Source organism: Conger conger, chromosome 18 (assembly GCF_963514075.1).
Source record: "Conger conger chromosome 18, fConCon1.1, whole genome shotgun sequence".
NCBI lineage: Eukaryota > Metazoa > Chordata > Actinopteri > Anguilliformes > Congridae > Conger > Conger conger.
The window spans coordinates 26,855,191-26,915,190 of NC_083777.1; the positions used below are offsets into that span (position 1 = coordinate 26,855,191).

At 45.5% G+C, this 60,000-nt stretch overlaps 1 protein-coding gene across 2 annotated transcripts; it reads right to left on the minus strand.

Annotated features, from left to right (window-relative positions):
- Positions 1-18,255: 18,255 nt before the first annotated feature.
- Positions 18,256-45,833, minus strand: kcnk12 (potassium channel, subfamily K, member 12). 2 transcript variants are annotated; one of them, XM_061228663.1, is made up of 2 exons: positions 45,494-45,833; positions 18,256-19,192 (listed from the first exon to the last, which is right to left on the minus strand). In XM_061228663.1, exons 1-2 carry the CDS (start codon positions 45,831-45,833, stop codon positions 18,300-18,302), a joined length of 1,233 nt encoding a protein of 410 aa, XP_061084647.1. In that variant the 3' UTR covers positions 18,256-18,299. The 2 variants fall into 2 exon arrangements, with proteins under 2 accessions (XP_061084647.1, XP_061084648.1); XM_061228664.1 differs by lacking the exon at positions 45,494-45,833 and adding an exon at positions 29,762-29,839.
- Positions 45,834-60,000: the final 14,167 nt, after the last annotated feature.

Below are 60,000 nucleotides of genomic sequence, written 5' to 3' on the forward strand. Positions count from 1 at the left end.
GTTGTAATACTGACCCCCAGATTGAGACTTACTGCCATCATTTCGAACCCTGCAGCGCTCACCACTGAACGCAGGGCTGCGGTGGCCATTCCTCAAGCCCTGGCCATCTAGTTATTTCCTACAGTTGATTAGTCACATAAATTGTGGCAACCAAATGACTACCCCACGACCTTGTCCCTCTGGGCCTCTATTACAGGAAATAAGGTCCTGCGTTGGCCTAGCTGGGTGAGTAAACTGGGTTAAACTCCTATGTGGAGCAGGCCGACCCGCTTCTGCGAGAGCCCCGTGCACCGCTGCCTCCCCTGGCCGGGGGAGGGCCGGTCTGGGGCATCGGCTCTCCTACAGCAGTTTAACATTTACATTTACATTTTAGTCATTTGGCAGAGGCTTTTAATCCAGAGCGATTTACAAGTGTATGGGTTCTTCCACAGGTTAAGAGCATCAAATCCATAACTAGTAAAATACACATGAAGGGCTGTTCTAAACAAGAAGACAGTCATCGTAAGTGCAATTAATTAATTTAATTAATTAATTAACCTTTATTAAGGGTTAGGGTTATACAAGAGGGATATTGGAAGGGGTGGGGGGGGGGGAGGGAATCAGGAGGGAGGACTAAGGTATAGTCTGGTGTGTTTTTAGTCTGCGTCAAAATATGGAGAGGGATTCTGCTGTCAATGGTAGGCAAGTCATTCCACCACTGAGAAACCAGAACGGAAAACAGCAGTGTTGTGGCTGTGATCGAGCTGCCCACCAAATCCTCAAATCCCCACCTGCGCTCCTCGATTAGCAGGGCAGAATCACCAGCAGGAGGCGTTTAAAAACAATAGTGCTGCCTTCAATCGTTTATGAAGAGAGAGATTTCTTTTTTAGGGTAGCGTGGGAGGTACAGGCATAGCTGGAAATCTGAAGATGTACTTCAGGGACGGGGTAAAGTTAAAGGCTAAGGGCCCGCTTTCACAGATACAGATTAAGACTAGTCCTAGACTAAAATGTAGTTTTGTGTGGTGAATTGAATTTAGCGTAGGACTAGTGTCTGTGACACTGCCCCTATGTTATAGTGATACTCTATGCTTCAGTGGGGGCTTTTGCTGGACAGAATGTTCAAGCAGCAGTTGTACAGAATAAGCCACAGCCACAATATCTGAACATTTTTGGAAATTCTGCATAAAAATAACAATTAAGCAAGGTGAAATAATGAAACCCGCTGTTGTTTAATCCCACATGTTATACCCAGTGTGGACAGTGGGGTGTCAATGTGAATTTCAGAATGTGGAGACCGTGCACTAGACACTGAAATAATGGCATTGTGGTCCTACTCATGCCTCATAGAGAACTACTGTACTGTATATACTGTATGTGTGCATCATCGGTAGATTACTTTTTTCATATTTGAAAGCCTGTGAAAATTGTCCTTTGGCATTGGAAGGCGTATTAGTCATGGGTGTTAAGTAATAATTTGATAATCAGGCTATCTACCTGGAACATCTGGCCAGGACTCCATTAATATGGGCCTTATAGGTACAATAAAATAATCCAAGTAATCATATACTCAATCTGCATGCAGAAAATCATCCGCATGCAAAAATGGACTGCTTATGAAAATTGAATTTGGTCACATAAATGTGCTTCCACAGCTAACTGCCATTCTTCGAGCGTTGCGTTTGACGTGTGTGACTAAGTACCTCATTTGTAGTAACGATCAGATATTCCAGGCGTGGGAAAGACACTTCAGTCATGAATTATGGAAGTGTAAAAAACCATTCCGGTAATGAGATCACAACCCCCTCTATTTGTCGGACTTGCGAGTGAGCTTTGTCGATTTCCTCCATGTACGATCTGTCTTTCGCGGCCCGTCGTTTTCGTTCCCCTTCGGGGGAGAACTGTCACACTGCTGCCGCGATGACCCTGTGGTCTTCCGCTGAAATCAGACGGCTCAGTTCAGTACAATTATTGTGTTCTGATTGACAGAAAGGTTCCCCGTCATAAGCGTAATACGAGGAACCTCTGTGTACCGCCCGACGGCTGCTTCTCTGTGGAGATACACTCAGAGGGAATCGCTGATGACTCCTCTCACTTGCTTAGCATGGCACTGCCCTCCGTTCACCATGATCGCACACCCCGCTTTTAAAACTAACGCAACACAACCCACCTTTATTCCAAGAAGCATACAACCTGACAGCAATGCGTGGAAATACATTTAATACAAAGCCCCACAAGTATTAACATGTATTAACATAATATTGACTGCAATGCGATGCCGTTCCTTTTTCTTGGCAGTTAGTTGTTGTTAGGTGGCGGAATGTGTAATGTTGTGATTGCTTTCGTTCAAGACAAATTTACTTTATAATGGCAAATAAGGTTCTATTCCATAAAGTTCTTTTCTATGGCTGTTGTGAGTCCATTCTGTCTCCAGCTTTAATCTAACATTGAGTGGTTTTCTCATTTGCTCTGAGAGTTCTATTTCTGTTGGATGGATAAACACGCACACACACGCACACAGACATACCCACACGCACAGACATAGCGTCAACCGTTTTACTGTTCTTTCCTGTCTGGATGTGTCACACTTTGCACCCATTGCAATCTACATAAAACAGAGAAAGTCTGAAAACATTTAAATAATTAAAAGCAAATTTGGATTTCGTATTTGCCACACAGTGACATGAGCTGCTTTTTTTCTCATTAGGGAACTCATTAGAAAGCTGAACGTGCTGTGAAGAGGATCCGATGAAAGCCTTTATATCGACACAAACCACCGCGCCCCAACCCCGCCTCTAGCTACCAATAAAGAACAACCTCACGGCGCCTCTCCAATCAGGAATGTGCGATCGATAAAAGAAAATAAATGAATATCCAAATGCTTGAATGGGCCGAGTGTGTGAGCTGTAACTCTCTTACTGAAATAATTACTTCCAAACCGAACCTACACTCGGGAAATAAGTAGACGTATACAGTACCATGCAGTGTCACTAAACTCGATTAATTATGTTCAGGACGGTGATTGCCTTTCTTTTCTGTGGGGAAAGGGCAGGATGCCAAGTTGGTCATTTTTAAAAAGAAGAATTGTGGGTGCGGATCAGGTCTCGGAGTTTGCCTATGGCTGTTTCAATTAATCTCTTGTTTGCAACAAAACCTAATTTTCCAGAAACTGTAAAGACTTGTTTATTTGCCGACATAACACTATGCTTTAGGTACATGGGGCTTTGAACCATTGTTATTAGTTATCATTGAGGTATGATGAATATATATTACGCAGGGTGGTTTGAGAGCTTTGCATACGAATATTTAAAAAAAAAATAAAAAACGACGAAAAGCTGAGCTCGCCAGCTGCGGTTTTTGCATTGTGTTCCCCTGAATGGTTCAGTGGTTGGGGAGTATTTGCCAGGCAACGCGACAGAAATTGCTAAGATCCGGGCGAGCACACAGACTCCATCTCTCTTTTTTTTCTTTTTTTTCTGGTTGCTCATCCATTTACACGCTGCCACGATAGAAATCTATTCAGTAGCCTTTTTGAGCGCTCCATGACTCCTCCTAAATAATCACGAGCTGTGCGCTTCTGGTGGGCAGACTCGATGCAGCAATCATCGCTGGGAGAAATCACATTTAGCAGGTGAGCTCATGTGAAGGAGGCAAACGGCGCAGCTGCAGTGGGGGTGAGCCCGAAGACAGCAGTTACTACAATGGAATGTATTATACGTTTAAATAAACGGTAAAATAACCGCCTATCGGCGTAGAAGCCATGCCACACGACTAATGGTGATGATGCTTATTTTCCTAGATATTGGCCAAAAACTGTGTGTGTGCGTGTGTGTGTATCTGATTGTGTGTGTTTCTGACAGTATTTCTGTTTTGTAGCAATGCTGTAACGTTCCCATTTTAAAATCAGCAATGGAGCCAGACCTGAGGTTTGTCTAATTGGTTTCCTCAGTTTACATCAGATCAATGTTCTGTTTGATCATGAACACTAAGAGCAAGAGTCACTTACCATCATCAAATCCCGCAGATGCAAGCACACTAATAAAAACAAGAATTATGATACATCTCATATAATGATATACATCTGTGTGTGTGTGTGTGTGTGTCTAACAATGCTGCGATATCCCCCTTTTATAATCAGATATAGATCCAGACAGGGAGGGAAATCTAATTGGTTTCCTCAGTTTACATCAGATCAATGCCCAGTTCTACTTAATGTACACGATGCAGCTTGAGTAGTTAGAGCAAGTCTCTTACCATCAAATCCCCACATTTCAACAATAAATGTGAAAATTGTTTAATAGAATATTGCAAATCTGTGTGTGTGTGTGTGTGTGTGTGTGTGTGTGTGTGTGTGTGTGTGAAATTGTACTTTCCAAAGCTGACTGAGCAGAAAAAATGCAAAAGCAACAGAAAAAAAGGCCTTTAGTCAGTCTACATTAGCACCGTAGCTGAATGCATGAATCTATATTTTATTGGGGCCCTTTCCTCCAGTGTGCACAACTGATTGCTTTTCCAGTATGTAAAGGTAATAGAGGGAGAGAGGGCACGACAGCTATAACAGTGTCACTCTGACAGATGGGGGTTAGCTTCGCAGGGCAGCAGGCCAGGCTAATTCTCATCATGGCCAGTGCTGACGGTTACTTTATACTAGCTTGTCCTTGAAAGCAGACTTGGATCAGTGGTCAGAGCAGCAGTGTATGGAGCAGTGGTCAGAGCAGCAGTGTGGAGCAGTGGTCAGAGCAGCAGTGTGGATCAGTGGTCAGAGCAGCAGTGTGGATCAGTGGTCAGAGCAGCAGTGTGGATCAGTGGTCAGAGCAGCAGTGTGGAGCAGTGGTCAGAGCAGCAGTGTGGAGCAGTGGTCAGAGCAGCAGTGTGTGGAGCAGTGGTCAGAGCAGCAGTGTGGAGCAGTGGTCAGAGCTGCAGTGTGGAGCAGTGGTCAGAGCAGCAGTGTGTGGAGCAGTGGTCAGAGCAGCAGTGTGGAGCAGTGGTCAGAGCAGCAGTGTGGAGCAGTGGTCAGAGCAGCAGTGTGTGGAGCAGTGGTCAGAGCAGCAGTGTGGAGCAGTGGTCAGAGCAGCAGTGTGGAGCAGTGGTCAGAGCTGCAGTGTGGAGCAGTGAACAGAGCAGTGGTCAGAGGGGAAGTGTAGAGCAGTGGTCGGAGCAGCAGTGTGGAGCAGTGGTCGGAGCAGCAGTGTGTAGAGCAGTGGTCAGAGCAGCAGTGTGGAGCAGTGGTCAGAGCAGCAGTGTGGAGCAGTGAACAGAGCAGCAGTATGGAGCAGTGGTCGGAGCAGCAGTGTGGAGCAGTGGTCAGAGCAGCAGTGTGGAGCAGTGGTCAGAGCTGCAGTGTGGAGCAGTGAACAGAGCAGTGGTCAGAGGGGAAGTGTAGAGCAGTGGTCGGAGCAGCAGTGTGGAGCAGTGGTCAGAGCAGCAGTGTGTGGAGCAGTGGTCAGAGCAGCAGTGTGGAGCAGTGGTCAGAGCAGCAGTGTGGAGCAGTGGTCAGAGCTGCAGTGTGGAGCAGTGAACAGAGCAGTGGTCAGAGGGGAAGTGTAGAGCAGTGGTCGGAGCAGCAGTGTGGAGCAGTGGTCGGAGCAGCAGTGTGGAGCAGTGATGAGAGCAAGCAGCAGTGCGGTTAAACTGCTGCTAATTACATTTGTATATTATCTTTATTTATGAAAATGCAGTTGCATATTAAGCGCAATGTGGAGATAACAGAACACACAGCATAAAAGGAAGCTTTCCCTCAGAGGGTACATACAGTAGCTGCCCTGGTAAACAGCCCCTGGTACTAAATCACCCCGTGGCTCTCCGTGGGTGTGGGGGAAGGAGCAGGCGCGGAGATCAGCTAATGGCCGCCACCATTGGCGGGCTCCGGAGCGTGGGAGTGGGGTTTAGACAGTTGTCGAGGGAAACTGATCTGGAGCAGCTTGCCATCTGGGCGTCCTGCGAAATGTGCGAGCGAAGATGAACGCAGCTCCAGCTGCCTTTTACCGCTCAGCCCCACACACTGGAGCTGCAGCGGCAGGGAGCCATGGCTGTGGTTTTTTTTACATTTTCAACGCCTATAAATAATTTATCTTTTATGGATATCTGGATCCGATAAGACCGCGTCTGAGAGTGTTTGGGTATGCACATGTGGGTGTGTGCGATAATGTGTTTTTATACACTGTGTGTGTGTGTGTGTGTGTGTGTGTGTGTGTGTGTGTGTGAACACATACATACGTGTATACTGGTGCACGTGTGTGGCAGCGTGACTGTGCCTGTGCATATGGTATGTGTGTGGGAAAGAGATAAGGGGATTGTATTGAGCATAAGAGATTATGTGCGAGATGATTCAGATAAGGTGTGTGTGCTGCCGGCGCAGACGTGCGTCTCATTGTGCGATTACGTGTTCGTGTTAGAGGGACAGGTAAAGAAAGAGAGGGGAGCTTGCGTGGTCGTGTCAATCTCAGCGGCGGGAGGAAGAGTTTGTCACGTCGTGCCAGGATTGTCGTGAGCGTGATTCTGACACCGGCGAAATCTCAGAGGGGCGATGTTCGGCATTTGAAATTCAGAGCTGGCCCTGCGTTCCCCTCTACAGCGTCTCTACAGTGAGCTACAGAGGGATCGCTGAGCCAGCTGCACGGAGCGTTAAAGGCCCACACGGATTTCCCTGCTGAACCGACTGTGCTGAACCCCGGGGGAGTGGACCTGCGGTCACCCCTTCAGACCTGAGTTATGTTCCCGGGATGGGACAAATACAACTGCGCATTTTCCCCATCCCAAATTCATCCAGAAATGAGATTCAATCAAAAAAAACTGTTTGCATTGCAAATCTTTATGTTTTTTTTTCTTTTTCTTTTGGTACATTCCAGTGGACGCTGGGTGTGTAAAGATTCAATGGACTTGGAGTGTATTTTTAAAAATTGATTAATGTGGTGAAAGTTGTCACGAAGTGTAACGGGTATGTGGTGTACATTGTAATGCACACAGGGCGTGAAAGGGTTGATGGACTTTCATTTTACTGTTGTTCAGCTTGTTCTGGGAGCCAAAGGCTATTTGAACCCATATGAACGCCCCTGAACAACGCACATGACACCTCCAGCGGATTTATCTGTGGTAGACGGGAGAAAAGAAACACGTGGGATGAAGTTAAAGGCCCACAAGCGTTTTTGTTGTGTTTTTTAGCTTCCCGTTTTTGTGTTCCATACTGATTCACGTAAAACAAAGGCAATGTTAGCGTCTAACTGCTATTTTTCCAAGCCACTTGTAAAATGATTCCCCACTTGGCATGATGTATATTTTTGCATCATTTTCAGACGACGTTGCTAAATGTTTACATACAGAAAGCTGACCACAGGAGGTGGAGGGGGAGAGGTTAGGGAAGGGTGCTTTGCGAACGTTTTGTGGGCGTTTTAGATACTAAAACCGGGAAGAGAGCGCTCGTGTGTGAGTATGGAGGAAGAGGTGTTGAGAGGATTGGGCGCAGACAGCTATAAATGCAGCCAGAGACAAATTTAGTAATCATCTGGATAACTGCTCGAATCCCATCACGGGACCGGCTGGAGTTACCTGAGGATAATGGAGGCGGCAGGTTGTGGAGTTTGCTTTCAACTACGGTTCGGCTGTAATTCATTTGGTCATGATTTCTGATTTACAATTCAAATTTTAAAAATGGAAATGTACAGAGAACACTACTCAGAGAATAGACATTTTTTTTCCCTGGGGCACCAATAGTATTTCAGGGAGGATGTTGCAGATTTAAATAAATAAGTAAATAAATAACTACCCAATACTGCAGAATTACCTGCTCAAAACTGAAAGCATCCAATCTTGTACTCGAGAAGTCAAGTGCCGTGTATGCACCAGGAATATAAAAAATGAAAGCCTAGATTTGCTAGCTTTATGGTTCCCAGTAAGCCCCTAAACCACAACAAGCTCTTTAATGTAGCAGCCTGTGCCTTTGGTCATTAGCAGTGTAACTAGAATTATAGCCAACGGCGCTTAACCAATTACATTGATAATACAACTGTAAAAATAGTTGGACAGGAATGTTAACAGCACTGTACCATTAGCATGGCAGGCCTGTGGAGCTAATACAAAACCCAGAGGTACATGGAGGATAATAGCTTCAGAGCATATATTTGAAAGGATACAGTTCACACAGTCCTTGCACGGTATGCCATTAAACAGAAACTGTAACATCGCACATAAAATTCCCCAACTATAAATGTCCCATATCAAATTCTTGTCTCGAAAATGTTGAGGATTAACCACAAATGGTAAATGGTTGGCATTTATATAGCGCCTATATCCGAAGCGCTGTACAATTGATGCTTCTCATTCACCCGTTCATACACACACTCACACAGCAACGGCGATTGGCTGCCATGCAAGGCGCCGACCAGCTCGTCAGGAGCATTTGGGAGTTAGGTGTCTTGCTCAGGGACACTTCAACACACCCAGGGCGGGAATCGAACCGGCAACCCGCCGACTGCCAGACGACAGCCTGAGCCACCTGAGCCAATGTCGCCCACCACAAGCACTTGTTATAACCTATGTTGGGGTCTTGCTTTACAGCATAGCGGTGTACTCACATGCCCAGACGTGAAGGAACGGCAGCGGGAGAGTGCGGGCAGGAGCAGACGCAAAATGGCGGCCATGGTGAGCAGAAGCAGTCGTTGGTAAACAGCTGTACAGTCCGGTTTCCTTCCAGGCATCAGAGCCAGCCGTGTCCTCAGCAGCAGTAGAAAACAATAAATAAATAAAAGAATACATTTACACTATGCACTTGGGCAAGCAATATACAGGATACCTTTTGCTTGTTGCCATTGTTATTGCTAGCTTGTTGCGGAGATATAACCTGCATACTGTTCCTCTGCTCTGACACTAGAACTCTCCTTTGAGATGCAGTATATGCTTTGCTATAACACTGGTATTTTATAGTAAAGCATTCAGCCCTTCACCCAGACTGGAGCATAAACTTGAATAGTCAAGAGTGTAGTTTACAGGAAAACCTGTGTGTGCCTTGAAAGGGAAACCAAAAGATTCTAGTTAAATGTATCTTCTTTACCATGAAGGGGATATACAGATATACTAAGTGGCTTTGACCGTAGATTGATTGTTGGTGCCAGACAGAGTGGTTTGAGTATCTCAGAAACTGCTGATCTCCTGGAATTTGCATGCACAACAGTGTCTAGACTCTAGAGTTTGCAGAGAATGGTGCGTAAAACAAAAAACATCAAGTGAGCCGCAGTTCTGCAGGCAAAAACACATTGTTAATGAGAGAGGTCAGAGGAGAAGGGCCAGACTGGTCAAAACTGACAGTAATGCAAATAACCACACATTTCAACAGTGGTATGCAGAAGAGCATCTGTGAACACACAACGTGGATAGGCTACAGCAGCAGAAAGTCTAGAAAAGTCTAGAAAATATACTAAATAGCTAATACAGAGTTCATGTGAGTGTATTTTTTGGGTAATGACTACGGCCCTGCCCGCCACATGAACCACAGAGGCAAAAGACAAAAATCCATGTCAAAAAACTATTGTTCGGAGGGGGCAGCAGGCGGGGAAATGAGGAACGTCCTTTCACATCCAATGAGCGTCATCTCTGCAGCTCCGCAGAGCCGACAGTCACACCGAGAGGCTTCGCTGAACTGAGAAACCAAGGAAAGAAAAATTTTCATTTTGAAATATTTGAGTCAACCGTAAACTGCCACACATACAGACACCAAGTTATGAGTTCTCTGTTGTTGTGCAAACTTACCTTCAGAAGATCAACAAGGAGAAAAGTTTGTCTGGCAAACTAGTTTTCATAGTTGCACCAATCATCCAGCAATCTATGACACCTAAGGGAAGTAGGCTCACAGACTTAACCAGTGCCATAGTTCAACAGAAGCACCAGAAACAGCAGATGGTCACATCGACAGACACCCGTTAATTAATCACAGGGTGGAAAGGGGAGGGGGAAAAAAAAGAAACCATACAACAAATATCCTTAGAATAAATTTATTTTTTTGAACATGTCTTCTTTTTAAATTACATAAATATAAAAGTACAATCATTGGTATAAATGTGCAAGTTGCAACCAGAATTAAGTTTGCATACATTAAATCAATGGTACAAACACGATGCAGGCGACATGGAACGGTAACCGAGCTAGGAACGCCGGGTGATGGGGTCGTTCCGAGGCCGGGGTCAAAGAAGGAACGCTTCAGGGAGGATCACAGAGTTCATAAGACGCGGTTAAGACCGACTGTGAGATATCCACTAATTGCGAAACCAGAATCAAACGAGCCATAGAATGAAATGGAGCTTTGCCCCAGTTTGGCAAGAGTGTGATCCCACGACAGTCGGTCTTAACCCTGTCTCAGTAATCTTGGTGAATCGTGCAACTACGGCCCAACCCACGAGAAGCCTCGAGTTAAGCTGAAGAGTGGGAACACAGGGCTCATTCCAATCCCCTTCTTTTTCTCCTCTTTTTCCTTTTCTTGCCCCTAGATCCACCCATCGGGACAGGCTAGAAAAAGATGAAAGAAAAACAAGTAGAGACGGGGAAGTCGAGAAAAACGTAAATTTGGCAAATGGAATGTCCTTGCTCCTTCAAAGATCAGTTTGAAGTCTGCTTACATACATCGCAGATGGGGAGAGGTGGGTCCACAGATCGATCATTTATACGTCAGGCTTTCAGAAAAAAATACTTCCGCAGGGGATGAGCCGATGTTTTCTTGCTCAAAGGAAAGATTGGGAGTTCCTAGCTTCTACTTATAGCTCCTCGAAGTAACATTTAAGTTGGAATATCCTTAAAGATGGTGGACCTAGATAGACTTCTGGGTCAGGAGCAAGTGAAAGATAAAAAGAGGAGGAAAAATAAGCAATTGTAATGAGCCCTGTGAGAGATCCACTTATTGCTAAACCAGAATTAAACAAGCCATAAAAACAAATCTTTGCTCCAGTGTGGCATGAGTGTGATCCCATCATAGTTTGTCTCAACCCTGTTTCAGTAATCTAGGTGGATCACGCGAAACAGTCTAAACCACTAGAAGCCTTGAGTTAAGCAGATTCATCACAATGATATAGGGCTGAATCTTGAAAGCACTGTCTTCCGTGAACCGGAAATCCATTGACTTACAGAACCAATGAGAGAGGATGGAAATTAGAAACACAGGCTTACCAATGGATTTCGTTTGATCTAACTGACCAAGCCAATGGCTCTGAAGTATAAACAACCAATTTATTAACAAACTGGCTTGCATGCAAACGTGATCAGAGCAGCTTCAATCTAACCCAGTGATCAAGTCACCAACCAAAAGGCTAGTTGCCAGCAGTTTGGGATAGCAACACGGTCGTATGGCTCAACAAGTATTGAGCTGAATCTAAAAAAGTGCTGAAACGGATGGATCTTAACAGCTATGTGACGTGACAAGACTAAACAACTGACCCCCCAAGCTGTCCAAGAAACAAACAATTCCAGGGTTCAACAAAAGGTAATGAGAGTCCAGAACTACGTTTAACAGAATTCACCGCATGAAGTTCCTATTCAGGTATTGTACCTTGTCCAAGGGCATAACAAGAGATCCCTTGCCAAAATATGAACCTGCAAGTTACTGGCCGCAAGTCCAGTCTCATAAGGCATTACGCCACACTGTTTCTCTACACACAAAGGCAACATGACATGTACGCACTGCCTGAATGTCTCTGGCTCTCAGTCCAGACATGCTACAGAGGTATCGCATGGTGTCCACAGGGTTACCAACATCTCCTTGCCCAGCTACAGAAACAGAAATACGGGCCCACGCAGTTATGTACCCGTGGCAAGGGCACGGTTTGCTTTCTTTCATACAGTGATGGCGGTTCCCCTGTCTTTTTAATCCTTTATTTTAACAGGTGGCCACATTGAGATAGGACTCTCTTTTTCAAGTAAGACCTATATACATAGGTAAAACGCATGCAGGTCTTAGCCACCTACTGTGGAAAGAAGCACACATTTGGACTAGTTCACAACGTAGTCCAGGTGTGTGCCTACTTAACCAGTAGACATGGTCCTTGGATTGCCCTGCTTCCTTCCCTTGCCACGGTACTCCAATGTGACCAGATTACCAAACCAAGTATTTTTTTACAAAAGTTCTCATACATTTGTACAACAGATATGGATACTGGTTAATGCCGGTTAAGAAATTAATCAGTTACAAGTTGTAGCAATCATTAATCAGTACAGCAATGTCCAGTGGTGCTAGATTTTTGGGAAGTAAAAAAACTGGAAGTAAAACTACAGAAGGGACAGAAGGGCGGTTACAGGACAGTTGGCAACCCCTGGTGCTCACAATGGTCCACACTACTGGGCCCGCTCGTGGGGTCTACCCCCACTAAACCCCAACTAGGGGCGGTTTGTTCCCCCAACCATCACCTAAGGCTCACAGGCCACCCTAGAAATTGGCCGGCCGTGACATTCCTTAGATTCCATCCATGTTTATTCCCATTCATCTCCCCTTTTCATAAGATTCCATCTCCATGGAACTGCCAGTACACAAATGTAATCCTCCGATACATTTTCCAAGACAGCAGTTTGATGCATTGGAAATGAGAAAGAAAAATAAAACCCCCGAGTGGAAACCACAATGGCATTTTTGTACAAAAATAAAAGAAGAAAGAAAATGTCACAGACCTCGGTGAAGTTCTGTTTGATCCTGTTTGGCTCTTGTATTGCTGAGTGTAATAGTAACAGAATGTGTACAGTGAATTCAAGGAATATGGCAATAGATAGGTTATCGATATCCCCTTTCAAAAGCACTGATACTGACAATAAACATGTACATTTCCCAAGACCTCCTAACTGCTAAAGCAGAAGAAACAGACGTCATTAGGATCATTGGGTCCATTGCAATCAATGGAAATATATTTTGCAAAATGCAAAAGGATTTTATAGTACAGAATACACTAGTTATACATTTTCTTGTTTTGGATAAGTGATGGTTGTGTGTGTGTGTGTGTTTGTGTGTGTGTACGTGTGCGTCCGTGTGTGTGTGTGTGTGTAAGAAAAATGTAAGGCAATAGAAGACCAAGCCATGCATGCATTTAAATTTAACAAACTTTATTCTAAATATAACTTCCCCTAATGTTATATAAGCTTAATGCATCAACAGGCCCTTCAAAAAAATATAGTATTATACGTTTTTTTGTCGTTCTTATTCCTAATATATGCTTTTTAAAATTCTAATCTAAGGTCATATGCAATATTTTTACTGTAGGACTCCCATGTGATGGGGTGCATAAATATTTGTATATATTTATATATTTATACCATCTTTGCTTGCTCTAATGCCAGTCAAATGGCTGAAGACACACAAGTAAACACCCCTTCTCCTCCCTGCATCCACTCCCTCATTTCACTCCTTTTGATGGGAGACCTGGTCTGAGCAGTGGAATATGTGAGCGACTTCTCTACAGGACAACAAACACTTTCACGTTGTTTGGCTTGAGGATCATTTGGTCAACTTTTGACAGCTTTTCGAATAATTTCTCATCGAAGAACGAGAGATAAATAAAGCAAAGCTTCTTTCTTCACGACACCATTTAAACATTCGCAAAATAAGCCCTAGTTAAAAAAAAAATAAAATACACCTTATCATGAGGGTGTGGGTAGTCGTCTATTCCCGAAACATTCACCCATCATATGATCAGTAAGTGGGGGTCAGAAAAGTGGAAAACGGGGGTGGGGTGGGGCAGGGACACACAGATTGTGTACATAGTAACCCCACTCACCCACTGTTTACCTGTCCAGCTCCCCAGAAGGTGTACATCCTACTGTGTGCTCTTTGGAATCGGAACATATGGTTTAAAAACACATAGAAAACCATTCATTTTTTTCCCACAACACCTATTCATTTATGTACCCTTTGACCCTTGACCCTCCCAAGCATAATGGACACTAATTCATTAATTATAATGATTTAATTCCCATAATGCCTTGTTAATAACGTCTTCAAGAAGCCATTGCTGTATCTTTTTCCTTTCTATGTAATGGACTGAACTGCAACCACTGTTTCTCCTCAGGTAAAAACTGTCAACACAAGGTCCAAAAAAAAAAAAAAAGCAATATCCCATATCTCATGAATATTTTATGCTTCCTTCTGCTCAGAATTGGACATACTTTCATTTGTAGTGGACATCTCACAATGCGCAATAAACAACCGTGAACCAATCAAGTGAACGCTGTAACAAACTGACAGGGCTACGCTAGCCTGTCGCTCATCTCTTCCTGAAAAAAAAGAGATTTATTGTCACGTTTTTTTTTTCCCAATTGTTGTTCACAGCACCATGTAATGACATTGCGGGGCAACTCGGTTGGCATGAAATCTCATTAGCCATTCATTAGCTTCTGGAGTTCACAACTACAGTACATTGCCACAGAGGAACATCCATCTTCGCTCCAGGGACGTACAGTGATCGTGTCTCGTCAGTCATTTTCATCTCTTCCTTAACATTTGTACATAGAAAAATATACCTAGAAGATATCTCAGTTGTATATACACGTATATATCTCATATGGCTTTACAATAACCGCATGCATGAAACTATATCAAGCCTGAAGTTTCAACTACCTGAGTCATGGGGTCTTTCTTCCTCTTCTTGTAAGAATAGGAAATGAAAGTTACAGCCTATCTGCAGGTATCACGGAATAGAAAACTTTTATTTCTAATTTTGGAACCCCTTTAGCGACGTTTGGCTGTTATATACAATGAGGTTGGTTATATACAAGGCTGAGGGTTTGGTGACGGCAACACTGTGCTGCAGTGCATTCTGGGACTGTGGCGTGGAAGAGCGATGCGTGCGGAATGCAGAGGAGTCGGAGTGTTGGTGGATGTGTGCAGACCGGGATCGTTGGTGGATGTAGGCAGACCGGGATCGTCCAGGATCAGAATACTGTTTGCACTGCCAGCCTCGCTGTAATATAAATCTGCCGTATAGTTCATTCTGCCTCCCTCTCTCCTGCATTCTTTCCATCTCTCCCTCTCTCTTATCCACATCATGTGACCCATTTGCTCATCTCCCTCCCGCCTGAATTCCTCTCTCGACAAAAACAAAAAACGTCCTCCAATCCTGTGACATTCCTCTCTCCCCTTCTCCATTCTTCCCTCCTTCCATCTCTCACTCGCTCTATCCGTCCCTTGCACTCTCTTTCTCTTTCTTACAACCATATCAACTGCAATCCTTCCAGAAAAAACTCCCTACCTTACAACTTGACACAATAGGATGGGGTAAGAGGCGGATTCTAAGATAAAAGTTACCATGTTCGAGCAGCTCAAACCCCCCATGTAGCCATCCCCCAGACCTACCAGCACAGGCCTGGTAATCAACAAAGAGCTTCTGTTATTAGGCTGTCAAACCTATGAGGCTGAGCCATAAAAACTGACACTCTAATAAAAAAAGAAAACTGAAATCCTCATTACAATAGGACATTTCACAAACACGTTTTCCTCATTTATTTTTCAGAGCAGACGCTGCAAATTCTCCATGCTCCACACGTAACGTTTCAGCTTGATTACCCTGGCTTATCTTCCTATTTTCACCTCACGATCCAACTGTGCATGTAGCAATTAATCCTCTCTCCCTCTCGCCCGGCGCCCTCCACCTGCAACAACAGCCTCCGCATGCTCGGCGTTCGACAGCCAAGGAGGTCTGCGAAACGCCTTCCGCCTTCTGCACTGCCGCATTTATGACCCTGCCCTTCCTTTCCTCGCGCCATGTTTAGTTTTGCTTTCTAATAAACGCACTAGCGGGATCACAGCCAGGTGGAAGGTTACACTGCACACTGACCGCGGCAAGGCTGTAAATCGCCTGCCCAACAGGGCCTGTGTTTTGAGTCGATAAGACCGGTGTTCATACTCCAGCGAGACCTGGACTCTAAACTTCCCCGCCTCTCCAATTCTCCGTAACCCCAACTAAATCGCATTCTCTTTTCCTCCCTATCTTAAACTCAAAGTAAAAAAAAAAGAAAAGGTTTCAGCATCCACGCCGACCTCTATCTCGGAAGCCTGGAAGCTTCTAGCCGTAAATTTCCACTAAACGGACTAGGCGCGTAAACGTGTTCATGTCATTGTGAATCTGTCTACAGAGGGCATTCAAAGATTAAACATCTACGTCAGCCAGCTGTCTCAGGACACCAGAGGCTGCAGAGTAATGCTATAGTCTGTCTGCATTTAAATTGTGTTTCTTGAAAAGCTTGTTGCAGATTTTAGCTATTTGGGAATTTGTACAAGCAGTGGTGAGAAACGTTTCATATATATTTTATGCTGCATGAATATACACTCAGTGAGCAATTTATGAGGTAGTCCTGTACACCAGCTTGTTAAAGGTACAATAGGTATTTTTGTGTTAAAACATTGTTACAAGACCACTGTAAATCCCTTACTGTCATTGAAAAAGGCTCAGTGACATGTTGACTTACCCTCTGCCTGCGTTTATAGTCCTTAAATTCAGGTCTCAAAAAATACAGTTGCGGACCGACACTCCCTTGACCATATAAAGTCAGAAATTACCTATTGCACCTTCAATGCCAATATTTAATCAGCAAATCATGTGGCAGCAACTAAATGCATAAAAGCATGCAGACGTGGTCAAGAGGTTCAGCTGTTGTTCAGACCGAATGTCATAATGGGGAAGATTGTCACCGTGGAATCATTGTTGGCACCAGACAAGGGTGGTTTGAGCATCTCAGAAACTGCTGATCTTCTGGGAGTTTCACGCACAACAGTCTCTAGTTGGCAGAGAATGGTGCAAAAGACAAAAAACATGCAGTGAGCAGCAGTTCTGCCAGCAAGAACGCAGTTTTAAAGGATTAACATGGTGGTCGGTCACAGTTTCTAGGTTTTTATATGCTATTTGAACAAGAGGGCATTGAAGAAACACAATGAAAGTATTAAATAGGTTAGTTCTTTAGACACACGTCAAACCTCTAAGTGGATAGGCTACAGCAGCAGAAGACCAATAAGTCTAAAAAATGAGTCCTAATAAAGTGCTCACTGAGTGTATATTTTATACTGTATAAATTTTATACTGTGTGTGTATATATATATATATATATATATATATATATATATATATATATATATATATATATATATATATGTTGCTCAGATGTTGGCATTCTGAAGAGCTCAGTTTTATCTTTTCAGTAAAAACTATAACTTGAAATGTCAGGAAAATGGCTACTTGGTAACAGAGTTTACATTACATTCTCAATAAGTACAGACCACCTCCATAAATGTCTGTTTTGGTGGGACAGTCCAATCTGGTCCACAGACCTTTGATCCACAGACCGTTCATGTCATTGTGCGCAACTGACATGATGACCTTTTATGGTTCATAACACCGGACCTTTAATTCATTTTCAAGGCATGACATTCACAGAATATATCCAAAATCATTCATCAACTTAAAGAGCAGTTATTGTTCTCCAATTAAAATAAAAGGCAATGCATAGTATTAAAAGGACTGTGCTATTCGGTTTAACTTTGCAATAAAAAAAACGTCTTCAAAGTTCTTCTCAAATTTAAACCCCACATGTAAATCCTTATAAATAACAAAACATAATTCTGTGTATTTTTTTCTTTTTCAAATTAAATGAAAATAATATAATATTCCTAACCAGTAGATATTACACCAAGACCTTGTAGAGCAGCACCGCCCTGCTCAAAGTGTTGATCGTGATTTGTCGAGCGGGGTAAGATAAACGGCTCCGGAGCCTAGCTGTGAAGCTGATGTGCAGTACTGAGAGTGTGTTCCTGTAACTTTGATACCAGGAACTCAAAAACAGGGGTGCCGCAGCCTCCTGCGTGCCAAAACGGTTGCCGCCGTGGGGTACCCCAACAGCCTACTCCGGCGTTTTTTCCCCACGTTATGAAAGCAGGCAATTCGGTCCTGGTGCGGTGCCGTGAAAACACATGAATCACGGCGGTTAATCTGTACATCCGCGTATAAACGGGTCGTTACGAGTTCGACAGCGCTCTACCATTCAAGTAAAATATAAAAAAAAACTCCGGCACGAATCAGGAAAATAATGGTTCGGAAAGAAAAAGGACACCCACGGACTGACCCGGAGCAGAATCCTGAATCTCACTGTAGTACAGTAGTTCTCCTTGGTTTACATGCCTGCGTGTCGGTCAGCTATCCACCGTTGTGCTTTCCGTTCCGCCTCTCCGTCCCAAAAATCCTCTTCCAGGCTCAAGTTTGTCAAATTTCCACGTCCCGCGGTCCTCACCGTCACCCCCCATCTCCTTCCCTCTCTCCCTCCTTCCTCTCTCTCTCTCTCTCTCCGCGCCCGACCTCCCTCGCCCTCCGCCGGCTCTACCTGCTGTCGCTGGTCTCGGCCAGGCGGTTGTTCATGATGCCCAGGGCGCCGACGCCCCCGGAGAAGCCGTTCTGCCGCGAGCCTCCGCACACGGTCCTGGGGTAGCCGTTGGCCGTCTCGGACAGCTGCTTCTGCATGAGGGCCAGCGACACCTTGTTGGAGGCGGCCAGGTCGCGCATGGAGATCATCTCGCCCGAGAGCCGGCGGCCGTCCTGGTCGCTGTCGTAGGGCCCGTCCGAGTCCGGCGGCCGGCCGAGGCGGCCCTGCCTCACGCGCGCGCCGGGCCGGATGGCGTTGCGGCGGCCCAGGAAGGCGTTGGCGCGGTTACACCGCTGGCAGCACAGGCAGCTCATCTTGCCCAGCATCCAGTTGAGCACCTGCTTGATGACGATGGAGATGACGTTGAAGAGCGAGTAGATGCAGCACACGCCCGACAGGATGAAGAGGAAGTTGGCCAGCCGGTACAGGCCCTGGTGCTCGTAGGCCGCGCCCTGGCTGCTCACCAGGTCGCCGAAGCCGATGGTGCTGAAGGTGACGAAGCAGTAGTACAGCGAGTCGGCGTAGGCCCAGCCCTCCACGGGCGCGTACATGGCCGAGGCGCAGCACGACAGCACGGTGGAGGCCAGGCCCAGGATCAGCATCACGTGGTAGACGGACGGCTTCCAGCCCGGCAGGCAGGACTCGGCGAAGTCGCGGCGCAGGCCGGGCGGGAACAGGCCGCTCCGCCGGAGCCGGCGCTCCTGCACCGCCCGCATCACCACGGCCAGCAGCGTGATGATGCGCTCCAGGAACAGGTTGAAGAAGAGGATGGTGCCCGCGCAGCCCAGCATCCCGTAGAAGATGAGGAAGATCTTCCCCGCCAGCGTCGCCGGGGTGGTCATCCCGAAGCCTGCCCGGGGGGGGGGGGGGGGGGGAGAGGGGGGGAGACGGGGAAAGAGGGTTAATCAATGTTTTTTTTGGGGGGGACCAGGCAAAAGAGCGAGGGGAGATTGGGGTCGGGACTTTCGTGACAGGATATGGAAACGCAAGTTTTATAGCGTGCTGAGGTCAGAGGGGAGACAGAGAAAGAGGGTTAATAATAATAATAATAATAATAATAATAATAAATAAATAAAATATTTAGCTGACACTTCCATACAAAGCAACTTACATTTGACCAAGCAGGGGACAATCCCCACAGAGAAAATGTGGGGTAAAAGGCACTAGCTCCAAGGCCCAACAGCTGTGCAAATCTTATCGTGTCTCTACATCAGGGCTTGAACCACAAACCTTCCGGGTCCCAGTCATGTACATTAGCCACTAGGCTACAGGCTGCCCGCCCCGTTTTTGGGGATGAGACAAAAAAGAAAGGGTAGTCTGGGGTCAGCGTTGGGGTTTTTGGCTGAGTGCCTCATTGATGCCAAGGGCTTGGTGGATTAATACTGCGCCTGTGCGATTTGTCTCTGGAGTGACATCATACTGACAGAGGTCAGAGGTCAAAGCCTGATGCTGCAGACAGGAGAGACACATTAGCTGATGAGCTGGATGGCTGTGATGCCCCACCCCCTAACTGACAAGCTGGAGGTTATCCTCACCTTAGCCACACACGCACATACACACACACACACACGCACACACGCACACACACACACACCTGAGACTCCAATACTACAGCTGGTGCAGATCCATGTGGGTCGCAACAATAATCCCACCTGTGGAATTGTGTTTCACACACTTCTAAAGACAGGGGGTCACAAGTCAGAAGAAAGTCTACCAACACTAGAGCCTGGGACTCCAGACGAGGTGGATATAATAGGCTCTCCTGCGCTGAGAGGGCGGAGGGTTAGGGAAGCCTGCAGTCTCTCTCTCTCTCTCTCTCTCTCCACCAAGGACTCTCAAGTCTGATTTACGCCCCGCGTATTAGGCAAGATGACTTAGCCCTCCTCCTGATCTCCAGCGCAATCATACAATTATGCTGCTGAGGCGGAACGAGAGCCGGAGTCATCCTCCGGTGCCGAACTTTTTATGCGCCGAGGCGAAATCATTAGACTCACGCTGAGAGCCCGGTCAGAATCAAAGACCCGAATTATTCATAACCATGACCCAACCAGTGACAGCCGGGAATACTAATCCAGTGTAATTGGCACTCTTATTTTGCATGGTTACAGTTTTTTTTTTTGGTTACTCATGTTCTTAATACATGTAAAAACGGGCAATAACAGCGCCAGTAATTAGCATTGTCATGAGGTCAGATCAAAGCCGGAATAGCTAATCAGGTCAGGATTATGTTTGTGTCGGGGTGAAGCAATATGCCAGTACAAATTATATGCCAAGACAAATAAATGCAAGCTTTAAAGAGTGAATTAATTAACAGCTTTTCTGTGTGGTACGGACACTAGTGATAGCTTTGCTTTTTGTGGCTGTTATTTTGCAATTTTAATGGCTCTGGGTTTTTAGTATCACACACTAGATACCCTAGCACCTAAAAGTAACTGCTTGTGTGAAGAGTCTGCCCATCTGTTTTGATTTGTCAACTGTGTAATGTTTTGATTTGTCAGCTGTGGAACCTCGATAACCCTGATAACCATCAATATACAAATTTCTTTTTTTATTTTTTTTTTATTTCAAAAGGTTTTACCTATGGGACGTGTTTCTAAGAATTCCTGTGAATAATTTGTGTTTGTTTGTTTATGTCTGCATTGTTGTGTGTTTATTTTTTGTGTTTATGTCTGTTTATGTTGTCATGGCACTGGTGACACAATTGTATGTGTGTAATTTGTGTGTAAAATGTTGTGTAATTTATATTGCATATCGAGGACTGGAAATGGTTGTAAATGGACACGCAGGTGAACTAGCCCCATTGGAAGTGATGTGGGTATTCATGTGGGTGCCATTTTAAAATGTAATTTTGTCTGATGAAGGGCGTGTAGCTCGAAATATCACATCTTGGGAGCAGTATACTTAATTACTTAAGTATACTTAATTAATGATATCATTAATATCATGCAACGCTCTTCTATAGGAACTCCCCTGAATGAATTTCCTTTAAGGTTAATCTGTGAGATTCAGTGGCCTTCACAATCCATCTTTTCTAGCCTCAAGAGCCAGATTTTTTAAAATATCCTCGTATATATAAGACCTGGCAGTTAAAGCGCTGACTGGCAAAAAGCCCAACCAGGAAAGAGCTCTTTTGATCCCTCCTCCATCAATTCTTTATATGGTGAGTCATGCTTGGGGTGGGTACCAGTTGTGTAAATTTGGTACCATAGTTGTCACTGTCTGACTGACTTAGCTGATAGAAAATTATGGCTCAATTATATGTGCAGTGAAATTAGTCATAAACTCTAATGCAGTCATAATGGATTATTGACAGGTTATGAAAACTTTATGGAATATTGTGCTGCCCCAAGCAGACTATTTATTTGTGGTCCAAGCACGTGGTGCAGGCACTTGGTAGGCATGTTAAGGATGTGTGACGTTATAGAATGACACCAATTGGCCTAGTGGTGGCGCTATAGAGCATGTATGAAAAATTACAACTTTGAACTTTTGAGCCATTTGTCCTAGAGACATGGGACAAAGATGATTTGATTCCCTTGCTCACACCAAGGAAATAATATGATTGTGCCAATAAAATGCATCTGCTTAGATTTCACCAACACCAAAAAATCTTCTTTTCATGAACCGTGGCTGAATGGCGATCCAATGAATCCTTGAATCATGTTTTCCATTGAAGGCCATGACTTTCCGAACAAGACAAAACTTGAATTGAATGAACAGCTTGAAAACGTGGCCACTATAAAATAATCGGTCATTTAGCATTGTTAGCCTGGAAGAAATAATACTTACAAATCTTCTTCTCATGAAGCATAAGTCCGATCAAGACGGGATTTGGTACAAGAACACGTGGCCAGTTGCACAATCTAAATTGCGAAGGAAAAGTTCCTACGTTGAAAGATGGGCGAAATGATAAGCAATCATATTTTCATATGAAGGGGGGCACTAGGGGGCACTGTGGCCTTCGTTGGCCTTCTCCAGCGTTGCACGGTGTGCTCAGACCCTGTGTATCGCTGCTATGTAGCTATATTTCAGTTTGTTTTCGTCCTACAGAGGAAATGAGGTAAAGGGGTGCCCATCAAGCAGTGCACCTGTGTGTAACCGGACCAGTGGAGCCACACAGCCCCCCTCGCAAGGTTAATTGTTTTTCTTTTTTTCTTTTGTCACGTTCAATTTCTTTCTCCCTGCAGTGCAGAATTTATATGCTTTTATCCTTAAACTATACGCTGTGAAAGGTCTTCTCTCAGCTGATAAATAGCATTTGTTTTCCATTTCACTCGCTGCGGTCCATCGGAATGGGTGTTTTGACCTTATCTCTCAAAGAGAATATCTTTCAAGAATGTGTTCTTATTTGACAAGCTGGGTCATTCAGATGAAAGCCAAAACCGAGTCTCTAGATGGACCCCACACACACATACATACACATGCACGCACACACACACACACACACACACATATACACACACATGCACAAATATACACACACGCATGCAGGAACACAAATACACACACACATGCATGAGCACACACACACAAATGCACAATACACACACACACATGCATGCAGGAACACAAATACACACACACGTGCATGAGCACACACAAACACACACGCATGCATGCATGTAGGCACGCAGGTATGCACCCAAAAGCACACACACGCATGCATACACAAACACATATACAAACACACAGACAGAGACACGGAAACAAACACACACACACACACACACACATAAAAGAGAGAGAGAGAGAGAGAGAGAGAGAGAGAGAGAGAGAGAGAGAGAGAGAGAGAGAGAGAGAGAGAGAGAGAGAGAGAGAGAGAGAGAGAGAGAGAGAGAGAGAGAGAGAGAGAGAGAGAGCTCATTATCAGCCAAATTATATCTGAGACGGGAAGCGGCTGCCATCGATTCGGTGCGCAAGCCATTAGCGTCCACTGCCGGGCCAGGAGACATTAAGTGCAGGTATCAAAGCCACGCAAAACGCGATAATAAAAAAAACCTGATCCGGGGCGTCCTCAACGACAGGCCAGATGGAATCTGCGCTGCTATATCTGGAGCCTTCTATAAATTCCACCGTCAGTGGCGCCGCGTCGAAAAAAGACATTCCAGGAATACCCATGATGACGAGTCGGGAGTTATTCAGTGTTCACAGTATTATTATGCTGAAATGAGCTGGAATTATTGCTCAGATCTGGTGGAGTACATCACACTTAAATTTACAATGCAGATAAATCACTGTGCTAATGTGAATGCAGTAATGTTAATCGGGTGTGAGTTTAGTCTGGGTTCTGAAAATATGTTGAAATTAGCTAGAATGATTAATAAAATCTGGTATAGAGTACATCACACTTAAATGTGCAATGCAGATAATAACGATGCCGTAATGGTAATTGGGAGTGTGTTTATTGCTGCACATTAAATACTCTATTAAAACAGTCAATATTGTGACACCCTTAAGACCAAACCGGACAGATCATAATGAAAAGTTACAAGTATAGCCAAAAGTTATAAGTGACAAATGTTCTTCGATATTTTTCATCGCAGATAGAGAAAATTGTGGTCAAAGATCAAGGATATTGCATTTACTCTTCACTCTTAAAGCCTCGTTTAAACCTGCCATTATAAAAATGAAATAACGCAGGCTAATTTGTCTGAAACCGGTAAGAGTCGTATCCCGGTTCTTGGGATGGTTACAGTTAGGTCTGACGAGGACATTCTAAACCTTCGTTTGTTCTTTATTTACCTAGCGCCTGCGCTAAATACTTTGGATATGCGCTTGATTGTATTTAGTTCCTAGCCTGCACAAAACGTGATTACAATGTTCCAGAAAGGTTGTGTATGGTTAAATTACATTACATTATTGGCATTTGGCAGACGCTCTAATCCAGAGCGACGTACAGTTGATTAGACTAAGCAGGAGACAATCCTCCCCTGGAGCAATGCAGGGTTAAGGGCCTTGCTGTGCGCATCTTATTGTGGCTACACCGGGAATCGAACCGCCGACCTTGCGTTTCCCAGTCATGTACCTTAACCACTGCTGCAGCGACATAACTTTTTTATAACCCCAAATGGATGCTGCCAATCACAGCTAATGACAATTCGTCGAAAGCAAAGTACCATAAATGACACAAATTAAACCACGTACTTTGGGCTACTTGTGTTAAGTAAATGGGCATCGTGCCAGGTGAAGATGGGACAACTTCGGTATTTCTCCCAAAAGACCAATATCACAGCAATAGCACAGAACTCATAAGCGAGCAATGCTTACAGTATGGCTCAGAAAGCAAACGCTGCCAAGCAATAACAGCAACGACCGGAAGAACTAAGGATCAGATTTTTAAAAATCACAACTGCAGATTCATAAACTAAATGGATTGAAGGAATTGTTACGAATAGTCGCAAACCCGTTGACAAGTTGCCGCTACACCGTTGGGCTGGCAATTAGCGTGCGCGTCTGGCTAAGCAAACCGCGCTGGTATACCTCCGCCACACAGGCTGGCATTTAACAGGCCCATCACACGCCAGTTCAAAGCTCTTTCGTGTCGGCCTTTCAATCCGTCGGCTTCGCCTGCGTGTAATGTAGCGCCGTGGAGCCAGAAACCGGATAATGGCTGTGTCCCGCAGAGCGTCCTCACCGGTGGGCACTGGTAAACACACAGTTAACTCAAAGGTACTAAACTCGGTGACTAATGCGGTTACGCAAGGCCACACTGACATCGCGTAAGATTTTTCGCAAAAAGACTGATGCGGCGAGCGACTGAAAAATGCTTTGAGATGCAAGATGCAAACTGCTTACAATAAAAACTCCATTTGTAACTGTGTATCCTTGTGTCTGAAGAACCTGTGTTGTCAATTGTTGGGTTTTAATCACAGATACAGCCTGCATAACAGAGAGCAGAGGGATATTCCGATAGGATCTTGGCCGGGATTCAATTGCCAGTTGTCACCGACTTGCAGTTAGATGCAATTTACAATTTTCATCACTGGCACAGTTTTGCACGTTCAGCAAATCACTGAAATGAAGCGTGAAACTGTCTGGAGAGCGCTGCCCCAACACACACACAAACACACACACACACACACACCTCCCCAGAGAAGTCAACCAATGCCAGCTATAGAAGACTATACGTGTGTATGTCACGTTCAGTTAGGTGTCAGTATTGTGAACCAGGTGCTGTGGTGGGTGGTTCAACAGTTAAACATTTTCACTAAATACCAGGGTTGTATTTCCGCTCGCTGTCAAACAACAGGGACTTTGTTTGATCCCTTTCGTGATCAAAGCCCACTATGTCACATTGAAGAGAGAGAAGAAATTGGTAATTGTTCTAAATGCATCCTTCACAGAAATAGAAAAAACAAACAAAAAAACAATTGATCTCTTGAAATAAACCCGTGGGCTTATCAAAAATGGAACTGCAACAGTGCCTGTATTGATTTAAGATGACCCACTTCCAAAGACTGACTGCAGAACAATACCCAAGACCCGTCGTCTTATCTGCACATATCTGGAGCACGAGTTTGAGCATGTGTCTCTGTGTGTGTGAGTGTTTGTGTGCACGCATTTGTATTTAAACTTGTGTATTGGAGAGAGACAGAGAGTGTGTGCATGCATGTGTGTGTGCATGTGAGAGAGTGTGTGTATGTGTTGCATGTGTGTGTTGCATGTGTGTGTGCGCGGTGTGTGTGTATGTGTGCCTGTGTGTGTGCCTGTGAGTGTGTGCGTGCGAGTGTGAGTGTGCGTGTGCATGTGAGAGTGTGTGCCTGTGTGTGTGTGTGTGAGAGAGAGAGTGTGTGCCTGTGTGAGTGTGTGTGTGTGCGTGTGTGTGAGAGAGAGAGAGTGTATGTGCCTGTGAGTGTGTGTGTGTGTGTGTGTGTGCATGTGAGTGTGAGTGTGAGTGTGCGTGTGAGAGTGTGTGCCTGTGTGTGTATGTGTGAGAGAGAGAGAGAGAGAGAGAGAGAGAGTGTGTGCCTGTGTGTGTGTGTGTGTGTGTGTGTGTGTGTGTGTGTGTGAGAGAGAGAGAGAGTGTGTGCCTGTGTGAGTGTGTGTGCGTGTGTGTGTGAGTGTGAGTGTGAGTGTGAGAGTGTGTGCCTGTGCCTGTGTATGTGTGTGTGTGTGTGTGTGTGTGTATGAGAGAGAGAGAGAGAGAGAGAGAGAGAGAGAGAGAGAGAAAGAGTGTGCCTGTGTGAGTGTGCGTGTGCGTGTGTGTGCGCCTATGTGTGAATGTGAGCTGGCAGCACGGGGGCGGTGAGGATCCTCTGTATCTCACAGAGGGAAGCTCCATTTGACCCCTGCGGTCTGACCAGGCTCAGCGAGCTCTCCCGGCAGCATCACTATCACACACAGACTACAGGCCCTGCGGAGCGGTCATTAACCTCGCAGGACGGCCGCCGTGGGCTGGGACACACAGGGACCGGTCTGTCACTCCCGCTCCTCCCCATGGCACAGGCTGAGGATCTGTAGAGGACGCAGTCTGCAGAGAGCACCCCGTCCATTACCGCGGCGAAGACATCCAGCCAGGTCACCTCACCCAGACCCCTCCTCCGCCTGCGTGGGAGTCTGGGCTCAGGACACCTGATATTCAGCATCGTTCCCATCCGAATGTTCCCGGAAATGTTAAGCGAATCTTCCAAAAAAGTCGGCGAAAGGAAATGAGAAATGAACGCGTGTTCCCATCAACGACTGTTTTTCGCGAATGTTCGGAAGAGGGCGCAACGAGATTACGTAATCCAGACTGCCAGCTGGGGCCAGCGAGAGATCTGGGGGAGGGTCTCTGGGCCAGCTGCCCATTTTTGGGCTTTCTGGAGCGGAAGCATGCGACTCTGGTCCCTGTCATGTCTTCCTTTATTTCCACTGGTTTCCATCGCATCTTCTCTCTATCAATACGCCGAAACGCCCAGCGTGAAAGCCTTTTTGAGTTCTTATGTGCAAATTACAGTTTCTAATAAAAACAGTTGGATGGAAACCCCCCTAGGGATACTTGTATTGTCTCGCACAAACACCCCGCCATCCCAGGAGACATCAACGCCTGTCTGCCTGTCACCATCAGGCCTCCATCTGTACACAGTCCTCTGCTGTTATTCCAGCTTCTCCCATTCAACCCCATACAATCACACTGCAAGCGATGGAAAAAAACATTGGTCCACAATAATCCCATAATCCACAAATATTTACAAAACTAAAATACTCATTTCCTTTTTCCTTATTCATAGCAAGCACACAGTGTGGCATCTACAGTAAGTAGAAAGGTTATTATATTTAATATCCTTTTCATTGCCTGCTTTGTGTTATTTGTTTAGCTGAATAATTGCTTGTGTCTTGATGTTTTGCGATTTAAATTTTCAATAGTCTCCCATCATCTCAAACCCCCCTGGCAGTTCCCCAAGGTCTGCCCCCCCCCCCCCCATCCCCCTCAGAACCACTGAATTAGTACGTTCTCTGGAGCCCAGAATATGTTCGTCTTCCCCAAGGGTGGGACTGGAAGACTGGATGATAAACAAGAAGAAAGCGTGAATGAACAGGGAGAGTGTGATAGGCAGATTTCCCTGCCCTAAGGGAAGGATCATGTACAGTTCCTGCATATGCCTACAGGCACAAAAAGGAAACTGCAAGATTCAAGCGCACGTGATTCACAGTCCTTCTGTGCATGTGGATGTGTCGGTAGTTGTCAGTGTGTGAGTGCATGTGTAGAAGTGGTGGTGTGATTACGATTGCTGCGAATGGGGTTAGTGTGTGAGTGTGTGTATGTGTGTGTCTGCGTGCGTGCGTGCGTGTGTGTGAGAGAGACTGTCAGTATATGTGTGTGTGTGTGCGGGCGTGCGTGTGTGTGAGAGAGACTGTGTCAGTATGCGTGTGTGTGTGAGTGTGCGTGCGTGTGTGTGAGAGAGACTGTGTCAGTATGTGTGTGTGTGTGTGTGTGCGTGAGAAAGACTGTGTCAGTATGTGTGTGTGTGTGTGTGTGTGTGTGTATGTGTGTGTGTGTGAGAGAGACTGTGTGTGAGTATGTGTGTGTGTGTGAGTGTGCATGTGTGTGAGAGAGACTGTGTGAGTGTGTGTGTGTGTGTGTGTGAGAGAGAGAGAAAGAGAGAGACTGTGTGTATGTGTGTGTGTGTGCGTGTGTGTGTGTGTGTGTGTGAGAGAGAGAAAGAGAGAGACTGTGTGTGTGTGTGTGTGTGTTTCTCCGCTTTACAGGTTGTTAGCTTGTGCATCCTCCACGCTGGCTGTTGCAGACCCGGCAGCAGTAAACGTTTAACTCGTCCAGTGATGAGTGACACGCCGATTCAGCCCTCAACACCACTCACGATCTGAGCGCACAAACGTCAAATACGACCTGTTCTCCGCTCGCCCCGAAAGAGGCCGCTTCTGCACACCTGCTCGTCCAGCGATCTCACAAGCGGTCTGAGAGTGGTGACAGCAGCAGCAGCAAGGGGAAGGCGCTGCCCTCCGCGTCAGCCTCTCTCTCTCACTGAGGGAAATCATTAGTCACTGACGGAGCCTGCAGGGGGCTGCACTGACCGCATGGAGCACAGGAAACGTCTCTACATCGCACTGCACCATCTGCTGAGGAACACACACGCGCACGCACGCACAAGCGTTCTCTCTCTCTCAAAACACACACACACATAAATACATACACACACACAAACACACTCTCTCACACATGCACACATAGACACACAGACACATTCTCTCTCTCACATGCACATACACACACGCACATTCTCTCGCACACATACATACACACACACACGCACGCACAAACCATATACACACAAGAACACGCACAGACATACAATACATACAAACACACTCTCTCACACATGCACACATAGATGCACACACAAATACAAACACACACATAACTAAATGAACACATACCCTCTGCACACTGACATATTGACACACAAATGTGCATGCATACAAAAACTTGTTAACACATATGGGCTCCCCCTGGGTTCCACCCGAGTTTTTAACCTTACACGCATGTGCTTCTTACCTGGGGGGGTCAGGGCTGGTGGCCCCCCCAACCCCCCCCTCCTTTTCCCCCTTGTTATGTGAAAAGTGGTATACAAGTAAAATGTAACTGAATTGAATTCAATATGCACACAAACCAGAACATTAACACACATACTCTGATATTTGGGCGCTAGCTGCATGAGCGACATTGAATTCCATTAACAAGATCCTTGATCAGAGTACCCAGGTAATTAACCATGGAGAACCATTGACAGCAGTAGAGCACAAAGCTTAACATTCAGTTTGACAGGCTGAGGCAACGCGCTCTGATAATTTGTGAGGTATAATAAAGTGCGGTAATTATAATGTTACGCCGATAAAGATTTGAAGCAGCAACGACCTGAAACACAACATCATTCTTCTCCCATTTATATCAGTGGCCCGGAGAAGATTTAGAGCACGTTACCATCTGGACTGTCGACCTCAGTTTCAGCTGCTCAACGGTGTCTCTGTGGGCACACTCCCGAGTTCAACATTCGGTAATCAGAACAAACACGCAACTAATTATACAATTAGGGACTAATTATGGGGTTTTCATCAGAGCAACACAACAAAATGACAATGTTCCAGATAAGAAAGGGAACCATGGAAACACAAACAACGTCAAAATCAATGACAGAATAAAACAATATCCTAGCGGCTTACTTAGACAGGTTTATTTATTTACCACATCTCGCCATTTATCTTTGGACCACAGGGCCTAGTTTACAGTAGAATGGGACTTCTAGATGTAGATTACAATAGACCGTCACTAAAAGACATAAACCACCGAAAGTAGGCTCCCTTTAAATAGGATTTAGGAATTACAGAAACACGCACAACTATCCGTTCATTCTTTACGGTGCAGATAGGCATCTTAGCGGATTGTTCGTTTTCACACCCGTTTTTCCACTCTCTCGTGCTCAGCTCTTTTCATTCCCCGTCCCCCCGGCTGTCTCCAGAGAGAGCGCAATCAGATCGGTTCTGCCGTGAGAGATCCCAGCACAGAACAACGGCCATCGATTCTTCCGCAGTCCCGCACAATGATTTACTGTCCGGGAAATGCGTCGTGCCACTTCGCCTTCCACGTCAGTGTGTATTCCTTTCCCCCCTCCTTCATCGACTTTTCCCTCCGTTTACTTCCTCACCTCTCTGCTAAGCCCAGTGGAAAAATGGCAACCCGCGTTGGTCTATTTTAGTGTGCTTCTTTTCGCCAGCTGTGGGATTAATGACCGTTTGAAAAACTATTCCATCTGAGTCTCATTTAATTAGAAGGCTCAACTACCAGTCAAATTATGACCTGATATATACAAGATATCGGTTTGCCATTTTTAAAAACACTTAGAATATCGATCACCCCAGATCGCCATGAACACACATTATTAGGATGTCAAGTTAAGAATCTAAAGATAGCCTAGTAATGCATTATGTTCCTCACAGCTCTCATTTTGTTTTCTATTTGAAAATGAATACTAAATGACTGTATCGGTAGTGTCTTCTAATGATTATTAATTGCATAGACATGCAAAAGCAGATTGACTCAGCTGACAATCTTTGCAACGTCACACAAAGCCAATCTGAGAGGCTGCCATCTTACAGTGAAGCTCTGTAAAACCTTGTACTGCAGCGAGGCAGTCGATACACGCGTCAGCTTGGCTGACTTTCTCCTCCAGATGGTACCGGAGCTGGGTGCAGATGTCAACCCGCACGAATACATGTCCGTACGTGGCTGAGAATGCCTTCACCTTGGCCAAAACACTGAATATAGTACAGCGATAATATAAGCCGCCAACGAGCTGAAACTCGAGCCACAGAACAACGTGACGAGAACATCACCGTGGGATCACCCAGCCTTGTCAGGGGAGGTCTGTTGGGGTCTAATCAAATACATAATAACTGCATATATTACTACGCATTGTCCAGGTGATCTGCAAGCATAGTCCGATTGTCATTGCGTGGGGCAGGGATAAGTTTAATCATGCCGTTTGAAAGTATTGTAAGCACAGGTAGGCGTTTCATCCCCTATGGAAATATTTCATCCCCTATGGAAATGGAAATATAGCAATAATATATTGAAATTAAATGTATGATTATGACATTGCAACAGTTCACACTACACAGGCAAGTATACTAATTATTGCTGCTCTGTGTACAAACATTATATTTCCAAAAAAGCAGCATATTCAAAATATAGTTTATTTCTGTTGTCAACTCTGCAACCATAAAATTATTATATTCATATAAAAAGAGATTATTTTACAGAAGGAAACTATCTTTTGGAATGAAGTAACAATAGCACATATTTAATTTTCTTCATAAGACATAAGATGTGTTTTGATTCTGGTAATGGATATAAAAATTAATAACCCAAATACAGCCCACCAGGACAATCTGGGCAGTGTGAGATTTATCTAATGTGTGTTTGTGTAAGTGTGTGTGACCTGCATGTGTGTGTATGACGTGCATTTTTGTGTGTGCGTGCATGTGTGTGAGTGTGCGTGTGTGGGCGCGTGTGTGAGTGCACATGTATGTGTACGTGTATGTGTGTGTGTGTGTGTTAAGTGGCGAGCATGTTTGTGTGCGTGCACGTGCGTATGTGTGTGTGGCCACTTGTGTGTATGTGCATTTGTGTGTATGTATGTGTATCGTGGTGTGGATATGCATGCCCATGCTTGTGTGAGTGTGTGTGTGTGTGTGTGTGTATACATATGCCTATGGTGGTGTGGTTGCTGTGTGTGTGTATGTGTACATATGCCTATGGTGGTGTGGTTGCTGTGTGTGTGTATGTGTGTGTGTGTGTACATATGCCTATGGTGGTGTGGTTGCTGTGTGTGTATGTGTGTACATATGCCTATGGTGGTGTGGTTGCTGTGTGTGTGTGTGTGTATATATGCCTATGGTGGTGTGGTTGCTGTGTGTGTGTGTGTGTGTGTGTGTGTGCGTACATATGCCTATGGTGGTGTTGTGGCAGTGTGGCAGTCCCAGCTTAGGGGAAGCACTCATGTTAATTCACCAGACGCAATGCAGTACACAGTAAACCTGGCCCCCTGCTGCCTTTCTCCAGCACTGCCACAGAGAGGCCAAAACAAAACCTGAGACACACACACACACACACACACACACACAGACACACACACACACACACAGATGCTCACGTGCACACACACATTCTCCACACACACACACACACACACACACACACACAAACGCACGCACATGCACACACACACACACACAAACGCACGCACACACACAAACGCACGCACATGCACACACACATACGCGTGCACGCACAGGCACACGCACACGCACACACACGTGCACACACACACACGCACACACACTCTCCACAAGGACACCTCGGGGCCCTCTGAAACCCAGAATAATGTTACATAATTGAATGTGCAACTTCAAACCTTCGCCGTTTCAAGAGTCACGTCAAGTGCAGAAAGCACACCGTATCAGCCGACGGAGGGAGAGAGCGTGAGAAAAGCAGAGCTCGAAAGAAGACAGCTCGCGGAAAGAGGGAGAGAAACTGAGAGGGAAGAGATAAAGAGGGAATAACCGAGATAGAGAGAAAAGGAGAGAGATGCGCAATTAGTAGAAGTAAGAAGCGATGCAGAGGTGAGCCTGTGGCAGACACTGAAGTGCCTACGATAAGAGAATGGGTGATAGCACTGCACAAGATGTACCTCGTGAAACCTGATATGGTTGTGTAGTGTAATCAACAGAAATAGAGGCCAACAGGGAACACGGGTATTAATGACTCTATTCAACAGTAATAAAAAAATAAATAAAAAAGAACAAAATGGCTAATCCTTTGCCTCAGTACAATCAGCATACGGTGAGCTGTTGTTATCAAACAAACCATTCATTACCCATCACCGTGACAACACTGTGTGGAATGGAGCCAACTGCAAGGCGGGGGTTTGGGTTAGGGGGAATGTATATTTTTTCCTTGTTGCAACCTCTCTCGCTCTCTCTCTCGCTCTCACAGACAAAACATGTGGGCACTCACACACACACATAAACGCAACTTTCTAATGTTATTCCCAAGTACTGCAACTGGGTTCTGGCATTAGTCTCCCGATTCCATTAATTACTATTTTATTGAAGCTTTTATTGACTGAAGGATTCTCACCAAAAATAAAAGGATCCGATTAAAGCAACAGCTTTTGCAAGACCTGAGGAACATGAAATCCCCCCTTTAAAGCTTTCCCCAAAGAACTAAAACATTAGTTTTGAATAGAGCTCACACTATGTAATTTGACTAAATTAAGAGGTGCCGTGTTGAGACTACAAAAAGCTCTGCTGATTTGTGTTTTGCACAAGCACTTATTGTTGTTGATATAGTCAATTTTCAGAGGTATTGTTGCCAATTAACCTTAGCATTTAGATTGTTGCTAAAGCTTTGAATAACCACAATTATATAGAGTGCCTGTTCTTAATGATATGGTAAACAGTATGTAGATAGAACAACACTAGATTAAAATAATGTATGTCCTTTCTAAAAAAAAAAAAAACCCCCATCTAATTAAGGTCAGCTTCAATAATTATGTTATGCACATAGGCTTAAAGATACAGACACAAATGCACACATGCGCACATGCATAGCAAGCCAAACACTTACGCTCGCTCCTGTGATTCACTGTGACAAATAAAATGAATAGTTAGTTGGCACCTGTGCCGGTCCTGTTTTTTTTTTTTTTTTACAAGGCTTTCAGGTGCACTTGTATATCATTGATTGGCAAGACCTCATCGTATAAAGTGACACCTTTTTGAGTAACTGGCTACGGTACCACAAAGCTTCAGAGATCTGTTTCACACTGCCATTCATCTAACCGACTGGTGGGAGGACAACCTACAGCCACTTGCCACTTGCTGGTGCAGATTAATTCTGGGAAGTGTAGTCCGAGTCCAATGAAACAAACAGGAAGGAATCGGCCAGAGACTGGACAGGAACTGAACACAGGATAAAGGCACATAAGGTGCATGACTGGGACCCGCAAGGTCGGTGGTTCGATCCCCATCGTAGCCACAATAAGATCCGCACAGCCGTTGGGCCCTTGAGCAAGGCCCTTAACCCTGCATTGCTCTAATCAACTATAAGTCACTTTGGATAAAAGCGGTCAGCCAAATGACATGTAATGTGTAAATGGCATCATGTGCAGCAGCCTGGCTGGTGACAAGAGTCTCGCTGGGCTCATTCCAATCACTTTCCCCTGTTCTTGTAATCCCCGGAAATTGATCGAGATCCGTCATCTTTAAGGACATTCCAACCTCTTACACGTTCCTTCTAGGAGCCAGAAGCAGAAATGAGAAATTCCTTTCTTTTTAGCGAAAGAAACATCAGCGCATCCTTTGCGAAAGTATTTTTTCAGAAAGCCTGATGTATAGACGATCAACCTGTGGATCCACCTCTCCCCGTCTGCCACGCATCTGCCACGGCTGTAACTGACGTGGCTTCGAATGACGTTTGATATTCCATTTAATACGATTTAATCTCTTTTTCTTGCCACTTATCCTAGCCTCTCCTGATGGGTGGAGCAAGGACCAGATACAAGAGCAAGAAAAAGGGAAGAGATGATTGGAGCGAGCCCCCGGTGTTTCCGGCAGCTTCTTTTCCACACCAGAGCCGCCTCACCGGCTGCCAAGAATTGCATTACAGGACATTACAGCCCATTACGGTCATTCTGCAAATGCACTTATTCAGAGAGGCTTACGAAAACTCACAATATGTCCAAATTCAAATGTTAAGAGCAGGTGATATTGAAAATGGTAATGAACACTATTACACAGTCGGGAAACAGGTGGAAACAGCAACGCGGAGAATCTATTTTTATTGAACTAACCACACAGACAAAGAGGGTAGCGGTGGTATGAAATCAGCTTAGTCCTCCTCATAAAATGATTTAATTCAGTGTATAAATCACTGCAGAAACTTCCTAAGCTGTTGTTTAAGATTCATAGGAACATATTTATAAAACCGTGTGGTACACACCTGCAAATGACATTGTTCTGGGGCCCATTCAAAATGACCAAGGCATGAGAATAATTTTACAGGCTTACCAAAGACCACGTTGACCATATTTTCTTCCAATAATAGTACGTTTAAAAATAGTAGCATCCGTCCATCCAGGTGATGTACAGTAAGCATCAAAGCTGCTGTGCTGAGCCAGCTTCCAAGGGATGGGTGTGTATGAACCCACACACACACACACACACACACACACACACACAGCATCGTGTTCCCAGGAACACAACGCTCCCACGTCTGTGCACTGTGGCTGCGTGGGTCATTATCAGACAGAGCACAGCGGGATAATGATCTTATTTCTCTTAATGCTGTTTTCAGAGAGCCGTTTCTATTGTTTACATGACCAGCCGCCTCAGAAATCTGCTGTTTATAAGACAATATTTTTATGCGGCGGATAATTTATTCCTCTCTCCGCCCCCAGAGTTCTGCTCTATCCTCTATGAAAGCCACACAAAGCCAAGGCATTCGTTTGAGTTTATTATTTTTATTTTTTAACAGCAACCGCATGTCAATGTCCTTTAGTGCTCCGACAAGAAGAAAGGAGTCAGGAAGACAAAGCAATTCACCCCGTGCTGTTCGGCACATATGCTGCTAGGTTTATTTTGGCAGCATTACACAACAAATATTGGCTGATTACTAAAGCGGTGATCGAGACACTTTTTTTAAGAGCTCGCTGTGCGAAAAATGAAATGGTAGAGCTTATATGCCAACGCACACGCAGGGAGAGCAACTCCAGGGGGGTCTGAGAGAGGGCTCTGAAGCAGCCAAAATATTTATCGTGCCCTGCAGGGGACCACCACTGAACCTTAATCAGCGGCCATGCATATTCATGAAGGCACCTTCACTTCACCTTAATCTAAACCACGGGGCCCGAGACCGGGGGGAACAGATCTCAGTGACGGAGGGCCACCCCTCATCCCTGCTCAGGGGGCTGTGGAGCTCCGTTTCATTGATGAGCTCTTCCCTTGTCATTTTACATTACATTATTGGCATTTGGCAGACGCTCTTATCCAGAGCGACGTACAGTTGATTAGACTAAGCAGGAGACAATCCTCCCCTGGAGCAATGCAGGGTTAAGCGCCTTGCCCAAGGGCCCAACGGCTGTGCGGATCTTATTGTGGCTACACCAGGGATCGAACCGCCAACCTTGCGGGTCCCAGTCATTTACCTTAACCGCTACGCTACAGGCCATCTCGAAATTTGTACTCAAAATGAATAAACAAAGCGAAATATAACCGTTGAGTGGACTGGAGACCAAATAAAGTCTGAGGAGCCGGGGTGATGAGATGTGTTTGAAATTAAATTAGATCCAGACAAGTTCCTGTTATGTGCAGAGATCGATCTATATGTAGTGAGTGACGACTACGTCCATGTACGAGAAAGATAGGACCCCGAAGACAGCAACAAGAAAGCAGGGCTCTGGAATATGCTGTTTGTGTGCGAGTGTGTGTGTGAGCTTGTGTGTGTGTGTGTGTGTGTGTGTGTGTGTGTGAGCTTGTGTGTGTGCGTGTGAGTGTGTTGGCATGGGTTGAGCGTGTGTGTGTGTGTGAGCGTGTAAGTGTGTGTGAGACTGTGAGTGTGTCTGTGAGTATGTGTGAGCCCGTGTGTGTAAATGTGGTTTGAGCATGTATGTGTGTGTGTGAGTGTGTGTGTGTGTGTGTGTGTAAGAGTGTCTGTGTGTAAGCTTGTGTGAACATGGGTGTGTGTAAGCGTGTGTGTGTGTGTGTGTGTGTGAGAGAAAGAGTGCGTGTGGCTTGTGTATGGGAGAGAGAGAGTACACCAATTCAATTAATTTCATGAGCTTTAAATCAAGCACTTATACAATTTTGTTCTGCTCAGCAAAACCGACGTTGCAGTTTGGCACTATAATACTGTTTCCATCAGGAGTTTCACCGCTCTAGACCAGCAACCACAGGCAGGGACTCGCCAATGAGCTGCAGGGATGTGAGACGACAGGGAAACAGCTCCCACACGTTCTTTGCCTGTATGAAAACACAGGAACACTGTCCAGATGCACCTAATCTGAGGACATGATGTATTTGATTGAAACAGCAAAGATTATCACAACAAGCACATAATTTCATAACATAATCACCATCTTAAGGAGCTTATATACCATACTCTGTGTGATGATTATACTGTTGTCTGCAGACAGTACAAATATATTTTTTTGGGAACCTTTCTGTTTAGCCTCTTGTATCACAATTTGCTTCCTTTTTCCTCAAAATCAAATGCGATTTTACTGTTGTCTGTTGCCGACAGTTCTGGGGGGTGCACATTAGCTCACAAACCCTCTCCAAGACCTGCATTCTGCTTCTTCTCACGACTGTGCAACCCACAGGCTAAGCAGCGCAATCGTCACACAAGGGGACCGCACAAGTGGGGCGTGCAAAGCGCAGGAACCAGACTAACCAGGAACATCAGCACTGCTCCGTGAAGGAGCGACCCTGGTGTCCCGCACTCTTCCTCCCCGGGTGACAGTAAGGCTAATCATGTACTGAACTGCGGACCCAGCAGGACTGTGGAGAGTGTCACTGTACCAGAGCCTGCTCGATGGCCCTCTAGAAAAGGCTGAACAACTTTTTTTCCATCAGGGTTAGAGCGACGATCGGCTGGCTTTCCGCATCCACCGCACTTCCCCGCGAAAGTGAGGCGGTTGCGAAAATGTGAAAGTCTCTCCTGAAACGGGGGGCACTTGACTGAAATTGGGATTTATTTATGTTCTCTATAACTCCGTCGTGAGGCTGTGAGAGGGCCAGGCAATCTCTCAGAGGCGGGCGGGACCGGGACGTGGAGTGCCAGAGAGGCGAGGTGAGTAATACACTTCCTCTCCCACTATTTCATTACACAGGAAACCCCTTTTGCTGCTTATTCCGTGTTCTGCGTTTTTCTTTTTCTTTTAAGTCCGACTCCCCCCCCCCCCCCCCACCCCTCCCAGACTCTCCGGACTCAAGTGGAACAACACAGTAAAACAGGACGGCTGCCGCATTTTGTCTGGCCAAAAGATTTACTGCGGCTGTTAGCCCATCCTTCACACTCGGGCGGAATGAGAACGATGGGGCGGGGTGTTTAGACAGACGGGCGGAGGAGAGGGACAGGTGGGGAGGTCCTGGTGTCCGGGTTGGGCTATAAGGCCACTCTCTAGCCAGGCATCACAGCGGCCTTTCATCTGACTGAAGGACTTTTCCATTTTTAACACTGACATTTCCTCCTGGCCTCCGTTTTTAGTGCTGACGCGGAGATCAGAGGAGAGGGAGATTTGGGGAACGCAGGTCAGCCCAAGTCAGGGCACCACTGAAGAGTCGCGCACGATAAAGCTCTGAGCGACCAATCAGGGCGAGCCCCTTGGTCTCTCACCCAATGGGGGCGCCCGGGGTTCCCAGGGACGACCTACGCATGACTCACCCGACTGAGACGAAGGCGGTGGGGATCTCTGGGCCCGAGCTTATCACGATCTGTCCTGGGGAGGCTGCACCGCTGAATGTACAATGCATTCCACAGTATTAAACAAGAAAAAATAGGAACTATAGCACCCCCCCTTTTTTTAACACAAGCCTGAAAATTACACACACGAAATAACGTAAACTTGGTGTTCGGAACGCGGTGAATTTATGTTACTATTATTTATTATTCTCTCTCTCCACCGCTCTCTCCACCTCTCTCTCCTCTGTTCCTCCACCTTCCTCTCCTCTTCTCCTCCACCTTCCTCTGCACCCCCCTGTCCACCTCTCTCTCCTTGCTCTCCCCTTGCCACACAGCAGCAGGTGTGAAAGCCATCTAGTTTACCAGTCCATTGACTGAGGTCCGTTGATTGAAGTTTTGGTCCAATACCCCACCCCCCATCCACATGTAAAACAACTTCACTGCCGCATGTATTATTCAAAATCGGGCCTGCTCCTTATTTATACGTGCATCGATTAATAATAAAAACAAGCCTCACAACCTACAGTGCGGTCCGTAAGTATTTGGACAGCGGCTCTGTACTCCAGCAGATTGGATTGAAAATGAAACAATGATTATGAGGTTAAAGTGCAGACTGTCACCTTTAATTTGAGGATATTTACACCCATATTGGGTAATCCATGCAAGAATTACACTGAGCCACACGAACAGAAATTGTACAACTGTCCAAATACTTACAGACTGCACTGTATTTACCATTAGAAATATAATTGAAATGACTAAAATGCCACCTCTCTCTCCTTGCTCTCCCCTTGCCACACAGCAGCAGGTGTGAAAGCCATCTAGTTTACCAATCCATCGACTGAGGTCCGTTGATTGAAGTTTTGGTCCAATACCCCACCCCCATCCACATGTAAAACACATTCTACTACTTCACTGCCGCATGTATTATTCAAAATCGGGCCTGCTCCTTATTTATACGTGCATCGATTAATAATAAAAAACAAGCCTCACAACCTACAGTGCAGTCCGTAAGTATCTGGACAGCGGCTCTGTACTCCAGCAGATTGGATTGAAAATGAAACAATGATTATGAGGTTAAAGTGCAGACTGTCACCTTTAATTTGAGGATATTTACACCCATATTGGGTAATCCATGCAAGAATTACACTGAGCCACACGAACAGAAATTGTACAACTGTCCAAATACTTACAGACTGCACTGTAATTACCGTTAGAAATATAATTGAAATGACTAAAATGCTTCTCGGTCATCACTGTAATAGCCTGCCGCTGGCTGGCCATGTACTAGGAAGAAGTTATACTCTGCATGTCAAGCCATTGTTTGCACACTGCAGGTCCCATTGGCTGTACTGAAGGCTGATTTGCTCAGAGAACCTTATAAATGAGCTCCACTTGTTCCCGAGAAAGTGTATGATAGTAACGTTTCTAATTCCAGAGGCTGATTGCGGGAACTGCTTGTGCACCAACCGGCTGGCTCTCATTTTATAAGTGTGGCACCCGCACTGTAGTTCGATTCAAACCCTCGTCATGTGCAATGTGTGCCACGCTGTTTGCCAGGGACGGCTTCTGAACAAACTATTCTACTGCAAGCGGTTAAACGGAGTTGAATTGAATTGAACGTGAAAAGGACACAAACCAAGTGGCAGCCGCGAAAAAGAACCAGACGGAACCGTTTAGAGCAAAGCTTTCTTTTTTTTTGTCGTCGCGTTTGAAAGACAAGCTGCAATGTCGTACGGAACGTTCACTCGCCCTTCTGTTTGAAACGGGCTGACTGTGCTTCCGCACTCTCTCTCTCTCTCTCGACAAATCCTAACAAACCTCCTGGATTGAGCTGTGTGAGCCAATTACATATTCAAAGTGAACGTGAAGGCCCTCAGACTGCAGACGGGCCCCTCTCCCCGGGTGAGGGGCCAGGGCGGGTCTACCAGACCAGGGAACATCCTGTCCTCGTGGTCCCGTCCTTGCTCAGATAACCGTGATTTATTGTTCTCCACTCACTTTCGACCAAAGCACAAAGCACAAAGCACTACCCTGACTACGACTACGACTGACACTAGCAGGAGCCTGACGGTAGCACAGATTAAAGTGTCAACTCTCTCCAGATATCTGAGCGGTTAAATGAACTGCAGGCTAGTGGCTAGTGTAGGTACCACCGCCTACTTCCAGGTAGAACAAAATGACACAATGTTTTGGGGAAGAATCGCATTCATGAGAATTTGATAAGCCTTTTCAGCTTCGACTCTGCTTTCAATGCACCATTCGTAGCAGACCCAGAGAGGGGTGTGTTTTGGGCGAAAGCAGGGGCAAATAAAATCCCCTGCAGAGGTGTCTCAGGGGCTGCACTAACTCCAAGAGGCACAAATCGCCATTAATGAAGTAGCAGCAGGTGATGGTGGGCTCTACAGCACCACAAAAGCAGCAACAAACCCCGTCCCCCACCCCCTCCCCCATCTCTTTTGGGGATGACCAGGCCTTCGACTGCACCCCGCCTCGCCGTCAGCAAACGCAAGGTCTTTTCACAGCGCCTGACAGATACACGCCATCGGCAAACATGCAGCCTTGACCAACAATGCCCTCAACAGCTGCCGCTCGGGACAGGAGATAGGGGAGGACTAGCTAGCCGACAGCGATAAGACGCTGTGGGCCAACCCCCGTGCACTGTACGTCCTGTACCACACCGCTGAGCCTGCTGTTCTTTCAGCGCAACACTGTGTGTTTTTCCATGCCCGTTTAAAGGAGCACTCCACCAAAAAAAAACAAAAAAAAAAACCCTAAACAAATTAAAACCAAACTGTCACCGGAGAGAAGGCCGGCCTCCAAACGCAGAACAGGCCTGTCAGAAAAAGAAAAAAAAAGAAAAGAATTGGGCTGTTTGACAAATGACTAACTGAATCCATTCAGAACCAAGGGCTTTGACAAAAAAGAAAAGGAAAAAAGAACAGCAGTTTCTGGGATTTGATGCGGAAAAGGCAAGTTTGATATGATGTACCGACAAACAAAAAACTAGGAGCTAGAGGCAAGCCAGTGTAACACAGGTTCATTATGCGGTGGTGTTCACTGAGAAGCACAATCAAACAGCAGCATCAGTCAGTCACAACTGTCAGTGACAGAGAGAGAGAGAGAGAGAGAGAGAGAGGATTGTGCATCATATTAAACCACATTACGATCACTTGTCAGGCGTCGTTATCTAGAGCGATGTGCAGTAGTATCAGTGTTATTCTCAGGAGTGCAGAAACGCGCTTTGTCGGATTGTAGGCATTTCATAGACACAGCGTGAACCTGCATATTGCTTTGAAAGACTCCATATTGAAATGACCAGGGAGGCGTCTTGGATAACTCTCCAAGCACCACTGCTATAGACCTCAGAGCTGAGGCTGACTGCCTGAAGATTGAGCAGGGGTGTGTGCACGGATTCACCGTGATCATCACCCCTCACATGATCTGACCAAGCAAATGGCTCTAAAGCTAATGAGGTAGAGAGCACTGTGCACACGCATGGAGGGGCAGGAAAGGGATACGGATACCAGCTCATTTTCAGAGGTAGCTGTGAATTTAGGCACTCTCAAACTCACACACACACACACACACACAACTGTTCTTATATGTGCATGCACACACACAGATAAACATACACAAATGTGCATGCACATTCATACACACACAGACATACACACATAGGCAAACATACACACACATACATTCCTCCTTACATGTGCATGCACACACACACGCACACACACACACACACAGACACAAACACACGCCCACGCCCCAACGCAAATACACACACACACACACACACACACAGACACACACAAACAGAGCCCTCATCCTTGACCTGTAGAGGAGTATTTAGTGTCTCTGCCAATAGTGGTAAAAGAGACATTTTATCTCAGTACTTTTCCTAAGGCACAACACTGCTGTCAATAAAGTTCTCATTCTGACAGTTCCTTCTCCCTCTGTAGTGGCAATTTTTTCCGCTGTCGTGCACGCCGTGGAGTCATTTTATTTCTTACCTACTGTTTCCTGCAGTTTTTAAATTATTAAACAAATCACAGGCTAGCATACATCTGTGTGTGTGTGTGTGTGTGTGTGTGTGTGTGTGTGTGTCTGCATCTGTGAGTGCATGTACATGCACATTTGTATGCATGTTGGTACGCAATCCCTCCCTCCATGGATGCGTGCCCACACGCATACACACACACACACACACACACACATTCCACATTCCTATTTCACTTCAGTGTACAATTGAACAATTCCCACAATTAATCATCTTCAGGAGAGTGCAGAAGGCAGACAGGAGTGGAGAGGCAGGGCGGGGTGTGGGGCGGTGTGGAGGGGTTGGGGGGGTGGCCTGGGGAACAGGGGAGCAGAGGGTGAAAGCCTCCGGGCAGCATTAGGCATGCAGCGTTCAGCTCTGCCCACAGGGTGCTCATGTGGAAATGATGTGTGTGTTTTGGGGGGCTTTGCTCTTTTCTGACCTATTGCAGATGTAAATGTTGGACTGCAGAGATGCGAAGCTTTGCCTGCGGTTTGCTGGATCGAGATTACGCCATGTTCCTCAGCCAAAGACTGTTAGCGCTTTACTGAGAAGCCCCAGCATGCTAGAGCACGGGAGGGATGCTAGAATACTCTCCCTCCTTCTCTCTCCCTCTCCATCTCTATCCATACCTTCATCTCTCTCTCTTCCTCTCCCTCCTTCTCTCCCCCTCTCCATCTCTATCCATACCTTCATCTCTCTCTCTCTCTCTTCCTCCTTCTCCTACCTCTCTATGCCTCCCTCCATCACTTTCCTTCTCCTTTCCATTTCTCTCCCTATACTCCTCCACCTTTTTTTTCACTCTCTCTTTCTCTCTCTCGGTCTTGGTCCAGCTGATGAAGGACGAGAGCCGACACTCAATGAAAGTTAATCTCGTTTGTTGGCCAGAAGCCAAATGGCAGGGACATTAAAGCGGGAGTTGGGTTTCATTCCGCCATTCTCCGAGCTTTAGAAGGGACTGTTGATCGATGCAAATCCAGGCAGGTGCTCTGGCGAACACAGCTGGGAATAACCCGCAGATATTCAGCTCCGTGTGTGCGGCCAAAGGAAGGTCACAGAAGGGGCCACACACCTGTTGCATTCCACCAACTCAAAATGTACATTTTAATGGAAAAGAATCTGCTGTAAAACAGAATAAATCTCACCTCGAAAATAAATGGATGATCCACATTTTATCTGTAATCGTAAATAATTGATTCATTCCACATTGCCCCGGGTAGGAAATACTAATATTTTGGTAAAATCTTGAGTTTTTCTTGCTTTACAATTCTCTGCACTTTCCTCTGGATGTGCCTTTTATCCACCGGGAGCTGCAGAAATCACACTAATGAGCACTGATCGACAGGCACCCTCTCCCGTTGTGTCACACAGACTATTTTTAGAAAGAAAACGTATGGCAAATGAAATGCATGGATGTAATAACTGCTCGTTTCTGAATGCACCGGCCCTGGTGTTCAGGTGCTGGCAGTCGATCCTCGTGGTTAGGAAGCCGCGCTTCGTACATCAAAGCCTGTATGTCCCGTTCCCAGGTGGGCCCGGCTATGATATCCCTGAACAAGGAACTTAACCAGCATTCTCTCTAGAGAGTTATACACAACCACAGTGTGTGTGTGTGTGTGTGTGTGTGTGTGTGTGTGTGTGTGTGTGTGTGTGTGTGAAAGAGAGAGGGAGAGGGAGAGGGAGAGAGGGAGAGAGAGGGAGAGAGAGAGAGAGAGAGAGAGAGGGAGAGGGAGGGAGAGGGAGAGAGAGAGAGGGAGGGAGAGAGAGGGAGAGGGGGAGAGAGAGGAAGAGGGAGAGAGGGAGAGGGAGGGAGAGGGAGAGAGAGGGAGAGGGAGAGGGAGAGGGAGGGAGAGGGAGAGGGAGAGGGAGAGGGGGAGAGGGAGATTATATATATATAGAGAGAGGGAGAGAGAGAGAGGGGCCCCCTTTCAGATATGAGATGGGTAGAGGTCAACTACACCTGGGAAGACACTTAGATGGCAGCAGCCTGTAGACTAAATCAGTGGCTCATGCAGAATGGTTTCATAGGGTCAAACGTAATTGCTACCGCATAAAGGAGAATCAATTAACGTAGCGCAGTCGCATAGAAAAACACAATTCCATTGCAGGACCTTTGTCCCGTCCTTATTGTAACGGCTAAATGTTGAACCTTTTTCGGATCTTTCTGCTCTATACCAAGCATAAGTACAGATACAATCTTCAGTGACACATTACAGTTCTGACCATCCAACCTCAAGAACATGCTTCCCCTCACCTGTCCTGCAGTTTGTGATGGTATTGGTCATTCTTACGCATGTGCCATTACTTGCTCATACCATACAATGCTCAGGCACAGGTTTTTTATGAAAATAAAAGTTTTGATTTCAATACAATATTGGTCGACAACATAGTAGTTTTCTTTTTATATATATATATATATATATATATATATATATATATATATATATATATATATATATATATACACACAACTGAAACCACAAGGCAAAACATTACCGCAGATAAATGTGGGATTGAAATATAGCTAGTGATAAAAAAAGATCATTGAAAATTCCTCCGTGGATAATCCCTCTAAGACTACAGACCATAGTTTGTAATAATACTGCAATTAATAATAATAAATAACAATAATTTATAAAAGTTTTTCCTCTCACCAATAGTTGAAACGACCGTTCCGACAAAGTAGAACGCTCCAGTGAAGTCCCATCGCGGTCTTAAGGAATCGGCTCTGATCCCGGTCGCAATCGCAGCCTCATAATCCCGCAGAAAGGAGTTGAGATCCTCCAGGCTAATGTTGAACGTCTCGCTGAAGTTGTAGAGTGTCCGATTCCAGCGGCCGTGGGCTTGTAGCTCCGATGGTCTCTCGACGGCGGAGAACACCGCGGCGCCGCACAGCAGGTACAACACGATCAGGATGGCGAGGAGCAGAAAGCGGCCGTTGTCTTCATTTATATGTAGGGAGCGGCAGCCTTGCAATCGCTGGCTAGGCATCATCCAAATTTCAGCACCACCAGCGCGACGGACAGCGACCAACTCCGCATCGGAGAAGGGAGCGGCATTAGCTCAGCTCGCACTTGTGAGGAGGGACTCGGTCTCGGCACAAACGCACTTGTATTCCGCGAGCTTGCGGAGATTTGCTTCGCCGTATGTGGCACGGGAAAGCGAGCGAGTTTGACTTTTAGTCAGATATTGCTGACTAAGAATTGAATAATTTATTGTGTGTCAACTATGCATTAATAATTAGCACAGGCAAATAGTACAGAAAGGAAAGAATGGCAATTTGGACACACTTGTAGATTTTCACATGAAATCTCGGTTATTCCTTGGGCAGCGGGCCAGGTAACGTTGGATTTATAATTTGCATTTCACTCTACTATACTAACATTTCCAGCTTACCACTTCAGAAAACTGGCGTGTTATGCTTCCAAACTATTCGACTGAAAATAAAAAAAAGGAAAACTGCAACATCCGATGCAACAATTAAATCACACACATAATCATTTGCTAGTGCATAAACAACCCGAACAAACAAAAAATAAAACGCATAATATTATAAACCCCCAGTAACCCGCATTCAACGGTTAGGTCCGCACTGGAGGAAAATAGTGCAGTTCCCTAGAATTGTGTTGGACTGTACGCTTCCTTATTGTCCATTCTGCGAACAGTGAGGAGGAAACAGCAGTATCATCCTTTGGGTCGCCGCATCAAATCACATTTCCTTAGGATCATATCAACTTTTGTCAACCGCATTACTCACACGAACACCGACAGACCTGGGAATCATTGGGGAGCATTTAAAGGCTCCGGGCGCGTTTCGCTGAATTATCTTTCATTTACTCCTAGATGTTCCCATCGTGGAATTGATGAAAGGATAAATACCAAGCCCGCAGTCCGAAAGAAGGTGTGATTGTAGATGGCAGACAACAGCACATCGCTTCAGATTTGTAGTCTTCGGCACAGTCGCACGCGCAGCTAAACCTGATCTCGAGACTGGTCCAGCCGTTCTTTCAACAGGCAGGCAGGTGAGCAAAACAGGCAAGAAAATGACTACGGTTTTTTTTCTTTTCTTTTTTTCTTTAAATAGCTGTATTTATGATAACAAAGCTTCCTAAGGATACGGACACCTGAAGTACTTATCTAGTCTAACGGTGATTGCACCAACGGAAAGAAAGGTCAGAACATTTTAAATCTTTCCTAGTGAGGAATCAAATCAAACATCCGGTAAACGAATCGGACTCTGCCCCCGGGACCACTGAAAGTCGGCGTTTGCGTGACCTTTTCTTCAAAATATTCTGCTTGAGCGAACGCCAGGCGCATACAGGTTCCCGTGACACCGCTCATCCTCTCTACAGTTTCGTTTAATGCGCTTCCAGTGAACAGGCGATTAATTTTATGGAGAATGATGGGTTCGTTTTCTTTGTCTAAAACCATGACAGAATATGCACCCCCCACACCACGGATAGTCTTGGCAGCACAAACGCCGTTTTAAAATAAACTATTTTTAAGACGATATTATGCGAGCTTTTTTTCCCTGTAAATTCCAGTCGATTCACCCACCATGGTAAGGCTCAACGCAACCAAACTCAACGCATCCCTGATTGGCACTTTCCACCTCGCTTACTTGGAATGACTCTACCCCCTTAAATCTTATAGCGGCGAAGGTTCTGCAACAATCTTTGCAGCCGCAGTTTTCTCGGGCGCTCCTTAACGCAGTAGGGTGCGAGCTCAGTGTCGGGCGTTCTCGCTTCCGCGACATAAGAATGCTGCATTCATCCTACAGCCCCAGTGCGTCTTCCGCAAATGCCGAATCGGAGATTGTGTCGCCGACAGAGAAGGTCGCGGTTTTCGGCTGCAGCAACTCATTAGCTTTTGTTGTCATTCATTTTTCTGCAGTTGTGGAATTGGAAATTGGCGGTAGTTACCTATAGCTTTTTAATACCGTGTAGGCTACAGATATAATCAACTGAGCCCTACTACACAAATGAGTTGACGCATGTCCTGTGTAGGTTAACCATTTTGCTTCATAGAGCCGACTTTTAAAGTTGCCTCTAGACACAATCCCGTTCAAGATTGCGACGCGATTATTCAGGCCATTTGGGAAGGTCGCTTGGACACATTCGATGATCAACAAATCTCATTTTTAGAAATTGGATAATCACCATTTAAGCACTACATATTTCGCACTTTTCTCGAAAATCAATGGGTGATTCAGAGAGATCGATTTCTTCATAACTTACCTGTATTTATCAGCGCTCCAGGCACTTTGAGAATCACCTGCTGCGGTTGCCAAGGCATTGGTCTTGATCTGCTGTATTGACTTCTTACATAATGGCTGCAACTGCACAGGTTTCATGCAAACGTTTTCATTATTAATATCTTTTATCTCACTAAATCCAAATAATAGCATTTGCTTCTTTATATATGGTTTTAAAAAGGTACCAAACGAGTCATATTTCAGAAATAGTAATGGGCGTGTGGTTTAGTAGCCTATACACTCACTGAGCAATTTAATAGGTGTTTATTAGACTTTTAAAAAAATTTTTATTACTTATTGGTCTTCTGCTGATGTAGCCAATCCATCCAAGAGGTTTGAGGCTTTGTGTCTTCAGAGGTGCTCTTCTGCATACCACCGTTGTAATGTGTGTCTATTACACCTTCCTGTCAGCTTTGACCAGTCTGGCCCTTCTCCCATGACCCCTCTCATTAACAAGGCATTTTTGCCCACGGAACTGCTGCTCAATGGATGTTTTTTGTTTTTCACACCATTCCCTGCAAACTATAGAGACTGTTGTGGGTGAAAATCCCAGGAGATCTGCAGTGTCTGAGATACTCAAACCACCCTGTCTGGCACCAATAATCATTCCACCGTCAAAGTCACTTAGATCACATTTCTTCCCCATTCTGACATTTGGTCTGAAAAACAGCTGAACCTCTTGACCATGTCTGCATGCTTTTATGCATTTAATTGCTGCTACATAATTGTACATTAACAAGCTGGTGTACAGATCTACCTAAAAAAGTGCTCATTAAGTGTACATGGTTTATTTCCAGTTAAAAAGAGAACATTCCAAAGCACATAAAATAAGAAGCACTTGGAGTTCTGAAGGAAAAGTACAGTGCAGCGCAGTTAACTACACCAGGCAAGTATTAATCAAGCGCACAGGTCCCTTAGCAGTCTTTCATCATAAAGACAGGATGGGGAACTGTTCACAGTGATGAATATAGGCCTCCCAATTAACAATGTGGAAAAAAAATAAGATATCAATTTAGATTAGATTAGAACGATCTCGCATCGCACCGAAATTGTGTTTAAATGGTTTGAAGCCGGTTTAATAGAAATCTGTCCTCCGACTCAAGTCATTAAGGAGAGCATTCCAATCCACTGCCTCCAATAAATTAATTAAGAATTAATGAATGCCAAGAGAGTTCTCATTATTTTGGTTGCTGCAATCACTTTCTTTCCTTCACACTCATTTGGCCGTTTCGCCACCTCAAACGTCACCATACGAACACTGGATTGTTATCGTCCTGTCGTTTCTCAGCCCGGTACATTATACCTTAATGCAAGGAAAATCCTCACAAAGAAACGAACAGAGTCAGGATAAAAGAGACAAGAACCCTAAATGGACTATGCTCAGTGTTTCATTTCGTCTGGCATTATCTGGTAGGTCTTCTCACTGAAAATGGCAGCGCGATGAGAAAGGGAGAATCTTTTTCTAGATGAGAGAGCAGGGTAATGATGTCTTCACTCGACCGACTGTAGGTCATGCAATGGCGGGCGGCTTTCCCTGGTACAACAGGGAGACGAGGGGAAGGATTACGACACAACACGCAGTCATAGAAAAGCGGGAATAAGTGCGTCGATGTGACTTTGTAGTTAGACCACTAAACTTGTGACTAGGGCCAGTTTCACAGAAACATATTAAGCCGAGACTAAATTAATTATCTGAATGGAGATTCTCTATACAAAACTCAATTTAGTCCAGGACTTAAACTTAATTTATGTCTGTGAAACTGGCCCTATAGATTAACATCATTTTCATCCATCCAATTTCACAGTTGCATTGCTCTGGATTTCGGCAATGGTGATTTGAGTGAGGCCTTGGTCCTGGTCCTTTTCCACACCACCACAAATAATATTTTAGAGATGGGAATCTGTCTGGAATGTAACTGGCTCTCCCAGCCAGCTCGATTCCATCTGTTTGTTTGATGACATCACAACAACTGTGACATCATCCAGTTACGGAATCATGCAGTCATCACAGACGTCACTAAATTTAGGCAGGATGAAATGGCTATAGCATGGAATGCACTAGAGAATAGCTCATTCTTAATGCCTAGTTGCTATTCAGGAATTCAAAGCCATACCTTTCTGTAGAAGTAAAATAACTAGATAAATGACCAGATAATGATTATGGTGATAATGAGTGATAATGATTACTCGGTTAAAGTGTCCAGGGAAGTGATAGGGTTTTCTCCCTCGTTCATCAGTATTGTCAGTCTGCTATAGATTTATTACATATAAGCATTCGGGCCTCATACACAGAGTGATGAACCAATATAAATTCATATTCCCGAAAAAAGAAACCCTGTGATACATGTCTATTGGCTGTCATCTTATTTTTTTATGTATTTAATAGCTGCAGATTGCAGAGACCTTAAATATCGCCCGTGATATCAGAGCAGGCTCAATCAACGCGACAATGTGCCCCTGCTCATAACGTGGAAACCTAATCTTCGATTTAATACAACTTTTATCCTGAGAGATAGAGAGAAAAGAAAAACATATACGGGGGAAAAGAAAAGAAAATAGCCGTCTTCAGCACAGTCAATAATTCATATTGTTTTTTTCAGCTTCTGTCAGACAGAGAAACAATGGGCATATTTAATATGTGAAAACCAAGCTGCAAGTTTAAGATGATATTAATGTATTTATGAGCAAGGCCTGTTGTCTTTTGTCCAAGTTGAATCGCTGTAAACTTCAGCCAGAGACAGCAAACGGTGGAGAAACGGCATTTGAATCTAACGAGCTCTGTCTTAATACACAATCGTATAAATACACACTGCCACCCTGATCGCAACAGGAAGCTCACTCGAAGTCTAAAACGAGGGTTTTGTTTCTCTCTGCTGACAGCGCCGAGTCTCGTGGCGGGCCTGAGGAGCTGACTGCACCTGCAGCCGCGGTCGAGAGGGACGGGATTTAAAATAAAACCGCAGCCGTTCGGCGTGTGAAAAGCGCCCGGAAACGTCCCAGCAGTGGTCCCCGTCTTCAAAGGAAACCTGTCTGCCTGCGCCCCCCGCTTCCCGAAAGGTCCACTACTCCTTTTCCGAGATTAAAACCGGAATATTCAATTACGCGGCTGGAGATAACGAACCCGGGAGCGTCGTGGAGGGCTGGACCCAGGCGATTAGCTCCCTAGCTCCCCGAGTTTATGTAGAGGCTTGTCCCCCGCCCCAGGCCCCCCCCCCTAAAGGGCTCTTTGCATCCCCCACCTCCCAAAATATGATCCCCTCAGAGGCCAGGGAAAACATCAGTGTCTAATTTCACAGTACATAATTGCTTCACGGGCTATCAAAGGTAGGTCGTTTAGGTTCCGGTATGAAGGCGTTATGCGGCATATCAGAGAGCCATCTGAATCCACAGGTCTGTGAACCAGGCATCGGATTAATTAGACACATAAACCCATCGACGATGCGTCTATTCCTCCAGAGATGTCATTCCAAATGTAGACTGAGAGGCAGTCTAGCAGCCTTGTCCCAAGCGCATTTTGCTGTGAGGTAAGGATTTAGAAAGACCACTGGAATTTTTAGCTGTTTGTAGAAATAACTTTGGTAATTATCACATTTTATTAAACAATTTCATAATGCATTATTTTCCCCCCCAAACTCATTGGAGCTTTCCCTCTTGAGATGCACATTTAAGCCACAAGTATCGCCGTCAGCATGTGACCCGTCTCATTAAGAACACGGACCAATCCCAACCCGAATGAGAGGAGGATTTCAGGTGTTTTCATTACAATATATTATAAATAAATAAATATTGAAAAAAATGTTTCCCCTTTTCAGAAAATTCCGTTCATATCTCCCCGTCTAATTACTGAGATATTTTAGACCCTTGGTTAAATGTCTGGTTTACACAGGACTATGGTAATACCATGATCATGCGAGATAAATATTTGCTGTTCTGTAAGAGTCAGAGGGCAGCGTTTAGGAGTTTAATTGGAGGTTTGTTGAATGCCACCCGGTTCTGCGTGCGCTGCCCACAAGCCTAGAGCCGCTACTGCTCAGCGATGGCACTGAAACTCAATTAATCACGCGCAAGCCCTGCCATCTATTCACAGGCTGGGCTTTTAAGCGGCTGCTTGGAATTTTCCATTAATTAGGTATACATTCGGTACTCGTACTTTTGGCCTTGGTGGTTTCCTGATCGCAAAGCGAAACAGCACAACGGCTGTGATAAATGCTCGAGCGCTGACTTTGTCATTCTTACATATTTTGTTGCGCTAAAAAGCAAACGAAATACATAATCGCACAGTACGTTAAGAAGTGTCCCTGACACAAGACACCTAACCCCCAAATGCTCCTGACGGGCTGGTCGGCGCCTTGCATGGCAGCCAATCGCCGTCGGTGTGTGAGTGTGTGAGTGTGTGTATGAATGGGTGAATGAGAAGCATCAATTGTACAGCGCTTTGGATAAAGGCGCTATATAAATTCCAACCATTTACCATTTACCATTTACCATGTATGGAGCATTCAGGGATGCTCTCCAGGTAAAGCGCCCGGTGGTTGTTAATTGCGCTCGGAGCGTGTCAGACAGGCACCGCGGTCCGCGGGGACCGGACGTGACGGATCTGAAATGCCACGGAGGTGACGAGGGGGAATAATGCGGGTATCGATCCAGATGGGCGTAAAGGAGGCCAAATAGGAGAGAACAGCCTTCAGTCCCTGAATATTAGGCCGGGGTATCCTCCAGAGCGTTATTGGTCATTCTGTCACAGAGCCAATAGACCCACAGAGGAACCATTGATTAAGCTGAAGGTGGCAGTTCACCACGCATCCAACGCTCCATAAATCAGGTCTGCAAACTCACTGCGAAAAAGCACTGTAAGCACCCGCAGCACACAGACATTAAACACAGACTATCTTTCTCTCTTTCACTCCCACGGTCACACACACACACACACACACACACACACACACACACACACAGGCAGACACGCCAACATACAAGCACATAGACATTACACACAGACTCTCTACCTTTCTCTCTCTCACTCTCACTCCCATTGTCACACACATACATACATTCTCTCTCTAACACACTCTCACATAGACACACACACACACACACCCGTACACATGGAGACACACACACACACACAGGCAGATGCGCGCGCGCGCACACACACACACACACACACACACACACACCCGTACACATGGAGACACACACACACACACAGGCAGATGCGCACACACACACACACACACACACACACACACAGAGGCACCCACAGACACACACTGCATTCCTGGTTTCTGCTGAACTTGTACAGATCATTACTCTCCCCTGACTGTTCCCACGTTTGTGGACCCCGAGACCCTGCTCTACACACAGAGCGCTTTAGGGATGCCCACTCATCTTTACGCTGTCTCTTTTATCAAACAAGGATCTGCATTCTCATCAATAACCGGAGGATGCCTCTCACAGACACAATCAGACTGCCAGTTCACACGCTCCTCTGCCAATTTTAAAAATTAATTTCCTTCAGAACTTCTTTAATGGTCTTTGGGCGAGTCACATTGATGTCTGTGAACGACCATTGACGGTCATTATGCGAAGCTACGGCAGACACTATCCAAGGTGTTCGGTCAGGATGGGAATGGTGCTATACGTACTGAAAGGCTATATGTGCCCCATAAAACCATGAATCAGCATTTAACTTCCTGAAATCCTGGATGGAAGTTCAACAGTTTTCACTCAGGTTGTCCAAGGTGTTATATATTTATTTATACAGTAATACAGAGGCATACACACACACACACAGGCATTCACACACACACACACACACACACACACACACACACACACTCTCTCTCTCTCTCACTCACACACACACACACACACACACTCACGGGGGTATTGCTGGTTTAATCTTTGTTGCTCAGATGCCAGTAGTGATTTCGGAGAGCCTCTTGACAGGAGCAAATTGAGATGTTTGCGATGTCTCATCTCTGATAGGCTTGTGAAGCCAAACTGAATCTGACAGCCAAACAGAGCTGGAGGGGGTGGAGCACTGACTGAACACAAAAGACATTGGGCAGTGAGATGACAAACTGAATTTAGCCTTTCAAGCAGCCCTTACGCAATACATACACTACTACTGAGCTTAATGAAGTCAAAGTTTTAATGCAATTACATTTCCCATTTTTCAGTGCCCTTCTTGCTTTTCTGAAGTTTCAAATGAAATAACAGTCATTCCAGACTGTATTTATGTGCCTCTGAGTTTTGACAGATGTGATGTCATGACATGATTAGGGTATCTGTGTGGAAGGTATGTGGGGGGTATGTGGGGATTGGGGTATCTGTGTGTAGGGTACGTGGGGGGTATGTGGGGATTGGGGTATCTATGTGGAAGGTATGTGGGGGGTATGGGGGGATTGGGGTATCTGGGTGAAAGGTACATGGGGGGTATGGGGGGATTGGGGGGATTGGGGTATCTGGGTGGAAGGTACATGGGGGGTATGGGGGGATTGGGGTATCTGTGTGTAGGGTACGTGGGGGGTATGTGGGGATTGGGGTATCTGTGTGGAAGGTATGTGGGGGGTATGGGGGGATTGGGGTATCTGGGTGAAAGGTACATGGGGGGTATGGGGGGATTGGGGTATCTGTGTGGAGGCTACGTGGGGCTATGGGAGGATTGGGGTATCTGTGTGGAAGGTACATAGGGGGGTATGGGGGGATTGGGGTATCTGTGTGGAAGGTACATGGGGGGTATGGGAGGATTAGGGTATCTGTGTGGAAGGTACATGGGGGGTATGGGAGGATTAGGGTATCTATGTGGAAGGTACATGGGGGGTATGGGGGGATTGGGGTATCTGGGTGGAAGGTACATGGGGGGGTATGGGAGGATTGGGGTATCTGGGTGGAAGGTACATGGGGGGTATGGGGGGATTGGGATAGGAGTGTTCCAGTGTAGTTTCACAGCACAAAAATGAGGGGAGGGTCAGGCCCTACATTATCTCTCCAGCCTAGGCACAGCTTACTATATTTCCAGAGTCATCAAGATGGACCTCATCAGCATGTGCAGCAATATAATTAAGTCTTACGTTTGCAGAAACTGATTACTTCTTGTTGGCCACTTTCCTTCCTCCTTCTAGAAGGGATTTTGCTCTCCTAGGATCCAATTAAATCCACATTAATTTCATCCACACCATTAAATGCGGATCCGGGCTGAACTCACCCCAGAATCTTGTGAATTGAGTGTTAAATGGTGATTATTTTGGCAGCTTGTTTGCTTATTCCGCGTTTGATTTGTTCGAATAATTGGATCTTGCCTAAAGCCCATGCAGTCAGGCTGACAGAGTGGCAGAATGAATTTGTCCAATAAAGTTTGAAGGTGTCTTTGAGTTATGATGATGAAACACAGACAGAAATGAGAGAGAAACACTTTTTACCAGAAAAACACTTATATTCTCTTAAAACACCAGTCCCCACATTGAAGAACCACTGTTCACTGTTTTAGAACCTGTGGACATTTCACATTAATTGCGTTATGGCAAATATTATTCTGCAGCTTATTCATATATAAAGTTTGGTATTTTAAGTGTAATAACTTATCAGTGAGAAAATGCTCCAACAACCCCTTACAGCAAAAAAAGAACATTAGGTAGAGAAAAAAGCAAAATGTGTTAATCCCTTCTTTGAATTCATTCCTTGCAATTAATTTCAAAACATAATTGTGTACTGGTATTAGTCGCAAACCACTGCTGGACGAACTACATAGTTCAATTTAAAATAATTCCTCTTTCTCAGTTTATATTCTGCCACTAATAACATTCTTCCTAAGAGTTATTCAGCATGCGCTTTGCGACATTAGCATTTTGGAAATTAAGCAAAATATGCTGTTTGAGTCAGTATGGTATGCTCTGTATATTCAACGGAAATTGTACCTTGTATTCATTTCATTGCCTGTGGGTGTACAGGAATCATTGCCAGTTTAAAACAAAAGAATAGGGTGTTCGTGCTAGTTACTTGAAAGCAGGCTTACCTGAAGGCAATAGCGCCACCATTTTAAATGGGGGCGGCACGGATGGTGCAGTGGGTAGCACTGCTGCCTCACAGTAAGGAGGTCCTGGATTCGAATCCCGGTCAGCCGGGGCCTCTCTGTGTGGAGCTTGCATGTTCTCCCCCTGTTTGCGTGGGTTTCCTCCGGGTACTCCGGTTTCCTCCCACAGTCCAAAGACATGCAGGTTAGGCTGATTGGAGAGTCTAAATTGCCTATAGGTATGAGTGTGTGAGTGAATGGTGTGTGTGCCCTGCGATGGACTGGCGACCTGTCCAGGGTGTATTCCTGCCTTTCGCCCAATGTATGCTGGGATAGGCTCCAGCCCCCCTGCGACCCTGCTCACGATAAGCGGGTTAAGATAATGGATGGATGGATTTTAAATGGGAAAGACACACCAGTCCCACCCCTTTCTCTGCCCCAGTTATACGAGTAATACCCCTCTCACTTCTTAATAATAACCACAGTCATGTACGTTGGCGTTTGAGACCTCTAGTCAACATATGAAATATTTAAGAAATTAAAACATCTAAGGATTGAATACCATGCTTGTCAAATTCTTAAAATATTCACACATCTTATTTTTCCTAATGGCTTTCCACATTTGCAAAAAAAACCCCAAAAAAAACTGTTCGCAGGAAATATGTTCCTAAACTGAAAAGGCAACAGGCGAGTAATGGCAAAACCCAAAAGGAAATGGATCACGTTGGTGGTGATTTACATTCGGGACACATTGTTTTCATCCACTCTGATTTGTGACCGGAGCTTCCGCGGGGCGTGCCTCTTCAGCAGGTACCAATTACAGCGCATTACATTGGTTATTTGCTTGGCAGGAGTCTCGCTTCGGGGTAACCTAGAGTGCTTGCTGTTGTGCGCTTGCGTTATTAATTTACAGCGGCAGATAGTTCGCCGAATCAATTTTCCTGTCGAGGTTGCTGAGATTCAGATTCATAGCCATCTGGCCAGTGCAGCACATCTTCCCTGTCCTGATCTATGAGCGATGGCTGTCCTGAATGCTAAACCCGGACCCTACCCCCATACTGCCGCCCCTATCACCGCGCTACGCTGCTGTGCCAGGCATCATCCTCTCAATGGAGCTCCCCTGGGGCATCTGCTCCGTGCCGGCACTCCAGCTCCACCCGTATGCGGATTGCTGCCCCACACAGCCTCCCTGATTACCTAACACACAGTGCTGATCGTTACCGCTGAGCACCGTGGGAGACGCGGGCCTGAATGGACTCGTACGGCATTGCGGGACTTCTGCTCTAAGCTCGCGTTCAGTAATTCTCATAAACTCTGCGTCTGCGAGACTCCCTTTCTCTCATTCCCACAAGGGTCAATTTATTGTAGTCCATAAACACAATGAAAAATTCAAGCCCACCCATTGACATGCCATGCAAATTGACTTCAATACCCAGACCGCACCTTGTTACCTTATGCAGTTCCAGACATAGGTTCTTTCCCTCTTTCCCACTCCAATATGACTGCTTTCATCGCCCAGTGGTATTTTTGTAAATGTTGGCAACTGCAACAGAACCTGTCTGTTAGCTTGGCTCAAAAATAGGAAGTCCCAGAATTGCCCAGTAAGACATACCGGAACTTATGCGGTTAGCTCGTATGACTAACGACACTTATTTTTAATTACTTATTACAGAATTTCTTTTATTACTTATTACTTGCACTTAATTTTTTCTCACTTCAAGCACTGACTCAGCTCCACCTCTGGTGGCTCTGAGGCTTAAAATAAACCCACAAAAAAACCCCAAAGTCTAGTCAAAATTATTTTTATTTTTTTTCAAAAAACGGATTTGATAATGCATTCAACAAACAGACATGTATTGCCTGTAACCATCCGCAACAGGAAAGGACAGTTATAAATTCTGGACACAGTTGGGTTTTTGGATATTCTAGTTCACTCTGTCTGCCTGGGGGGGAGAGAGAAACAGACTCTCGGTGGAGGTCAGGTTGACCTTGCGTAAGCAGCACAGACAACAGCTGCCGGACCACTGGAGAGACCGCAACCCGAAACCAAACCCAGGAGAGAGCTGAGCCCGGAAAGGCCAGCAGGGCCTCGGAGAAGAAGCCAAGTGGTATTCAACAACACAGGCTGCAGCCAAAACGCGGCCGGAAAAGATCACCCAGGGCATACAAATCACGCGAGGCCTGGGCCGTCGGCGTTTTTAATTCCATCATTATTAATCTGCCGAGCGATACCCTTATTGTGGGGGGTTACACCTCGTACATTTTCACATACCGTTATAGAGCGATTCGTGTCAGGTGAATCGCTCTGTGTTCATTATTATGGAACGATTCATATTGAGTACGTCAGTGAGAGCCAAGCAGTGGACAGCCAGCAGAGTCTGAGTTGCTGGAGCAGTTCCCCATCAAAGAATAACAATCATTTATTATTTAGCTGACGCTTTTTGTCCAAAGGGGCTAGACAGTTGATTAGATTAAGCAGGAGACAATCCCCTTGGAGCAATGCGGGGTTACAGGCCCTGCTCAAGGCACCAACAACTGTGTGGATCTTATCGTGGCCAGACTGGGGGTTGAACCACCAACCTTCCGGGTCCCGGTCATATACCTAAGCCACTAGGGTACAGTCTGCTATGCTACAATAGCACCCCCACTCTCCCCCCCCACTCTGAACCCCACCCCCGCCCCTGTCCCCACCAAACACACATGTATAGACAGAGAAAAATAATCCATACGAGTGTACTTTTTGGCGTGTGCACACAACTTTCTTTCATTCTTTGAAACACCCCAGTCCCCTGGAAAAGGAAAGGATTTAGATACGGGAGTTTTTTTTTTAATCATCCCGTGGCCTTCACGATAAACCCAACGCAGTGTCAGCAGAAGAATAATAAGCTTCCCTTCAAAAAAAAAAAAAAAACGATAAAAAAAGCAACTGTTTCCCTGAAAACTCAGGAAATACACAATCACTTCAAGCGCGCTTGCCCCTCGGAGCAGGATTAACAGGTCTGAGGGAATAAGAGTTACGAGCAGCAGTAGAAATGGGAAAAGTTGAATAATGGCGTGGTGCTCCGTGCAGACGGGTTAACATAATTACCGGGCAGCGCCTGAATGAACAGTCTCAATTCCTCCCGCGAAAAGGAAAAAAAAAAACCCCCCTGAAATACCGAGCGTGTTTATGCGCTTCCTTAAGGTGCCAAATTTCATGGTTCGCCAGTGAGATCGTACTGCGAGGATGCGGAAATGAGTTTTATAATCTGTCAAAAGACCATCACGCTACGTACATGCATCATATCTCGACACTGGCCCTTAAAACTGCTCCAGTATCTCCTCTAGGACTTACAGCAGCCTCCGCAGTGCTGCAGCACGTCTTCCAGGGGAATCCTGTATTTTGGAGGTGAAATCATTATAACCAGGGTTTCAGTCGAAGACCTGTGTTAGGCTAGTGTTGATCTCTCCATGAGCAAGGCCCTTAACCCCGCATTGCCCCAGGGGGGATTGTCCCCTGTCTAAGTCGCTTTGGATAAAAACTAAACATATTGTTATTATTATTATTATTATTATTATTATTATTATTATGTGTGTGTGCTGAGAAGTTGAGATCATTTTCAAAAACAAACACCCAATTTCCCTCAAAGGGGTTCATAGGTTTTCTCTCCACTCCACACAGATGCCATTCCACCTCTTTCACCCCATGCCCAATTTCAACTGCCCTTCTCTCTCTCTCCACCTTCCCCCGTCCTCCCTCATTCCATCCCTCTGGCTACTCTTTCCATCACTCGCTCATCTCAGTTCAGGCTTCCCTTCCTTAACTGCCTGGGGGACCCTCCTATCTGGACGAGTCACTGAGATACGGTGCGTTCACCCGTTCAGTTCACCTGAGGAGCCGGATCAGACTGTGT

Bases quoted from the DNA above. Each gene is read 5' to 3' on its own strand.
- kcnk12 (XM_061228663.1), bottom strand. From the start codon at position 45,833: ATGATGCCTAGCCAGCGATTGCAAGGCTGCCGCTCCCTACATATAAAT. The intron at 19,193-45,493 runs GTGAGAGGAAAA...CCCCCCGGGCAG, and splicing joins AACGGTCGTTTCAACTATTG to GCTTCGGGATGACCACCCCG.